This window comes from Xenopus tropicalis, chromosome 1 (genome assembly GCF_000004195.4).
Source record: "Xenopus tropicalis strain Nigerian chromosome 1, UCB_Xtro_10.0, whole genome shotgun sequence".
Classification (NCBI taxonomy): Eukaryota; Metazoa; Chordata; class Amphibia; order Anura; family Pipidae; genus Xenopus; species Xenopus tropicalis.
Genome location: NC_030677.2, coordinates 209,306,012 through 209,378,100, shown reverse-complemented (window position 1 = coordinate 209,378,100; position 72,089 = coordinate 209,306,012).

Below are 72,089 nucleotides of genomic sequence, written 5' to 3'. Positions count from 1 at the left end.
ACAGGCAGAGCGTATGTATCTAAAATGGCTGCTGTGTTTGTATTGAATACAGGCAGAGCGTATGTATCTAAAATGGCTGCTGTGTTTGTATTGAATACAGGCAGAGCGTATGTATCTAAAATGGCCGCTGTGTTTTTATTGAATACAGGCAGAGCGTTTGTATCTAAAATGGCTGCTTTGTTTGTATTGAATACAGGCAGAGCGCATGTATCTAAAATGGCTGCTTTGTTTGTATTGAATACAGGCAGAGCGCATGTATCTAAAATGGCTGCTGTGTTTGTATTGAATACAGGCAGAGCGCATGTATCTAAAATGGCTGCTGTGTTTGTATTGAATACAGGCAGAGCGCATGTATCTAAAATGGCTGCTGTGTTTGTATTGAATACAGGCAGAGCGTATGTATCTAAAATGGCTGCTGTGTTTGTATTGAATACAGGCAGAGCGTTTGTATCTAAAATGGCTGCTTTGTTTGTATTGAATACAGGCAGAGCGTATGTATCTAAAATGGCTGCTTTGTTTGTATTGAATACAGGCAGAGCGCATGTATCTAAAATGGCTGCTGTGTTTGTATTGAATACAGGCAGAGCGCATGTATCTAAAATGGCCGCTGTGGAAAAAAGGCATGATTTAATCCCCACTAGTGATGAGCAAATTTTTTCACCAGTCATAGATTCGCAGCTAATTTCCTCATTTCGCCATTGGTGAATTGGTTTGCAAAACTTCTGTGAAAATTCGCCGGATAAAAATTTGTTGCGTGTCACTAAAGGTCGCGGTCTCATAAAATTGGGCATGGTCACGTCAAAATTGGGTGCGACACAGGCAACAAAAATCACCAAATGCATTTCACAATATTTTCACGAATTTTCTTGCCGTTTCTTGAATTTTATGCTGACGCAAAACGGGACAGATTCGCTCATCACTAATCCTCACACTGTCACCTGTGCCGTGTATTTCAGCAATGCTGCATTTCCTTCCAGCTTTATAAATCCTGTAATGTGTTAATGGGGATATGCTGAATTAAAGGGGACCTGTCATGCTAAGAAATAATTCCAATTTTTTTTCTGTTGGGTTAGTCATGCATAATAAACTTCACTTACACAATATAAATGATTTAAATCTTGTTTCCTTCACTCTTGGGATTACACAACTACAGCAAGCAGGGAGGCGCCATTTTGTTAGTAAGGAAAGCTTTGCATTATGCCAAAATCTTGTTTATGTGCCAGAATGGTGGGCCTGATGCCATTGCACTGGCTACACGATATGATGGTGAGGAGGGAAAGGGAAAGTGAGGAAGGACGTGACATCTACAAAGTGCTGAATGGAAAGTGAAAGCCTAAGGCATAGAGGCGGGGCAGGCAATAAATGATTGACAGATGGGATTTTCAAATGCCTTTATAATGGGTTTGGATGTCTTAAAAAAAAAGGAATTTGGATTTCATGTTTAATTTGAACAGGACTTTTATTATACACCTATTTCTGGACCCCTTTAACAAGTAAAAAAAAAGTTATGGTTTAAAAAAGATAAAACCACGAAAATCTGAATGTTAATAAACTCTCCCCTTGTGTCCTCCTAACCTCAAAATGAGATTGGTCCTTTAATGAATGACCCTTGACTGTTTAATAAATCAAAACGTTCACATTAGGATTCTGTTAATGAATCACTCATTACCCTCTCAGTAGAGAATTCCATAACTGGATTGCTTAGTCAATAAACAAACAATCCCCATGCACCCAATTCTGTGCTCTAACTTTTTCATACCCTACTGGTAATTTGTAATGGGGTTAAATAACTACTTGTAAACCTTTATCACTAGTGATGAGCAACAATTCCAAATTTCACCATCAACAGATTTTTTTCATGAAACTGCAACAGAAATATAGTGCAAAAAAATTTCGCAGAGATAAAAAAAAGTCACCAATAAAAATGTGGCCGAGACAAAAAAGTCTCCACAAAAAACACCCATTGACTTTAATGCATTTGGTGTAAGAAAAACCTCCCATTGAATTTAATGCATTTGGAGTAAGAAAAACCGTCAATTGACGTCATTGCAATTGGAGTGAGAGAAAAAAAGTCATGCGTAAAAAATAGCCAAGACAAAAAAAGTCACCAATAAAAATGTGGCCGAGACAAAAAAGTTGCCACAAAAAAACACCCATTGTTTTTATTGCATTTGGAGTAAGAATAAACTTCCATTGATTTGAATGCCTTTGGAGTAAGAAAAAACTCCCATTAACTCGAATGCCTTTGGAGTAAGAAAAAACTCCCATTGACTTTAATGCCTTTGGAGTAAGAATAAATTCCCATTGACTTGAATGCCTTTGGAGTAAGAAAAAACTCCCATTGACTTGAATGCCTTTGGGGTAAGAAAAAAACTCCCATTAACTCGAATGCCTTTGGAGTAAGAATAAATTCCCATTGACTTGAATGCCTTTGGAGTAAGAAAAAACTCTGATTAACTCGAATGCCTTTGGAGTAAGAAAAAACTCTCATTGACTTGAATGCCTTTGGAGTAAGAAAAAACTCCCATTGACTTGAATGCCTTTGGGGTAAGAAAAAACTCCCATTGACTTGAATGCCTTTGGAGTAAGAATAAATTCCCATTGACTTGAATGCCTTTGGAGTAAGAAAAAACTCTGATTAACTCGAATGCCTTTGGAGTAAGAAAAAACTCTCATTGACTTGAATGCCTTTGGGGTAAGAAAAAACTCCGACTAACTCGAATGCCTTTGGAGTAAGAAAAAACTCCCATTGACTTGAATGCCTTTAGGGTAAGAAAAAACTCCCATTGACTTGAATGCCTTTGGAGTAAGAATAAATTCCCATTGACTTGAATGCCTTTGGGGTAAGAAAAAACTCTGATTAACTCGAATGCCTTTGGAGTAAGAATAAATTCCCATTGACTTGAATGCCTTTGGAGTAAGAAAAAACTCCGATTAACTCGAATGCCTTTGGAGTAAGAAAAAACTCCCATTGACTTGAATGCCTTTGGAGTAAGAATAAATTCCCATTGACTTGAATGCCTTTGGAGTAAGAATAAATTCCCATTGACTTGAATGCCTTTGGAGTAAGAAAAAACTCCCATTGACTTTAATGCCTTTGGAGTAAGAAAAAACTCCCATTGACTTTAATGCCTTTGGAGTAAGAATAAATTCCCATTGACTCGAATGCCTTTGGAGTAAGAAAAAAACTCCCATTAACTCGAATGCCTTTGGTGTAAGAATAAATTCCCATTGACTCGAATGCCTTTGGAGTAAGAAAAAACTCCCATTAACTTGAATGCCTTTGGAGTAAGAAAAAACTCCCATTGACTTTAATGCCCTTGGAGTAAGAATAAATTTCCATTGACTTGAATGCCTTTGGAGAAAGAAAAAACTCCCATTAACTCGAATGCCTTTGGTGTAAGAATAAATTCCCATTGACTCGAATGCCTTTGGAGTAAGAAAAAACTCCCATTAACTCGAATGCCTTTGGAGTGAGAATAAATTCCCATTGACTTGAATGCCTTTGGAGTAAGAAAAAACTCCCATTAACTCGAATGCCTTTGGAGTAAGAATAAATTCCCATTGACTTGAATGCCTTTGGAGTGAGAATAAATTCCCATTGACTTGAATGCCTTTGGAGTAAGAAAAAACTCCCATTGACTTCAATGCATTTTGAGTGAGAAAAAAAGTCACACGTAAAAAAAAGTTGCCTATTGACTTCACTGTGTTTCGGAACATTTGTTTTGCAATTGTTTCAGCAAAGTGAAATGGGACAGAATTGCTCATTACGGTAAATAACCACTTGTAAAGCGATCACATTCTCTGTACATTTCTACCCAGAAAGGTGACTTTACATAGGTAACACTTAGGGGCTGATTTACTTACCCATGAACGGGTCGAATGGAGTCCGATTGCGTTTTTTTCGTAATGATCGGTACTTTGCGATTTTTTCGTATGTTTTGTTTTAACGCTACGAAAAATGCGCAACTTTTCGCGTAAGTTTTAACGCTACGAAAAATGCGCAACTTTTTACGCAACTTTCGTAATGGATACGAAAAACTCGTGTTTTTACGCAAAAATCGTATTGGTAACGAAAAATTCGTACAGAATCCGAAAAAATCGCAAAACATACGAAAAAATCGCAAAGTAATCGCAAAATGTTCGTTTTCAAGTCGGAACTTTTCCAATTCGGGTCGGATTCGTGGGTTAGTAAATCAGCCCCATAGATGAAGAAGTTCTTCATATTCATAGATAATTCTTAGAAACCTGTAGGTTTTCACTTTCTTCTGTGATAGAAACAGTGCATTAAAGTTTGATGAAAATACGCCGGTCTGGTTGGAATTTATTCAGGCTGATAGAAAGCTGCAAGAGTATCTCAGAGACTATAAAATTTGGCCGAGACAAAAGAGTCACCACAAAAAACACCCATGGATTTTAATGCATTTGAAGCAAGAAAAACCGCCTATTGACTTGAATGCAATTGGAGTGAGAGAGAAAAAGGTCATGAGTAGTGATGAGCGAATCTGTTCCGTTTCTGTTGTCGCCCGCGGCTATTATTTTGTTGCATGGCTATTATTTTGTCACCCGTGGCTTTTATTTTGTCGCACGGCTAGTTTTTTGTCGCCCGCGGCTATTATTTCGTCACATGGCTATTCTTTTGACGCCCTTAACTATTCTTTTTTGACGCCGGCAACAATTTTTGTACATGCCGCAAATTTTTCCATGGCGAATTTTTTCATCCATTTCGTGAAACAAGCCACCAATGGCAAAACGCGGAAATTCGCCGCGAAACCATGCCTGGCGAAACATTTCGCCCATCACTAGTCATGAGTAAAAAATAGCAAAAGACAAAAAAGTCACCAATAAAAATGTGTCAGAGACAAAAAAGTTGCCACCAAAAACACCCACTGATTTTAATGAATTTGGTGTAAGAAAGTACGCCCTTTGACTTTGCATGTGGAGTAAGAAAAAACGCCTAATGATTTCAATGCAATTGGAGTGAGAGAAATAAAGCCATGTGTAAAAAATAGCCAAGACAAAAAAGTTGCCACAAAAAAAACACCCACTGACTTTAATGTATTTGGTGTAAGAAAAAAAAACAACTATTTACTTCAATGCATTTGGAGTGAAAAAAAAAATTCACACATAAAAAAAAGTTGCCTATTGACTTCGGAACATTTTTTAGCCGTTTCGCAAATTTTTCGGCAAAGCAAAATGGGAATGGGAATTGCTCATCACGGTAAATAACCACTTGTAAAATGATCACATTCTCTCCACATTTCTACCCAGAAAGGTGACTGTACATAGGTAAAGCCTAGATCAAGAAGTTGGATAATAATATTCATAGATAATTCTTAGAAACCTGTAGGTTTTCACTTTCTTCTGTGATATAAACAGTGCATTAAAGTTTGACGAAAATACGCAGGTCTGGTTGGATTTTATTCCGGCTGATAGAAAGCTGCAAGAGTATCTCAGAGACTATAAGGTAGCATGGATATTAGTTGGAGTGTCTGCCTGCAGGACTATTACAGCTACATCATATGTCTTTGAAGTTTTCAGCCTCAGTTTCGTATTAGTCAGCCTGTCAGAGTGAGCTATCTTTTCCTTCAGGAAAGAATTTATGATGCATATATGTGACATGCCAGTTGAACGGATATTAGATGAATCTCTGTACGATAAATGGAGAAGTAGACTCACCAAGCCAAGGCTTTGGCCGGATGCTACAAATTACATGGTCTGAGAGGAGAGTCACCGGCGATTTTTCAAAGTTATGGGTTGCGGCTCCCCGTAGATCATCATCTCAAACAATATCTTCCAATATTTATTTTATGGGTATTATCATTTTACCTCGTCCTACTAGCAACTGTGGAATGGTCCATTAATAATTAACCACGGGAATAAAGGAAGAACCGGGCATATACGCAGTTGCTTAGGAAATCAGAAATCCGAGAGATGATAATCGACTGGGAGTCCTGGGGTGCAAAGGGGTACATACACTTGCCCATGACGTTTCTGCTGTGGTTTATCTGTGCCTTGCTCCGGATAAAAAATGAATTGCAAGGAGAAGGCCAATAGGCACAAGTAGGTGCTTTGCTTAATGCCTGTCCTTAGTAGGTCCATTTAGGAGGCTGAGCCGCCAGGTTAAGTTTAAGGGGATGTTCACCTTTACATTAACTTTTGGTTCAGGTATAGGACTCATTATCCAGAATGTTTGGGACCAAGGGTATTCCGGATAAGGGGTTTTTCCATAATTTGGATCTCCATACCTTAAGTCTACTAAAAAATCAATAAAACGTTAATTAAACCCAACAGGATTGTTTTGTATCCAATAATGATTAGTTATATCTTAGTTGGGATCAAGTACAGGTACTGTTTTATTATTACAGAGAAAAGGGAATCATTTAACCATGAAATAAACCCAATAGGGCTGTTCTGCCCCAATAAGGGGTAATTATATCTTAGTTGGGATCAAGTACAGGTACTGTTTTATTATTACAGAGAAAAGGGAATCATTTAGCCATGAAATAAACCCAATAGGGCTGTTCTGCCCCAATAAGGGGTAATTATATCTTAGTTGGGATCAAGTACAGGTACTGTTTTATTATTACAGAGAAAAGGGAATCATTTAACCATTAAATAAACCCAATAGGGCTGTTCTGTCCCCAATAAGGGGTAATTATATCTTAGTTGGGATCAAGTACAGGTACTGTTTTATTATTACAGAGAAATAGGAAATCAGTTTTAAAATTCTGAATTATTTGATTAAAATGGAGTCTATGGGAGACAGGCTTTCCGTAATTCGGAGCTCTCTGGATAACAGGTTTCCGGATAAGGGATCCCATACCTGTATAATGTAAAGAGGGCTATTCTGAAACAATTTGCAATTTTTATTATCTGTAGTTTTTTCAGTTAATAAGCTTTTTGTTGAGCAGCTCTTCAGTCTGAAAATATAGCAGCTATCTGGTTGCTATGGTCTTGTTTTCCTTAACAACCAGACAGCGGTTTAAATGAGAGACTACAATATTAAATTAAAAGATAAGGAAGCAAAAGTTAAAATAATAACGAAATTGTAGCCTCCCTAAGCAATATTTTTTTGGGCTCCTGTGCTCAAAATGTGTGGTAAAATGTTGGCATCTAAAAGCTTGCATGTAGAAGTCAATGGGCGTTGTCCAAGGCAATTTGTGTGTGATTTTTTTTCCATTCAAATTTCTAACATTTTTCTAATTTTGTTTTGAAAATGAGTAGAATGTGAACTTGATGCATTTTAATTTTTTACATGATTTAATTCAATCAAGTTTTTTTAATAAATAAGCAAACATTTGGTAAAATTTCAGGTTTTTGAATTAAAAAAAGAAACTCTAAAATGAACTTATTCAAAAATTAATAAAAAAGCCTTTAAGTTTTGCGTAGAGAAATTTTTTGTTTCATGTTGCCCTACAGCCCCCTAACCTGGCTTTCATCATGGTTTCCCTCTTAATGAACACCTGAACTTAATAATGATTAAACCATAATCTGAAAAGTATTTTTTAAATTTAAGGCAGTCCTTAACCCCTGTGATCTCATCTGTAATTCCTTTCTAGTGATTAACTGCGTTCCCTTCAATAAACGAGGGGGAAGAAAACATTAAAACCTTCAACACAGATCACGAGTTGATTAGTTGTTTAGTTATTTCATATTCAACGGGTTTCTGATTTCCACCTAATTAGAAAGTATTAACAATTATTGCAATTTGCTTTTCAACACTTCATGTATTCCAAGATAAGGAAAGATCGGGTACTCGTGCAAACACATTGAGCAACAATAAATTAATGGGAAAATAAGCTGCTATCTTTCTGCTGAGGAAACAACATTACAAAAGCTGAATGAAGTTCTGATGAATGCTACTCAAACATAAAAAGAAAGTAAACTCATTGTAAAGGCTGAATTAGGTCAGATATTTGCTCATGGTGAGAAATATATCTCTTACCAAATAGAAATGATAGCAATAAATAGAATAAATGTAACTCCATTTTGCATAGGCAACATTAGGGTGGTGCTTATAAATGTTAGGAAATGATCCAGGGGCATCCTTTGCATATGATTTGATTGTTTGACCAGTTTGAAAACCCTATGGGAGACTTTCCTTGGGCCGGGTTGGAGCTGCAGAGTGCCATTGAGCCCTATGGGAGACCTTCCTCGGGCTGGGTTGGAGCTGCAGAGTGCCATTGAGCCCTATGGGAGACTTTCCTTGGGCCGGGTTGGAGCTGCAGAGTGCCATTGAGCCCTATGGGAGACTTTCCTTGGGCCGGGTTGGAGCTGCAGAGTGCCATTGAGCCCTATGGGAGGCTTTCCTTGGGCCGGGTTGGAGCTGCAGAGTGCCATTGAGCCCTATGAGAGACTTTCCTTGGGCCGGGTTGGAGCTGCAGAGTGCCATTGAGCCCTATGGGAGACTTTCCTTGGGCGGGGTTGGAGCTGCAGAGTGCCATTGAGCCCTATGGGAGACTTTCCTTGGGCCGGGTTGGAGCTGCAGAGTGCCATTGAGCCCTATGGGAGACTTTCCTTGGGCCGGGTTGGAGCTGCAGAGTGCCATTGAGCCCTATGGGAGGCTTTCCTTGGGCCGGGTTGGAGCTGCAGAGTGCCATTGAGCCCTATGGGAGACTTTCCTCGGGCCGGGTTGGAGCTGCAGAGTGCCATTGAGCCCTATGGGAGGCTTTCCTTGGGCCGGGTTGGAGCTGCAGAGTGCCATTGAGCCCTATGGGAGACTTTCCTTGGGCCGGGTTGGAGCTGCAGAGTGCCATTGAGCCCTATGGGAGACTTTCCTTGGGCCGGGTTGGAGCTGCAGAGTGCCATTGAGCCCTATGGGAGACTTTCCTCGGGCCGGGTTGGAGCTGCAGAGTGCCATTGAGCCCTATGGGAGGCTTTCCTTGGGCCGGGTTGGAGCTGCAGAGTGCCATTGAGCCCTATGGGAGACTTTCCTTGGGCCGGGTTGGAGCTGCAGAGTGCCATTGAGCCCTATGGGAGACTTTCCTTGGGCCGGGTTGGAGCTGCAGAGTGCCATTGAGCCCTATGGGAGGCTTCCAAAATCATGCCCTGAAGGATCAAAGTCAGAAAGGTTTTCCCGCCGTTAATGATCGTTTATAATTGTTTGGATATGAACATTTTGTTTTTTCCTGCATCTTTTAGCACTAAAAAAACCCAAAAACCTAATGGTTAGTAAATGGACCCCTAACTGTTTTCCAGAGTCAGTAGCTTTAACCATTGTGTTATTATTCCTGTGTCTTCTATTGTCTTGCTCCAGTCTAATCTGCTTTATCTGATTTTGGTCTGGCTAAATTCTATTCTAGCTTTGAAGTCATTTTGTGAAAACTTCCAGCTTCTTCCTTTCATTTCTCTCATTTTCCACTTGCTTCTGTTAGTCCATTACAATCATTCTGGGTAAAATAATTTTATTTTATGAAATGCAGGTAGTGTCCAATACTGTACATGCAGATTAAAGTCTGAGGGGTAGATTCATCAAAATTATTATTATTATTAACTATTATTTATAAAGCGCCAACATATCCCGCAGCGCTGTACAATAAGTGGGTTACATACATTGGCATACAGAGTAACATATAAAGCAATCAGTAACCGATACAAGAGGGGAAGAGGGCCCTGCCCAAAAGAGCTTACACTCTACAAGGAGTAACATATAAAGCAATCAGTAACCGATACAAGAGGTGAAGAGAGCCCTGCCCAAAAGAGCTTACACTCTACAAGGAGTAACATATAAAGCAATCAGTAACCGATACAAGAGGTGAAGGGAGCCCTGCCCAAAAGAGCTTACAATCTACAAGGAGTAACATATAAAGCAATCAGTAACCGATACAAGAGGTGAAGAGAGCCCTGCCCAAAAGAGCTTACACTCTACAAGGAGTAACATATAAAGCAATCAGTAACCGATACAAGAGGTGAAGGGAGCCCTGCCCAAAAGAGCTTACAATCTACAAGGAGTAACATATAAAGCAATCAATAACCGATACAAGAGGTGAAGGGAGCCCTGCCCAAAAGAGCTTACAATCTACAAGGAGTAATATATAAAGTAATCAATAACCAATACAAGAGGTGAAGAGAGCCCTGCTCAAAAGAGCTTACAATCTACAAGGAGTAACATATAAAGCAATCAATAACCAATACAAGAGGTGAAGAGAGCCCTGCCCAAAAGAGCTTACAATCTACAAGGAGTAACATATAAAGCAATCAATAACCAATACAAGAGGTGAAGAGAGCCCTGCCCAAAAGAGCTTACAATCTACAAGGAGTAACATATAAAGCAATCAATAACCGATACAAGAGGGGAAGAGAGCCCTGCCCAAAAGAGCTTACAATCTACAAGGAGTAACATATAAAGCAATCAATAACCGATACAAGAGGGGAAGAGAGCCCTGCCCAAAAGAGCTTACACTCTACAAGGAGTAACGTATAAAGCAATCAATAACCGATACAAGAGGGGAAGAGAGGCCTGCCCAAAAGAGCTTACACTCTACAAGGAGTAACATATAAAGCAATCAATAACCAATGCAAGAGGTGAAGAGAGCCCTGCCCAAAAGAGCTTACAATCTACAAGGAGTAACATATAAAGCAATCAGTAACCGATACAAGAGGGGAAGAGAGCCCTGCCCAAAAGAGCTTACAATCTACAAGGAGTAACATATAAAGCAATCAGTAACCGAAACAAGAGGTGAAGAGAGCCCTGCCCAAAAGAGCTTACACTCTACAAGGAGTAACATATAAAGCAATCAGTAACCGATACAAGAGGTGAAGGGAGCCCTGCCAAAAGAGCTTACAATCTACAAGGAGAAAAAATGTGATATTAGAGTTTAAAAAAAATGACCCCACTTTCTATTCCTTCCTATGGGATTTTAGAAGCATATTTATCAATGGGTGAAAGTTAGAGTTCAGAATATGCATCTTAAAAATCCCATTGGAACGAATAAAAAGTGGGTGAAGGTTTCTGTAGTAAACTCTAATCTCACATTTGATAAATCTACACCTTACGGCTGTCAAGTAAGAACTGATTGAGCACATTAGAAGAAACATGATCTTGTCTAGACTTTTCCTTTTCTCTACCCCCTAGATCAGGAGTCCCCAACCTTTTTTTACCCATGAGCCACATTCAAATGTAAAAAGACTTTGGGGAGCAACACAAGCATAAAACATGTTCCTAGGGGTGCCAAATAAGGACTTTGATTGGCTTTTAGGTGGCCCCTATGTGGACTGACAGCCTATAGGAGGCTCTGTTTGGTGGTTTTTATGCTTCCATAACTTGCCTCCAAGCCAGAAATTCAAAAATAAGCACCTGCTTTGAGGCCACTGGAAGCAACATCCAAGGGACTGGAGAGCAACATGTTGCCTCCGAGCCACTGCTTGGGGATCACTGCCCTAGATAGTGATTGTGGGCCACCACAAGCTGGAACCAACCCACCATTTTGTAAACAGGAGCTTTTTTACATGTCCTTATCGCCAGACAGTACCATGTATGTCTCTGTACCTGTGATGGAATAGGAAAGGAGTCTAATTACAGTAGAACCACTTATGAACAAGACTACTAAAGACTAAAAGGTGAATTGTCTTTCCGTGTAACAATGAAATGAATTTCATTCCAAATTGTTCTGTTTAGTTAAGGTATAATGTCTATGCCACAAAGCAGCCCCACAAGTACACTAAATTTCTGGATATATTTGTCTATATATACTATTGGGACTACTTAGTGATTTAATCTTCTTTCCTCCATGACAAACCTCATTTAATATGGAAAGAGAAAACTCAGGACCAAAAGCTTTTTTTTTTCCAACCCAGCATGAGCAAGATGACATTCATGGTTGATTCAGCCCCTCTCAGCAAGATGTGTAATTGAAAAAGCTAAAGGAAGCGACCCTAATCCCCATGCCCTGCTGGTGTCAAAATACATTAATCTCACTTGGACAAATGGCCAGTTTGTATGGGGCTCTGAGTGTAAAGCTTGTGGAGGCTCCGGATCTTCAATAGAAAATACCAAAGTTAAAAGTCAATGTTTACACTTACTGCAAATTTTGTTTGGACATACAGTGATATTCTTTTACTTACACAACAGCGCAAAATAAAGTACAGGTATAGGACCCATTATCCAGAATGCTCGGGACCAAACGTATTCTGGATAAGGGGTCTTTTCGTAATTTGGATCTCCCTACCTTAAGTCTACTAAAAAATCAATAAAACATGTATAGTATTGTTTTGCCCCCAATAAGGGGTAATTATATCTTAGTTGGGATCAAGTACAGGTACTGTTTTATTATTACAGAGAAAAGGGAATCATTTAACCATGAAATAAACCCAATAGGGCTGTTCTGCCCCAATAAGGGGTAATTATATCTTAGTTGGGATCAAGTACAGGTACTGTTTTATTATTACAGAGAAAAGGGAATCATTTAACCATTAAATAAACCCAATAGGGCTGTTCTGCCCCCAATAAGGGGTAATTATATCTTAGTTGGGATCAAGTACAGGTACTGTTTTATTATTACAGAGAAAAGGGAATCATTTAACCATGAAATAAACCCAATAGGGCTGTTCTGCCCCCAATAAGGGGTAATTATATCTTAGTTGGGATCAAGTACAGGTACTGTTTTATTATTACAGAGAAAAGGGAATCATTTAACCATTAAATAAACCCAATAGGGCTGTTCTGCCCCCAATAAGGGGTAATTATATCTTAGTTGGGATCAAGTACAGGTACTGTTTTATTATTACAGAGAAAAGGGAATCATTTAACCATTAAATAAACCCAATAGGGCTGTTCTGCCCCAATAAGGGGTAATTATATCTTAGTTGGGATCAAGTACAGGTACTGTTTTATTATTACAGAGAAAAGGGAATCATTTAACCATTAAATAAACCCAATAGGGCTGTTCTGCCCCAATAAGGGGTAATTATATCTTAGTTGGGATCAAGTACAGGTACTGTTTTATTATTACAGAGAAAAGGGAATCATTTAACCATTAAATAAACCCAATAGGGCTGTTCTGCCCCAATAAGGGGTAATTATATCTTAGTTGGGATCAAGTACAGGTACTGTTTTATTATTACAGAGAAAAGGGAATCATTTAACCATTAAATAAACCCAATAGGGCTGTTCTGCCCCCAATAAGGGGTAATTATATCTTAGTTGGGATCAAGTACAGGTACTGTTTTATTATTACAGAGAAAAGGGAATCATTTAACCATTAAACCCAATAGGGCTGTTCTGCCCCCAATAAGGGGTAATTATATCTTAGTTGGGATCAAGTACAGGTACTGTTTTATTATTACAGAGAAAAGGGAATCATTTAACCATGAAATAAACCCAATAGAACTGTTCTGCCCCCAATAAGGGGTAATTATATCTTAGTTGGGATCAAGTACAGGTACTGTTTTATTATTACAGAGAAAAGGGAATCATTTAACCATTAAATAAACCCAATAGGGCTGTTCTGCCCCCAATAAGGGGTAATTATATCTTAGTTGGGATCAAGTACAGGTACTGTTTTATTATTACAGAGAAAAGGGAATCATTTAACCATGAAATAAACCCAATAGGGCTGTTCTGCCCCCAATAAGGGGTAATTATATCTTAGTTGGGATCAAGTACAGGTACTTTTTTAAATATGAGTTCATTTTAGCTTTATAGTACAGACGTCTATAAAATAATAATAGAAAAGTCCTTTGTTTTTATTCTCTTATCAGGGATGCAGGGAAACCTTTTTTTGGGTTTGGCTGATCCCACCCTGACGGATTCTGCTGAATCCGAAACCAAATCTGAATCCTAATTAACATATGCTAATTTTGATTGGGCGGCGAAAATTTTTCCCCTGTCCATTTAACCCTTTCCGAATGCTAATTAGCATATGCTTATTTATGCTAATTCGGATTCGGTTCACCCAGGACCGTGGATTCGGCCAAAACTTGAATCCTTCAAAAAAACTGGATGTTGTTCTGTGAGACCTTATTCTCTAACATCATATTCTGTCAATTCTGCCACACACAGAGCTTCCCTCTGACCTGGAGCCTCTTTAGAAATAGTCAGGCAGAATTATGTGGCTAGCAGGGCATAATGGGCTTTAGGTAGGACAGGTTAGGCATGTTATCTTCCAATCCATCAAATGTGCTGTGCCAAAAGCTTATCCAATCTTAGAGACAGATCATAACATAAACAGAATAGGGACTCAACCCATTGGGGAGAAGAATATTTTCTGCTGTGATTACAGATACAATTCCAAAAAACAGCAACAGCCTTTTTGCCATTGGTGAAACTGCCTAAAAAATTTGCCGCAAGTAATATTCAGCGAGTGAGGAAAAAGTCATGGTGGCATCAGTTGTGACTAGTGATGAGCGAATCTGTTCCGTTTCGCTTCGCCGTAAAATTTACGAATCTTTCAAAAGATCTGCGAAACGGCGAAAAATTCGCGAAACGTGCGACAAAAAAAATTTGTCGCCCGCGGCTATTATTTTGTCGCGCGGCTATTGTTTCATCGCCCGCGGCTATTATTTTGTCGTGCGCCTATTGTTTCGTCGCCCACGGCTATTATTTTGTCGCACGGCTATTGTTTCGTCGCCCGCGGCTATTATTTTGTTGCGCGTCTATTGTTTCGTCGCCCGCGGCTATTATTTTGTCGCCCGCGGCTATTATTTTGTCGCATGGCTATTGTTTCGTCGCCCGTGGCTATTACTTTGTCCCGCTGCTATTATTTTGTCGCCCGTGGCTATTATTTTTTGACGCCGGCGACAATTTTTGGACGTGCGGCGAATTTTTCCGCGGCAAAATTTTTCATCCGTTTCGCGAAACAATCCGCCAATGGTGAAACGCGGAAATTCGCCGTGAATCCATGCCTGGCGAAACTTTTCGCCCATCACTAGTTGTGACCTCATAAGAAAAAATTTGTGGTCATGCCAAAAAGTTGCACACGTAGGGTTGCCTTTGGTTTTGACCTGGACAGCTGCCCACATTTCAGAAGGGCTGTCCGGGTCAAAACTGCCTGCCTGGGTTTCCTGATTTGGAAAAACAGGCAGGACTCTCCAAAACTGATGAGGTGATCATCGGAGGGTTGGGGCATGGAAAGGTGGCAACCCTACGCACGTGTCAAAAACGTTGTGCGATTTCGCAGATTTTTCCTGGTTTCTTCAAATTTTACAGTAAAACTCAAACTGGACAGTAACATAGTAACATAGTAACATAGTAAGTTGGGTTGAATAAAGACATACGTCCATCACGTTCAACCATAATGCCTATATATAACCTGCCTAACTACAAGTTGATCCAGAGGAAGGCAAAAAACCCCATCTGAAGCCTCTCTAATTTGCCGCAGAGGGGAAAAAATTCCTTCCTGACTCCAAGATGGCAATTGGACCAGTCCCTGGATCAACTTGTACTAAGAGCTATCTCCCATAACCCTGTATTCCCTCACTTGTACTAAGAGCTATCTCCCCTACCCCTGTATTCCCTCACTTGTACTGAGAGCTATCTCCCATACCCCTGTATTCCCTCACTTGTACTGAGAGCTATCCCCCCTACCCCTGTATTCCCTCACTTGTACTGAGAGCTATCCCCCCTACCCCTGTATTCCCTCACTTGTACTGAGAGCTATCCCCCCTACCCCTGTATTCCCTCACTTGTACTGAGAGCTATCTCCCATACCCCTGTATTCCCTCACTTGTACTGAGAGCTATCCCCGCTACCCCTGTATTCCCTCACTTGTACTGAGAGCTATCCCCCCTACCCCTGTATTCCCTCACTTGTACTGAGAGCTATCCCCCCTACCCCTGTATTCCCTCACTTGTACTGAGAGCTATCTCCCCTACCCCTGTATTCCCTCACTTGTACTGAGAGCTATCTCCCCTACCCCTGTATTCCCTCACTTGTACTGAGAGCTATCTCCCCTACCCCTGTATTCCCTCACTTGTACTGAGAGCTATCTCCCCTACCCCTGTATTCCCTCACTTGTACTGAGAGCTATCTCCCATACCCCTGTATTCCCTCACTTGCTAAGAATCCATCCAGCCCCTTCTTAAAGCTATATAATGTATCAGCTAGTACGACTGATTCGGGGAGGGAATTCCACAACTTCACAGCTCTCACTGTAAAAAATCCTTTCCGAATATTTAAATGGAACCTCCCTTCTTCTAAACGGAGTGGGTGCCCTCGTGTCCGTTGGAAGGCCCTACTGGTAAATAAAACATTAGAAAGGTTATTATATGATCCCCTTATATATTTATACATAGTTATCATGTCACCTCTTAAGCGCCTCTTCTCCAGTGTAAACAGACCCAACTTGGCCAGTCTTTCCCCATAACTGAGACTTTCCATACCCTTCACCAGCTTAGTTGCCCTTCTCTGGACCCTCTCTAACTCAATAATGTCCCGTTTGAGCACTGGAGACCAAAACTGAACAGCATATTCTAGATGGGGCCTTACCAGCGCTCTGTAAAGGGGAAGAATAACCCCCTCCTCCCGTGAATCTATACCCCTTTTAATACAGCTCAAAACCTTGTTTGCCCTTGCAGCTGCTGCCTGGCATTGCTTGCTACAGCCAAGTTTATTATCTACAAGGACTCCAAGCTCCTTCTCCATTATGGATTTGCCTAGTGCAGTCCCATTAAGGGTATACGGGGCTTGCATATTTTTACATCCCAGGTGCATGACCTTACATTTATCCACATTAAATCTCATCTGCCACTTAGCTGCCCAGATTGCCAGTTGGTCAAGATCCTGCTGCAGGGATGTCACATCCTGGATAGAATTGACTGGTCTGCAGAGTTTTGTGTCATCTGCAAACACTGATACATTACTCATAATACCCTCCCCTAAGTCATTTATGAACAAGTTAAACAAAAGTGGACCCAGTACAGAACCCTGAGGGACCCCACTGAGAACCTTATTCCAAGTAGAGAATGTACCATTAACAACCACCCTCTGTACCCGATCCTGTAGCCAGTTTTCTATCCATGTGCAAACGACTTCACTAAGACCAATAGACCTTAGCTTAGAAAGCAGTCGTTTGTGGGGAACGGTATCAAATGCTTTGGCAAAATCCAAATAGATTATATCTACTGCATCCCCACTGTCCAGCTTCTTACTTACCTCATCATAAAAAGCAATTAAATTGGTCTGACATGACCTGTCCTTCATAAAGCCATGCTGATTACTGCTCATAATGCCATTCTCCACTACATAATTTTGAATGTGATCCCTTAACAAGCTTTCAAATAACTTGCCCACCACGGATGTCAAACTTACAGGCCTATAATTGCCAGGCTGAGATCTTACTCCCTGTATAAATATAGGAATGACATTCGCCTTCTTCCAATCCCTAGGTACCATACCTGATGAAAGAGAGTCTGAGAATATCAGAAACAAGGGCCACTGCAATTCTGCCCCTAGCTCTCTCAGTACCCGAGGGTGTATTCCATCTGGCCCAGGTGCCTTGTTTACATTTATCGTGTGTAACCCTTTAAGCACCATATCCTGTGCCAGCCACTGTGAAGTTGGAGCTGAGGCAACAGTGCAGCTATTGGGTGGGACTTGGCCCACTGGCTCCTCTACTGTATACACAGAAGAAAAGAACTGGTTAAGCACATCTGCCTTTTCTGTATCCGCTGTAACCATATTGTTACTATAACTCAATGGGGCCACACCCTCAACCTGCATCTTTTTACTATTAATATACTTAAAAAACTTTTTGGGGTTAGTCTTGGCCTCGGCCGTGATGTGCTCCTCATTTTCTATCTTTGCCTTCCGGATTGCTGTTTTACAACACTTGTTATAGTGTTTATAATCATTAAACGCAGCTACTGTCCCCTCTGACTTATATTTCTTAAAAGCTTTCCTTTTTCTCCCTATTAACTTCTTTACCTCAGAGTTAAGCCACATAGGGGGATTCTTAACACTTCTACTTTTTCTTATTAATGGAATAAATTGAGAACAGTAATGATTTAATATCATTTTAAATGACAACCATTTCTGCTCTGTGTTTTTATCAGAAAACATAATGCCCCAATCTATGCCCTGAAGCGCTGCCCTTAAGGAGCTAAAATTTGCCTTCCTAAAATTCATCGTCTTTGTTGCCCCCGTGTAAATTTGTTTCCTGCACCAAACATCAAATGAAATAACATTATGGTCACTATTACCCAGGGGTTCAACCACTTGCACATTTGCTATACGTTCTGGGTCATTAGAGATCACTAGATCTAGTATAGCATGGTTCCTGGTTGGCTCCTCAACAACCTGTGACATAAAGTTGTCATGCAGCAAGTTTATAAACTTGTTCCCATTTACTGTCCTGGCAGTACTATTACCCCAGTCAATATCAGGGTAATTAAAATCCCCCATTATTATCACTTGCCCCAAACTAGCAGCCTTTTCTATTTGCAACAGGAGCTGGGCCTCCTCCTCCTCACTTACATTAGGGGGGCTATAGCATACCCCTACAATTAGCTTGGTAGATTCTTTACTATCTGTGAGAAGCTCAACCCATAAGGATTCAGCTCCCTCTGTTCCCCCATCACTTCCTCCTTAATATTTGCTTTTAGTTCCTGCTTAACGAAAAGACACACTCCTCCTCCTTTTCTATTGCCCCTGTCCCTCCGAAACAATGTATAACCCCCAATATTAACTGCCCAGTCATGAGACTCATTCAACCAAGTTTCAGCAACACCAATCACATCATATTTCCGCTCCAACGCCAGTACCTCCAGCTCTCCCATTTTACCAGTCAGACTCCTTGCATTGGTAAACATACATTTAATACTGGTACCAGCATGAGAATGACGTGTAAACTTCTTAAGGGCCTCCCTGCCATTATCAGTATCCCGAAGCAAGTCTCCTCCCCCATTTTCCCTTACTATGCCCACTACCTCATCTATCCTGTCTACCACAGAATTTCCCGCTGCACCCTCCCCCCCCCACTCCTAGTTTAAAATCTCCTCCAGCCCTCTAGCCATCTTTTCCCCCAAAGCAGCTGCCCCATCATCATTGAGGTGCAGCCCATCCCTGGCAAAGAGCCTGTAGCCGATTGAGAAATCAGCCCAGTTCTGGAGAAACCCAAAGCCCTCCTCCCTGCACCAATCTCTCAGCCACGCATTAATCTCCCTAAGCTCCCGCTGCCTTCTTAATGTTGCTCGTGGCACAGGGAATATCTCTGAGAAAATTACCTTGGAAGTCCTCGCCCTCAACTTCGCACCTAGCTTTTTAAAATCGTTTTTGAGGACTTCCCCCCCTCCTCTAACTTTGTCATTGGTACCTATGTGTACCAAGACCGCCGGGTCTTCCCCAGCCCCTCCCAACAATTTGTCCACTCGTTCCACCACATGCCGAACCCTAGCACCAGGCAAGCAACACACAGTTCGGCATGTAGGGTCTTTGCGACAAATTACCCTATCCACCTTTCTAATAATTGAATCCTCTACAACTATAACCTGCCTTCCCTTCCTAGCACTATTCCCCCCACCTGTATTAGAGGTGCCGGCTCCCAGGGTGCTCTGAGAGTCAGCCCGCTCCATACATGCCAGCTCAGAGCTGCCTTCCCCAGCATCTTCACCTAAAGCGGCAAATCTGTTGGTTTGTACAAGCTGTGAACCAGCCCCCCTACCCTTGTGCCCCCTACTTCCCCTCTTAACTGTCACAAATTTGTCTCCCTCATTAACCTCCACTGTCCCTTCTCCACCCCCCACCACACCGGCCCCTGCCAGTGGTTGCTCAGTGAGCCTCCTGTTCTCCCCCATGTTTGCAGCCCCCTCAGTGCTGCCAGTTCCCCCCTTAGATTCTGCACCTCAGATTCCAAGAGGAAAACCCACCTGCATCTCTCACAAGTGAATGCTGCATGGAACTGCTGCTCCAGGACCACATACGTGCGACAAGATGCACACTGAGTCACACCAGCAATCAGATTCACTCATCACTACATTCTACAAAAGTCATAAATATTCAACAAAATCTTTTGAAGGCTTTCATTTCCAGATATTTATATTAATATAAAATCCCCTACCAGGGTTCAAAAGCCAGGGTATTAATTTGTTTATTTTTTATATAGTACCGGCATATTTTTCAGCAATTTTGAGAGATAATTAATGAGCCCCTGCCACAGCAGAACTAAAGTCTCCATTGCATTCACCAATTAACCTGCCTGTTTTTTGGAGAACATACACACTGGTTGCAGATAGTCCCTAGGCTACCCTACATAGTAAAGGTGGCCATACACGGGCCGATTGTAGCTGCCGGTATCAGTCCCTTAGACCGATTCGGCAGCTTATCGGCCCGTTTAGGGGCAGGAACGAGGGGCCTGCCCGACTGACATCTGGCCTGAAATTGGCCAGATATCAATTGGGCAGGTTAAAAGATTAAAGGTGACCACACACGTGGTCGCACGAAAGATCGGTCGCACGAAAGATCGTCAGATCCGCCACTAACCTTCAGGGCTGAAACAGGCAGATAAGGAGGTAGAAACAATAAGATTTCTACCTCCTTCTGCCGATTCAGCGCTGAAGGCAGATTTTGGTCAGGCGCCTTCTATGGCGCCCGATCAAAATCTTTTAACTGGCCCGATCCGCGATATCGGTCGACTCGCAGACTTGCCATACACGCACCGAATATCGCACGAAACGAGGTTTCGTACGATATTATCGGTGCGTGTATGGCCAGCTTTAGTCGGATCAGGGATCACATTGGCTCGTTGATGCGGCCCCCGAACCGACTGCCCCATAGCAGCCATTATAATTCGATTTGGCCCCAGGGCAAAACGATCGAATTAGCCTACATTTTCCCCAATATCGCCCACCCGTAGGTGGGGATATCGGGAGGAGATCCTCTCGCTTGGCCACCTAGTCAAGCATCGGATCTTCACGTGTATGGGCACCTTAAAAACTAGCATTATAGTGAGTTGTTTTAAAAGGATCTGAAAAGTCTCTTTAGAAATCCAAAATCAACGTGCAATAGGAACCTCCTCTAAAAGTTCTAACTTCAAAACAATATATTTTAATAACCTTTTGTACAAGAACTTTTCATTCATTTTAGATCATTCATTTGCTTTTCATTCACCGTTACCTCGAGCCCTAACGTATAAATGAAATAATGTTTTATTTGACAACAGTATTTGACACATATGTCACCCATATAATGGATATTCATTTGAGGCTAACTATTGATGAATCAACCAATTGCAATGTAACAAGACAATTGTCTGTCCCTGTGAATTAGCTTTCCCTTAGGCTGACAAAGATGGCTGTCTGACAGGCGGTATCATTCAGCCTTGACAATGGAGATGTTCTGTCACTGATTAAGGATCTAGATGGCCTCTTTACGGGCAAAAAAACATTAAACGCAACAAACTCGTTTGTGCTTTAATGGATTCTTACACTGCAATAAGAAGCGCCATTCTGCATTTCAAGAAACCTGGAGAGACAATGAGAAAAAAAGAAGCCTCTTCAAATACTCGTTTAATGAAATTAATGTCAAATAAATTGAATTTTGTTGTTTCATCACCAATATTTTATAGCAACTCATGAAAAATCACTTCTAATTATTATTAGTAGTGATGAGCGAATTTTTTCGCCAGGCATGGATTCGTAGCGAATTACTGCATTTTGCCATTGGCAAATTGTTTCGCCGCGGAAAAATTCGTAGCATGGAATTTTTTTTCATGCGGCCGCGGTCGCGTCAAAAAAGTGCGGGCAACAAAAAGAAAAATAGACACAGGCGACAAAAAAGATGCGGGCGGCAAAAAAAAATTGTGCACATTTTTCGCCGTTTTGCGAATTTTATGGCGAAGTGAAATGGGACAGATTCGCTCATCACTAATTGTTATTAGTTTCCATCCAAATATTTACCAACCCCCAACATTATTTATTATTTACTTATTTATTTATTCATTCATTCACCTGCCAATTAAAGGGGAACTCCACCCAAATACAACTTTAAGCATAATTTCAAGCAACTTTGCAATATACATCAATTAAAAATATGCAGCCTTAAAAATATGATTTTTAATGTATTAATATGGTTTGGAACAGTTCCCTAAGCCCCGCCCCCCTGCTGATTTGGCTAACTACGTTGAGACTTAAATAAAAAGTAACAGTAGTCGACTGTCCTCAGCCTGCCTCCTCCCAATCCCACAATCCCCTGCACACGTGATGTCAATAAAGGAAGGAACATCCCAGTGCAATGCATTGTGGGTTACGTAGTTCCTGCATGCAGCCTGTAAGCCAAGGGTGGCCAAAACGATCCCCGGCCACCAGTCGATCCCCTGTGGATTTCTGGTGGTCCGCGTTGAAGCCGGGAAATGCGGAAGTGCGGCGGTTCCGCGCTTTTATTGCGGGGAGGGGCAAAAGGCAACCGCGGGGGGAAAAATCTGGGCACCCCTGCTGTAAGCTGGGGAGAAGTTGTTACAGTTTGTAACATCAGTGCTTTAGTCCCTCCTCCCCTGCCAGGATTTCAAATGATGCAGAAAGAGAAGAACTGTTTTGCAGCTGGATTTCAGCCTATAAAAATGGGATTTATTCCTACTTTTTGAAAAAAAATATTACAGAGTCGTTCCCTGTATCTGTATTATTGTTATTTCTGACTAATTAAACCGACTTGAAGCCACATATTCCAAAGGCACCACCCCCGCAGCCTAATCTGCCGTTTCATCTCTTTATCCTATCAAGTCCTTTCTTCCATTAGGCACATTCGTCCCCAGCCCTCTCTCCTTTAATGCAATTAATAGGACAATGTTAAAATATATCTTATAAAAACCCGAGCACAGCGGCATTGCGATGCATTACCAGGCATGTCTAGACATTCGAATTTCATTTCCACAATAGCTAATTTTATGTTCTCGTGACTTTGCTAGGTGACCTAATAAGGTTAGGAAATTGAACATAATTAGTTTAAAAAACATTAGGATTTAATACGGCACCTTGTACATCTCTTGTATAAAGCTCTGTATATGCTCACTGTGCCGTGAAAATGACAGCCGTAAATATATATAGGAGAAGGTTATGGAACAGCAATGTCAGACGTAAGACTCCTGCGCTGCAATGTTTTGCTGGGTAGGGCTGAAAGGATGGAGATGACATTTTGCTGATGGTAAAACCAATTCCTATTCCGATATTGTGTGGCCAATAATATTTTATGGCCGAAACAAAACCGTTTGTCTGTGTAATCTGCTAGTGAAAGGTTTGGTTTGTGGTTTTTAAGCTTTTCTAGTTGTTTTATAACCATCATTGCCTCTTTGTAGGTCCCTGGTAAGGCCTCACCTTGAGTATGGGGGGCAGTAACAGTGAGTATGGGTGGCAGTGACAATGAGTATGGGGGGCAGTAACAGTGAGTATGGGGGGCAGTAACAGTGAGTATGGGTGGCAGTGACAATGAGTATGGGGGGCAGTAACAGTGAGTATGGGGGGCAGTAACAGTGAGTATGGGGGGCAGTAACAGTGAGTATGGGTGGCAGTGACAATGAGTATGGGGGGCAGTTTTGGGCTCCAGTCCTTAAGAAGGATATTAATGAGCTGGAGAGAGTGCAGAGACTGCAACTAAACTGGTAAAGGGGATGGAAGGGTTAAACTATGAGGTTAGACTGTCAGGGTTGGGGTTGTTTTCTCTGGAAAAGGGGCATTTGTGAGGGGACATGATTACTCTGTACAAGTACATTAGAGGGGATTATAGGCAGATGGGGGTGTTGTGTTTTCCCATAAAAAAAATCAACACACCAGAGGCCCCCCCTTTAGATTAGAGGAATGGAGCTTCCATTTAAAGCAGCGTAGGGAGTTCCTCACGGTGAGGGCAGTGAGGGGGTTGGGGAATGCCCTGCCGGGGGATGTTGGGTAGGGGGTTCCTCACGGTGAGGGCAGTGAGAGGGTTGGGGAATGCCCTGCCAGGGGATGTTGGGTAGGGGGTTCCTCACTGTGATGGCAGTGAGGGGGTTGGGGAATGCCCTGCCGGGGGATGTTGGGTAGGGGGTTCCTCATGGTGAGGGCAGTGAGGGGGTTGGGGAATGCCCTGCCGGGGGATGTTGGGTAGGGGGTTCCTCACGGTGAGGGCAGTGAGGGGGTTGGGGAATGCCCTGCCGGGGGATGTTGGGTAGGGGGTTCCTCACGGTGAGGGCAGTGGGGGGGTTGGGGAATGCCCTGCCGGGGGATGTTGGGTAGGGGGTTCCTCACGGTGAGGGCAGTGAGGGGGTTGGGGAATGCCCTGCCGGGGGATGTTGGGTAGGGGGTTCCTCACTGTGATGGCAGTGAGGGGGTTGGGGAATGCCCTGCCGGGGGATGTTGGGTAGGGGTTCCTCACGGTGAGGGCAGTGAGGGGGTTGGGGAATGCCCTGCCGGGGGATGTTGGGTAGGGGGTTCCTCACGGTGAGGGCAGTGAGGGGGTTGGGGAATGCCCTGCCGGGGGCTGTTGGGTAGGGGGTTCCTCACGGTGAGGGCAGTGAGGAGGTTGGGGAATGCCCTGCTGGGGGATGTTGGGTAGGGGGTTCCTCACGGTCAGGGCAGTGAGGGGGTTGGGGAATGCCCTGCCGGGGGATGTTGGGTAGGGGGTTCCTCACGGTGAGGGCAGTGAGGGGGTTGGGGAATGCCCTGCCGGGGGATGTTGGGTAGGGGGTTCCTCACTGTCAGGGCAGTGAGGAGGTTGGGGAATGCCCTGCTGGGGGATGTTGGGTAGGGGGTTCCTGACGGTGAGGGCAGTGAGGTTGGGGAATGCCCTGCCGGGGGATGTTGGGTAGGGGGTTCCTCACGGTGAGGGCAGTGAGGGGGTTGGGGAATACCCTGCCGGGGGATGTTGGGTAGGGGGTTCCTCACGGTGAGGGCAGTGAGAGGGTTGGGGAATGCCCTGCCAGGGGATGTTGGGTAGGGGGTTCCTCACTGTGATGGCAGTGAGGGGGTTGGGGAATGCCCTGCCGGGGGATGTTGGGTAGGGGGTTCCTCACGGTGAGGGCAGTGAGGGGGTTGGGGAATGCCCTGCCGGGGGATGTTGGGTAGGGGGTTCCTCACGGTGAGGGCAGTGGGGGGGTTGGGGAATGCCCTGCCGGGGGATGTTGGGTAGGGGGTTCCTCACGGTGAGGGCAGTGAGGGGGTTGGGGAATGCCCTGCCGGGGGATGTTGGGTAGGGGGTTCCTCACTGTGATGGCAGTGAGGGGGTTGGGGAATGCCCTGCCGGGGGATGTTGGGTAGGGGGTTCCTCACGGTGAGGGCAGTGAGGGGGTTGGGGAATGCCCTGCCGGGGGATGTTGGGTAGGGGGTTCCTCACGGTGAGGGCAGTGAGGGGGTTGGGGAGTGCCCTGCCGGGGGCTGTTGGGTAGGGGGTTCCTCACGGTGAGGGCAGTGAGGAGGTTGGGGAATGCCCTGCTGGGGGATGTTGGGTAGGGGGTTCCTCACGGTCAGGGCAGTGAGGAGGTTGGGGAATGCCCTGCTGGGGGATGTTGGGTAGGGGGTTCCTCACGGTCAGGGCAGTGAGGGGGTTGGGGAATGCCCTGCCGGGGGATGTTGGGTAGGGGGTTCCTCACGGTGAGGGCAGTGAGGGGGTTGGGGAATGCCCTGCCGGGGGATGTTGGGTAGGGGGTTCCTCACTGTCAGGGCAGTGAGGAGGTTGGGGAATGCCCTGCTGGGGGATGTTGGGTAGGGGGTTCCTGACGGTGAGGGCAGTGAGGTTGGGGAATGCCCTGCCGGGGGATGTTGGGTAGGGAGTTCCTCACGGTGAGGGCAGTGAGGGGGTTGGGGAATGTCCTGCCGGGGATGTTGGGTAGGGGGTTCCTCACGGTGAGGGCAGTGAGGAGGTTGGGGAATGCCCTGCCGGGGGATGTTGGGTAGGGGGTTCCTCACGGTGAGGGCAGTGAGGAGGTTGGGGAATGCCCTGCCGGGGGATGTTGGGTAGGGGGTTCCTCACGGTGAGGGCAGTGAGGGGGTTGGGGAATGCCCTGCCGGGGGATGTTGGGTAGGGGGTTCCTCACGGTGAGGGCAGTGAGGAGGTTGGGGAATGCCCTGCCGGGGGATGTTGGGTAGGGGGTTCCTCACGGTGAGGGCAGTGAGGGGGTTGGGGAATGCCCTGCCGGGGGATGTTGGGTAGGGGGTTCCTCACGGTGAGGGCAGTGAGGGGGTTGGGGAATGCCATGCCGGGGGATGTTGGGTAGGGGGTTCCTCACTGTGATGGCAGTGAGGGGGTTGGGGAATGCCCTGCCGGGGGATGTTGGGTAGGGGGTTCCTCACGGTCAGGGCAGTGAGGAGGTTGGGGAATGCCCTGCTGGGGGATGTTGGGTAGGGGGTTCCTGACGGTGAGGGCAGTGAGGTTGGGGAATGCCCTGCCGGGGGATGTTGGGTAGGGGGTTCCTGACGGTGAGGGCAGTGAGGTTGGGGAATGCCCTGCCGGGGATGTTGGGTAGGGAGTTCCTCACGGTGAGGGCAGTGAGGGGGTTGGGGAATGTCCTGCCGGGGGATGTTGGGTAGGGGGTTCCTCACGGTGAGGGCAGTGAGGGGGTTGGGGAATGCCCTGCCGGGGGATGTTGGGTAGGGGGTTCCTTACGGTGAGGGCAGTGAGGAGGTTGGGGAATGCCCTGCCGGGGGATGTTGGGTAGGGGGTTCCTCACGGTGAGGGCAGTGAGGAGGTTGGGGAATGCCCTGCTGGGGGATGTTGGGTAGGGGGTTCCTCACGGTGAGGGCAGTGAGGGGGTTGGGGAATGCCCTGCCGGGGGTTGTTGGGTAGGGGGTTCCTCACGGTGAGGGCAGTGAGGGGGTTGGGGAATGCCCTGCTGGGGGATGTTGGGTAGGGGGTTCCTCACGGTGAGGGCAGTGAGGGGGTTGGGGAATGCCCTGCTTGGGATGTTGGGTAGGGGGTTCCTCATGGTGAGGGCAGTGAGGGGGTTGGGGAATGCCCTGCTGGGGGATGTTGGGTAGGGTGTTCCTCACGCTGAGGGCAGTGAGGGGGTTGGGGAATGCCATGCCGGGGGATGTTGGGTAGGGTGTTCCTCACAGTGAGGGCAGTGAGGGGGTTGGGGAATGCCCTGCCGGGGGATGTTGGGTAGGGGGTTCCTCACGGTGAGGGCAGTGAGGGGGTTGGGGAATGCCCTGCTTGGGATGTTGGGTAGGGAGTTCCTCACGGTGAGGGCAGTGAGGGGTTTCTTTACAGTTTTTCACTGATCCATATTCCCTTTTCTTCTTGAGTAGTGATGAGCGAATCTGTCCTGTTTTGCCATAAAATGTTTGATTTTTTTTCATCACCCACGTTTTTTTTGTCACCTGCATCTATTTTTTGTCGCCCGTGCTTTTTTGACGTGACCTCGTCCAATTTTGACTTGCCGAATTTTGACACGCCTTTTTTTTTTACACGACCGTGCCCAATTTGACGCTACCGCTCCCCCTTTTTTTTCGACGCGACCAATTCGACACGGAACAAAAACATTTACGTCCAAAGAATTTTCACGGAGGTTTCACGAAGCAATTCGCCAATGCGGAAATGCAGAAATGCGGAAATCCATTGCAAATTCTTGCCTGGCGAAAAAATTTGCTCATCGCTATTCTTGAGGTCTTGGGGCTCTTGCAGTCTTTCCTTTTACAGGTATAGGACCCATTATCCAGAATGCTCGGGACCAAGGGTATTCCGGATGAGGGGTCTTTCTGTAATTTGGATCTCCATAACTTAAGTCTACCAAAAAATCAATAAAACATTAATTAAACCCAATAAGATTTTTTTGCATCCAATAAAGATTATTTATATCTTAGTTTGGATGAATTGCAAGGCACTGTTTTATTATTACAGAGAAAAAGGAAATCAGTTTTAAAATTCTAAATTATTTGATTAAAATGGAGTCTATGGGAGACGGGCTTTCTGTAATTCAGAGATTTCTGCATAAGGGATTTCCGGATAAGGGATCCCATACCTGTCTACTCTGTTATTAAGCCCATACACTATTTCAGCTGCCTCTTTGCATGGTTTCTATTCAGTTAATTTCTCGCTTTACGAATGACCTTCAAAATAAAATGTTGAAAGGTGACCAACAACGTAACTTATAACCTTCCTCTTCCTGTTGCAAACACTGCTCTATATACATCCAATTAGTTCCTCTGTACTGGAACTCATTACTTGATTACTTTTGAGACATCTGAAATAATTTCTAGATCCCTTTCTGCAATTGTCATTGACAATCCAACACCTTGTGCAGAGAGCAATGTTATCCGTTACGGGCAACTCTATGATTAATAAGAAGCTTGATTTAATTTCCTCCATGATCTCAATGTCATACACAGAAACTTTCCTTTCTTTTGAGTATTCAAGAATTCTTTGATTCAAAAGTCTAGCAGTTTCTTGGATCGCTGTGCTGCCAATACCTATTGTTAGGCTTCCCTGTTATTATACAAACATGTTGCTCCCCAACCCCTTGGGTGTTGCTCTCAGTGCCCCCAAACCAGGGAGTTATTTTTGAATTCCTGACTTGGGGGCAAGTTTAGGTTGAATAAAAACAAGATTTCCTACCAAATAAAGCCCCTGTAAGCTGATAGGGTGCATAGAGGCACCTAATAGCCAATCACAGCCCTTATTTGGCTCCTCCATGAACTTTTATGGTGCTTGTGTTGCTCTCCAAGTCTTTTTACATTTGACTGTGGCTCACAAGTAAGAAAGGTTGGGTTTTAGAAGCTCTAGAACTATATGGCAAACTTTTGGGGTCATTAACAATGTCCCCAGCCAGTAATACAAGAGCTCTAAGAGGGACAAGAGCGGATAAAACCTCTAGAACCAAGAAAATCAAAATGCTAATATTTGTTTTTCCACAATTTGAGAAAATATACTTAACAATATTCTTAAGAACCACAAATCTGTTTGTATTTATTAAAAAGAAAAATCCATGAAAAGATATTAGAAAAAACTTGGCAAGTAAAAGCTGGCAAGGTTCAAGAGAAGTAAGAATTGTCTATACAGGTATGGGACCCTTTATCTGGAAACCCATTATCAAGAAAGCTCCGAATTATGGAAAGCCTGTCTCCCACAGACTCCATTTTAATTAAATAATTCAGAATTTTTAAACTGATTTCCTTTTTCTCTGTAATAATAAAACAGTACCTGTACTTGATCCCAACTAAGATATAATTACCCCTTATTGGGGGCAGAACAGCCCTATTGGGTTTATTTCATGGTTAAATGATTCCCTTTTCTCTGTAATAATAAAACAGTACCTGTACTTGATCCCAACTAAGATATAATTACCCCTTATTGGGGGCAGAACAGCCCTATTGGGTTTATTTCATGGTTAAATGATTCCCTTTTCTCTGTAATAATAAAACAGTACCTGTACTTGATCCCAACTAAGATATAATTACCCCTTATTGGGGCAGAACAGCCCTATTGGGTTTATTTAATGGTTAAATGATTCCCTTTTCTCTGTAATAATAAAACAGTACCTGTACTTGATCCCAACTAAGATATAATTACCCCTTATTGGGGCAGAACAGCCCTATTGGGTTTATTTAATGGTTAAATGATTCCCTTTTCTCTGTAATAATAAAACAGTACCTGTACTTGATCCCAACTAAGATATAATTACCCCTTATTGGGGCAGAACAGCCCTATTGGGTTTATTTAATGGTTAAATGATTCTCTTTTCTCTGTAATAATAAAACAGTACCTGTACTTGATCCCAACTAAGATATAATTACCCCTTATTGGGGGCAGAACAGCCCTATTGGGTTTATTTAATGGTTAAATGATTCCCTTTTCTCTGTAATAATAAAACAGTACCTGTACTTGATCCCAACTAAGATATAATTACCCCTTATTGGGGCAGAACAGCCCTATTGGGTTTATTTAATGGTTAAATGATTCCCTTTTCTCTGTAATAATAAAACAGTACCTGTACTTGATCCCAACTAAGATATAATTACCCCTTATTGGGGCAGAACAGCCCTATTGGGTTTATTTAATGGTTAAATGATTCCCTTTTCTCTGTAATAATAAAACAGTACCTGTACTTGATCCCAACTAAGATATAATTACCCCTTATTGGGGGCAGAACAGCCCAATTGGGTTTATTTCATGGTTAAATGATTCCCTTTTCTCTGTAATAATAAAACAGTACCTGTACTTGATTCCAACTAAGATATAAATAATCCATATTGGAGGCAAAACCATCCAGTTGGGTTTAAATATGTTTTATTGATTGTTTAGTAGACTTAAGGTTGGAGATCCAAATAACGGAAAGACCCCTTATCCAGAATGCCTTTGGTCCCAAGCATTCTGGATAATGGGTCCTATACCTGTACAAACTTTATTTATTTATTTCCCCAGTTTATTAAAACAGTTGCGTTTTTATTCTCATGAAAATGAATGGAACAATGTGATTCTCCCAAACCAAAATGTGCATGAACTTGAATTTCGATAAATTTGACTTCAAGACATACAGTAAGAGCTTCCATTGGCAGTCTGACCACTTTAAGAATAAAGGTGGCCATACACGGGCCGACTATAGCTGCCGATATCGGTCCCTTGGACCGATTCGGCAGCTAATCGGCCCGTGTATGGGGAGAGCAGAGCGGCCTGGCCGACCGATATCTGGTCTGAAATTGGCCAGGTATCGATCGGCCAGGTTAGAAAATCTGGTCGGATCGGGGACCGCATCGGCTCGTTGATGCGGTCCCCGATCCGACTGCCCCATTGCCGCCCACATAATCCGATCGTCTGGCCCCAGGGCCAAACGATCGGATTATTATTTTTTTTACCTAAATGGTCCCCGATATCGCCCACCCGTAGGTGGGGATATCGGGGGAAGATCCGCTCGCTTGGCGACATCGCCAAGCGAGCGGATCTGCTCGTGTATGGCCACCTTAATCTTTGGGAGCTTTCCTGCCAAGCAAAGCCTCGTTCTTAAGGTCCCCATACACGGGCTGATTGTAGCTGCCGATATGGGTCCCTTGGACCGATTCGGCACCTTATCGGCCCGTGTAGGGGCAGGAACGAGGGGCATGCCCGACCGATATCTGGCCTGAAATTGGCCAGATATCGATTGGGCAGGTTAAAAGATTTAGTCGGATCGGGGACTGCATCGGCTCGTTGATGTGGTCCCCGAACCGACTGCCCCATTGCTGCCAATATAATTCGATCGTTTGGTCCCAGGGCCAAACGATCGAATTAGCCTACATTTTCCCGATATCGCCCACCCGTAGGTGCTCACCGAGTGAGCGGATCTTCACGTGTATGGCCACTTTTACTTTTCAACACATTCAACACAGTTGTGTGCAAAATTAAATTGACTTCTATTTCATTTTACCATTCATTACATTTCTAAGCCAGCGTTTTTCAACCACTGTTCCGTGGCACACTAGTGTCCCGTGAGATGTTGCCTGGTGTGCCGTAGGCAGGGCACCAATGTACTAGGGGGGCACTGCTCTTGGCACCAATGTACTAGGAGGGCACTGCTGCTGGGCACCAATGTACTAGGGGGGCACTGCTCTTGGCACCAATGTACTAGGGGGGCACTGCTGCTGGGCACCAATGTACTAGGGGGGCTGGCTTCTTGGCACCAATGTACTGGGGGGGCACTGCTGCTGGGCACCAATGTACTAGGGGGGCACTGCTCTTGGCACCAATGTACTAGGGGGCACTGCTGCTGGGCACCAATGTACTAGGGGGGCACTGCTCTTTGGCACCAATGTACTAGGAGGGCACTGCTGCTGGGCACCAATGTACTAGGGGGGCACTGCTGCTGGCACCAGTGTACTAGGGGGGCACTGCTCTTGGCACCAATGTACTAGGGGGGCACTGCTCTTGGCACCAATGTACTAGGGGGGCACTGCTGCTGGGCACCAATGTACTAGGGGGGCACTGCTGCTGGGCACCAGTGTACTAGGGGGGCACTGCTGCTGGGGCACGCAATGTACTAGGGGGGCACTGCTGCTGGGCACCAGTGTACTGGGGGCACTGCTCTTGGCACCAATGTACTAGGGGGGCACTGCTGCTGGGCACCAATGTACTAGGGGGGCACTGCTGCTGGGCACCAATGTATAGGGGGGCACTGCTCTTGGCACCAATGTACTAGGGGGGCACTGCTGCTGGGCACCAATGTACTAGGGGGGGCACTGCTGCTGGGCACCAATGTACTAGGGGGGCACTGCTGGCTGGCACGCAGTGTACTAGGGGGCGCACTGCTGCTGGGCACCAATGTACTAGGGGGGCACTGCTGCTGGGCACCAGTGTACTGGGGGGCACTGCTCTTGGCACCAATGTACTAGGGGGGCACTGCTGCTGGGCACCAATGTACTAGGGGGGCACTGCTGCTGGCACCAATGTACTAGGGGGGCACTGCTCTTGGCACCAATGTACTAGGGGGGCACTGCTGCTGGGCACCAATGTACTAGGGGGGCACTGCTGCTGGGCACCAATGTACTAGGGGGGCACTGCTGCTGGGCACCAGTGTACTAGGGGGGCACTGCTGCTGGGCACCAATGTACTAGGGGGGCACTGCTGCTGGGCACCAGTGTACTGGGGGGCACTGCTCTTGGCACCAATGTACTAGGGGGGCACTGCTGCTGGGCACCAATGTACTAGGGGGGCACTGCTGCTGGGCACCAATGTACTAGGGGGCACTGCTCTTGGCACCAATGTACTAGGGGGGCACTGCTGCTGGGCACAGAGTTAAATTTTTTAACATTTTCTAATGGTGGTGTGCCTCGTGATTTTTTTAATGAAACAAGTGTGCCTTTGCCCAAAAAAGGTTGAAAAACACTGTTCTAAGCCACATTTTAAATAGAATTACACAACTAGAGACCCAGAAAACATCTATAAGGTTTGTAGAATAATAAGGTAGGCATGCCGAATAGGTTATTAGCCTGATTCTGCTTTATGTTGGTTCAGGCTGAATTCTATTTAGGATATTGCACATTATTAATATAATTCACCGCATGTAGTAATTCATTTCTCTGATTTCCCTTTACAGCGGCGCGGCCCGCACACCACATCTTCAGATTGTAACCCTAATTAAGTGTTCATTACGAATGCATACTTTGTCCTATAGGATAGGAAATATGTTCGTGTTAAACAAGCATAATAATTTATAGAATTTCTCCCTGTGCTTGCTGGAGAAACATATTGAACTTTTGCAGCGTACACAGTTTGCGAATATAAATCGTAAGGTGACTTTGGGAGCTCTTGAGGAAGGGATGTCAGAAAAGACACACACTCCCTCCCACCCCAGCGTTTCCATGAACCTTTATATATAAAATACTTTATTAAAAAACGTTTAAAAGATAAGGCTGCGTGTAAATAAACGGGGGCAGATATATTCATATTTAAACATTTGCAGTAGAACAGACGTACAATTGTAAGAAAATGCCCAAATTTTGTTTTTTATAATTGTAGATTGTAAGCTCTTTTGGGCAGGGCTCTCTTCCCCTCTTGTATCGGTTACTGATTGCTTTATATGTTACTCCTTGTAGAGTGTAAGCTCTTTTGGGCAGGGCTCTCTTCCCCTCTTGTATCGGTTACTGATTGCTTTATATGTTACTCCTTGTAGATTGTAAGCTCTTTTGGGCAGGGCTCTCTTCCCCTCCTGTATCGGTTACTGATTGCTTTATATGTTACTCTGTATGTCCATTGTATGAAACCCACTTATTGTACAGCGCTGCGGGATATGTTGGTGCTTTATACATTTTTTTTAATAATAACAATTATTAATAAATAATAATTGGTTATCCAAAAGTCACAAAATTTTCGTATCCGAACGATCGTAAATGGCAGGAAAACCTTTCTGACTTTGATCCTTAGGGCTTAATCTCCCATAGGGCTCAATGGCACTCTGCAGCTCCAACCCGGCCCAAGGAAAGTCTCCCATAGGGCTGAATGGCACTCTGCAGCTCCAACCCGGCCCAAGGAAAGTCTCCCATAGGGCTCAATGGCACTCTGCAGCTCCAACCCGGCCCAAGGAAAGTCTCCCATAGGGCTCAATGGCACTCTGCAGCTCCAACCCGGCCCAAGGAAAGTCTCCCATAGGGCTCAATGGCACTCTGCAGCTCCAACCCGGCCCAAGGAAAGCCTCCCATAGGGCTGAAATGGCACTCTGCAGCTCCAACCCGGCCCAAGGAAAGTCTCCCATAGGGCTCAATGGCACTCTGCAGCTCCAACCCGGCCCAAGGAAAGTCTCCCATAGGGCTCAATGGCACTCTGCAGCTCCAACCCGGCCCAAGGAAAGTCTCCCATAGGGCTCAATGGCACTCTGCAGCTCCAACCCGGCCCAAGGAAAGTCTCCCATAGGGCTCAATGGCACTCTGCAGCTCCAACCCGGCCCAAGGAAAGTCTCCCATAGGGCTCAATGGCACTCTGCAGCTCCAACCCGGCCCAAGGAAAGTCTCCCATAGGGCTCAATGGCACTCTGCAGCTCCAACCCGGCCCAAGGAAAGTCTCTCATAGGGCTCAATGGCACTCTGCAGCTCCAACCCGGCCCAAGGAAAGTCTCCCATAGGGCTCAATGGCACTCTGCAGCTCCAACCCGGCCCAAGGAAAGTCTCCCATAGGGCTCAATGGCACTCTGCAGCTCCAACCCGGCCCAAGGAAAGTCTCCCATAGGGCTCAATGGCACTCTGCAGCTCCAACCCGGCCCAAGGAAGTCTCCCATAGGGCTCAATGGCACTCTGCAGCTCCAACCCGGCCCAAGGAAAGCCTCCCATAGGGCTCAATGGCACTCTGCAGCTCCAACCCGGCCCAAGGAAAGTCTCCCATAGGGCTCAATGGCACTCTGCAGCTCCAACCCGGCCCAAGGAAAGTCTCCCATAGGGCTCAATGGCACCCTGCAGCTCCAACCCGGCCCAAGGAAAGTCTCCCATAGGGCTCAATGGCACTCTGCAGCTCCAACCCGGCCCAAGGAAAGTCTCCCATAGGGCTCAATGGCACTCTGCAGCTCCAACCCGGCCCAAGGAAAGTCTCCCATAGGGCTCAATGGCACCCTGCAGCTCCAACCCGGCCCAAGGAAAGTCTCCCATAGGGCTCAATGGCACTCTGCAGCTCCAACCCGGCCCAAGGAAAGTCTCCCATAGGGCTCAATGGCACTCTGCAGCTCCAACCCGGCCCAAGGAAAGTCTCCCATAGGGCTCAATGGCACTCTGCAGCTCCAACCCGGCCCAAGGAAAGTCTCCCATAGGGCTCAATGGCACTCTGCAGCTCCAACCCGGCCCAAGGAAAGTCTCCCATAGGGCTCAATGGCACTCTGCAGCTCCAACCCGGCCCAAGGAAAGTCTCCCATAGGGCTCAATGGCACTCTGCAGCTCCAACCCGGCCCAAGGAAAGTCTCCCATAGGGCTCAATGGCACTCTGCAGCTCTAACCCGGCCCAAGGAAAGTCTCCCATAGGGCTCAATGGCACTCTGCAGCTCCAACCCGGCCCAAGGAAAGCCTCCCATAGGGCTCAATGGCACTCTGCAGCTCCAACCTGACCCAAGGAAAGTCATGATACCGAAGCTTGAATGAATCCCAAACTTTCCTACTCGGCATGGCAAATATGATTTTGTCACACAAATTGTCCTGCTTTTTGTCGCAAAGTATGAAAAAGTTGCAGAAAATACACACAGTACAAAAACTTACGATTTTTTTACATAGTTAAATAGTTTCGGAAGCGATCGTACTTTGATAAGTCACACACCCTCAAGGCATTTGTAATCTGCTGTTGATCTTGGAGGCTGTAAATATTCCCCCCAAAAACAAAATGTTGATATGTTTAGTAAAATATTTCATTTCTGTTTACGTATTAGATGAGCACTGTTGAAGCTGTTGTGTTGTTGACCAATGGTAAATGTAAATAAACTGTGTGCTATTCTTATTCTGGATAACATCAACGTTCTTCTAGACTTTTATTATATTACATTTTTTTTAATATATATACTTTTTTTTCTTAGTGAGAAAGTCAGGGACAAATTAGGGAAATATGATTTCTTTTACACAGACGTAAAGATTAAATGAAAATAAAACATACTCCATTGAATCATGGTGAGCAATGACATTTTTATTACGGACCTAAAATGATGGATAACTTACATTTTTAAAGTTCAAAGACATTATTCACAATTAAAAGGATAAAATTGGTTAGTGAGACTACACTGTTCCCATTGAGACATTTATTGGAAGTTTAAATAATCCAATCATTATATTCCTCCACTTCAAAAATATATGGGGCACAGTATAGTGCTATTACACTCTGTACTTTGAGTAAGACCACAAAGCGACAAATAATCTTGGTACAAAGTATCTGTAAGTGAAACTCAACACAGAACATTCAATGGTTGAATTATGTTTATGGCTCAAAGATATTTTCATGTTAATGGCACTGTCCTTGCTCTTATCTATTAATACTTTGAGATGACAAAATGCAGTGGTTAGATGTCTTTTGTGACAAAAGTAGTATACACTAGTGATGGGCGAAATGTTTCGTCCGGGCATGGATTTGCAGTGAATTCCCGTGTTTCGCAATTGGCAGATTGTATTGCGAAATGGATGAAAAAATCTGCTGCGGCAAAATTTGCCGCGTGTCCAAAAATTGTCATCCACGTACAAAAAATAGTCACACATCAAAAGAATAGCCGTGGGCAGGCAACAAAAGAATAGTCACGTGTCAAAAGAATAGTCGCGGGCATCAAAAGAATAGTCGTGCATCAAGAAAAATAGTTGAGGGCGACAAAAGAATAGTCGTGCATCAAAAGAATAGTTGCGGGCAACAAAAGAATAGTCATGTGTCAAAAGAATAGTCGCGGGCATCAAAAGAATAGTCGTGCATCAAGAAAAATAGTTGAGGGCGACAAAAGAATAGTCGTGCATCAAAAGAATAGTTGCGGGCAACAAAAGAATAGTCCCGTGTCAAAAGAATAGTGGCGGGCAACAAAAGAATAGTCCCGTGTCAAAAGAATAGTGGCGGGCAACAAAAGAATAGTCACGTGTCAAAAGAATAGTCGCGGGCATCAAAAGAATAGTCATGCATCAAGAAAAATAGTCGAGGGTCAAAAGAATAGTTGAGGGCGACAAAAGAATAGTCGAGGGCATCAAAAGAATAGTCGTGCATCAAGAAAAATAGTCAAGGGCGACAAAAGAATAGTCGTGCATCAAAAGAATTGTCGCGGGCAACAAAAGAATAGTCCCGTGTCAAAAGAATAGTGGCGGGCAACAAAAGAATAGTCACGTGTCAAAAGAATAGTCGCGGGCATCAAAAGAATAGTCATGCATCAAGAAAAATAGTCGAGGGCGACAAAAGAATAGTCGAGCATCAAAAGAATAGTTGAGGGAGACAAAAGAATAGTCGAGGGCATCAAAAGAATAGTCGCGTGTCAAAAGAATAGTCGTGGGCAACAAAAGAATAGTCGCGTGTCAAAAGAATAGTCGTGGGCATCAAAAGAATAGGCGTGCATCAAGAAAAATAGTCGAGGGCGACAAAAGAATAGTCGAGCGTCAAAAGAATAGTTGAGGGCGACAAAAGAATAGTCGAGGGTGACAAAAGAATAGTCGAGGGCGACAAAAGAATAGTCGAGGGCATCAAAAGAATAGTCTTGTGTCAAAAGTATAGTCGCGGGCATCAAAAGAGTAGTCGTGCATCAAGAAAAATAGTCAAGGGTGACAAAAGAATAGTCGAGCGTCAAAAGAATAGTTGAGGGCATCAAAAGAATAGTTGTGCGTCAAAAAAAAAATTGCACGCCACAAAAGGATAGTCACGGGCAACATTTTTCATCCCAAATCTTTTAAAATACTTGCAAATTTTTCGGCGAAGTGAAATGGGACAGATCACTCATCACTAGTATACACACATGTGCAGACAGCTTCTTGGTGGCCGGCAACAATAATGAAACAGGAGATGAGACTAAGAGGTTTCTGAACAAAAATGGGCTTCCATAACTTTGGGTTTGTTCTCCATTATTTGATGAATAGAAACAGTGCTGCAAATGAGTAAGAATATATTCTAATAGTAAACTCATACGTACTAAACAGTCAAAGAGCCAAAACAGAGTAGACTATGCAGTGGAGAAATGTTAAATTACTGGTAAGTATTATTGTGGGTGTTGTTAAGGTTACATGATGGCTTATTATCTATTGTCAATTATCAATTTTCGAATTTGTGAATTGGAGTTTGTTTCCCTAAATCAAATAAAATAATAAGGAAAACTTATTTGAATTAAAAGCTTTTAAAGTTTAAGAGCTCTAAAAACCTGAAAAACTTGAAACATTTGAGTCTGAGAATATGGCTTGACTTTGCCTATTTACAACTCTCATTGACTTCTATAGAAACTCTCGAGCTTTTACCTGGCAAATTTTTACATTCAAATTATCAGTTTTTTTGCACTTAATAAATTCCAGACATTTGAGTTTTAGAACCACAATTTGAATTTGATTTTTTTTAAGTACAAACTTGAATAGATTGATTGAGCAGCTTTGGATCCTAAGATATGTAGCCTGCAGGAATGGAGTAGTAGCAGGGACTGTGGGAAAATAAAGAGTAACCCACTTTTAAACAGGAGACTAAAGCAATATACAATCAGGCAGATTCTCAAACAGGGGACTAAAGTTATTTAGAGACAGGCCAAATCCATAGTACAAATCGGCTCAGCACTAGAAACAAGTTGGGAAACAAAGCCAGAATCTTAAATTAGAATAGAAGAATCAATGGGTAGTTTAGGCTACAGCAAACCACCTGGGGAGGGACTAGACCAAACATAGGAATTGAATCTCAGACTAGACCTTGCTGAGATTGGAACTAATTACCAACACTCAATATGGTAGATACAATTGATACATTGCCTCTAGGCACAAGAAAACATTGTTTTCCTAATATCTTCCTTAAGAGCGTGAATCATCTTACATTATGTTAGCTATATACAGAGTGAGGCTCCCCTCAGCTCTCCTACTACCTTCTACCCCAAAGAAACCCTCTTCACAACAAATATAATCCTGTTACCCAGTAATCATAGGTGCACCTACCAGGGATTCCAGTTCTGATTTTGTAAAATGTCCCCATAAATTTGCAATTTTATGCCGTTTTATCATGGTGCCACTTTGTGCTTCCGAGATAAATCAGAAATTTTCATGCTCTGTTATCCACCCCTATTCCCCATCATATAAATATTAGTGATGGGCAAAATATTTTGCCAGGCATGGATTCACAGCGAATTTCCGCGTTTCACCATAGGCGGATTCTTTCGCGAAACGGATGAAAAAATTTGCAGCGTTAAAATTCGCAGTGCGGCCAAAAATTGTCGCGGGTGTCAAAAGAATTGTCACGGAGTCAAAATAAATAGTCGCGGTGTCTAGATAAATAGTCACGCGTCAAAAGAATAGTCGCGGCGTCTCAATAAATAGTGGCGCATCAAAAGAATAGTCGCGGCGTCAAAATAAATAGTCGTGGTGTCTAAATATATAGTCGCGCATCAAAAGAATAGTTGCGGCGTCTAAATAAATAGTTGCGGCACCTAAATAAATAGTCGCGGCATCTAAATAAATAGTCACGCATCAAAAGAATAGTCGTGACGCCAAAATAAATAGTTGCAGCACCTAAATAAATAGTCGCGGCACCTAAATAAATAGTCGCGGCGTCTAAATAAATAGTCGCGCATCAAAAGAATAGTCGTGACGCCAAAATAAATAGTTGCAGCACCTAAATAAATAGTGGCGGCATCTAAATATATAGTCGCGCATCAAAAGAATAGTTGCGGCGTCTAAATAAATAGTTGCGGCACCTAAATAAATAGTCGCGGCATCTAAATAAATAGTCGCGCATCAAAAGAATAGTCGTGACGCCAAAATAAATAGTTGCAGCACCTAAATAAATAGTGGCGGCATCTAAATATATAGTCGCGCATCAAAAGAATAGTCGCGGCGTCTAAATAAATAGTTGCGGCACCTAAATAAATAGTCGCGGCATCTAAATAAATAGTCACGCATCAAAAGAATAGTCGTGACGTCAAAATAAATAGTTGCGGCGTCAAAATAAATAGTCGCAGCGCCTAAATAAATAGTCGCGCATCAAAAGAATAGTCGCGCGTCAAAAGAATAGTTGTGGGCAAAATTTTTTTTACGCGCAACATTTTCGCTGGTTCACTAATTTTTCGCTGTTTCACAAATCTTTTGAAAGATTCACAAATTTTTCGCCGAAACGGGACAGATTCGCTCATCACTAATACATATTACAACATTCTCCAAATTACCAACCACCAGTTATGAAACATTAAATTGAAAATATAAACAAGTAAAAAATGATCTGAACTGAATAAGTGGAGTAGAATTACGTACATGTGATGGCGTTCACTCCTGCGAGTCATTAACTACTATCGGTGAATTTGATAATACAACAATTTACCCACCATGGGATATAACATTTGAAAAATGTATATATAATCTGCCTTGGGCTATAATTAGAAAGACAAAGGAAGTGAAAGTGAAGGAAGATGGGGGTGGAATTCGATTACATGCTGAACTGTTGTAGCTGTTTATCCAGGCTTTGAATTCATAGAGAAGAAAATATTTTATTTTCAGGAAGATGCTACACAGTTACTAAATACTAACAATTTAATTGCATGTAAAATATAGCCATAGCCTGCTAAAGCATTCATGTTTCCTAACCATATAATTACCAGTAGAGTTACAGAACCTCCATTTGTGGAACTGTGCATCCTAATATTGCTTCATAGAACATTTATGTGCAAACGAGATTCCCATCAAAGTTAGTTGTAAATGCATATTAGTAGGAAGAGGTGACTTATAAACCAATTACTACATAGTACAATGTTGTGATGTGAAGTATTTCGGTTATGCCTCAATCTTCATGGAGGTACATCCAAACCATTTATTCTAGTCTTACAGATTTTAAAATTGATTTGCTTTTCTCTGTAATAATAAAACAGTACCTGTACTTGATCCCAACTAAGATATAATTACCCCTTATTGGGGGCAGAACAGCCCTATTGGGTTTATTTCATGGTTAAATGATTCCCTTTTCTCTGTAATAATAAAACAGTACCTGTACTTGATCCCAACTAAGATATAATTACCCCTTATTGGGGCAGAACAGCCCTATTGGGTTTATTTAATGGTTAAATGATTCCCTTTTCTCTGTAATAATAAAACAGTACCTGTACTTGATCCCAACTAAGATATAATTACCCCTTATTGGGGCAGAACAGCCCTATTGGGTTTATTTAATGGTTAAATGATTCCCTTTTCTCTGTAATAATAAAACAGTACCTGTACTTGATCCCAACTAAGATATAATTACCCCTTATTGGGGCAGAACAGCCCTATTGGGTTTATTTAATGGTTAAATGATTCCCTTTTCTCTGTAATAATAAAACAGTACCTGTACTTGATCCCAACTAAGATATAATTACCCCTTATTGGGGGCAGAACAGCCCTATTGGGTTTATTTCATGGTTAAATGATTCCCTTTTCTCTGTAATAATAAAACAGTACCTGTACTTGATCCCAACTAAGATATAATTACCCCTTATTGGGGCAGAACAGCCCTATTGGGTTTATTTAATGGTTAAATGATTCCCTTTTCTCTGTAATAATAAAACAGTACCTGTACTTGATCCCAACTAAGATATAATTACCCCTTATTGGGGCAGAACAGCCCTATTGGGTTTATTTAATGGTTAAATGATTCCCTTTTCTCTGTAATAATAAAACAGTACCTGTACTTGATCCCAACTAAGATATAATTACCCCTTATTGGATGCAAAACAATCCTATTGGGTTTAATTAATGTTTTATTGATTTTTTTTAGTAGACTTAAAGTATGGAGATCCAAATTACGGAAAGACCCCTTATCCGGAATACCCTTGGGCAGTGGGTCCTATACCTGTATTTACTTGCTTACATCATAAAAGAATGTAACATGATAACTCAAATTATTTTTTCATTAAATCATCTATACCTGTTGTAAATTTATTTAAAAATCTGAGCTGTCAATCATATATTGCCTGCCCCGCCTCTATGCCTGAGGCATAGAGGCGGGGCAGGCAATATATGATTGACAGCTCAGATTTTTAGTTACATTTACTTTTAACTTTCCATTCAGCACTTCCTAGATATCACCTAAATGGTAAATGCAGGATGATACAAAACTTGCCTTAATAACACAATACAAAATGGCGCCTCCCTGCTTGCTGTGACTGTAAATTCCAAGACTGAAGGGAAAAAAAATGAAATAGTTTATATAAGTAAAGTAAGTGAAAGTAAAGTTTATTTTGCTCAACTAACATAATCGAAAAGGATTTGGAATTATTTTTTAGGGTCCCCTTTAACTAAGTTGCTCTTGCTTGTACACTTTCATATCACTACTTTGCCTTTTGGAGAAAACCAAAAATATTCCACTGCCTATTTTAGATTGGTTTTACCATTTTTTTGAGGAGGGAAATGGGCCATGGGAGATGGGCCTCTCCTAATCCAAAGCTTTCTAGATAACGTATCTCCAGGTATAGGGGTACCCATTCCTATACAAAGAAGATTCCTGACAGGTATTGGCTTGTTAGAGTAGAGTTTATTATGTACAAGCACTCCTATGTCCTTCTCCATCAAGCATTACCCCAGAGAGTAGCCATTGGACGACCTCTCTTATCCACACAATCAGTTGTATTCATTTATTTTTAATGCTTGTATTCCCATAAGGCACTGGTTCCCGGTCTGTGCCCATCCCCCCCCCCCCCCCCCATATACGTTTTCTTTATTGAAAAGGCTTAAATCCAGTCTAAAATAATGTTATATATATATATATTTATAACTGTTTTACAAAAATACAAGTCTTTATATTGCTGTTAATATAATCAACCATTCCTACATTTAATAATCTGGGATTTTTTTAATATGGCTAATACTCCCAAATTCCCATTGAGATAAGTCATAGGATTGCAATATATGGAATTCAATTTATATCTCATTTCTATGACTTAAATGTTTATTTGTTTCTTACTTTATTCACATTTGTTTATTAAAATAAATGAGTTTACATAATTTTTTTTTTATATAAATGATTTTTTTGAAAGGCATTTATGAGTGCATATTATAAAACTAGTGTATTAAAGGGCTGATGTTCACTGCTTCGAGTTCCCCGAGGTGGTCTTGTCCTATTGTTTTGGAACATATAGTCCAGCACATTGTTTTTTAAACTTTTGTCCCTGTTCTACAGCTCCCAGAATGCATTAACCCTTTATTATATGTTGGGAAATGTTGCATAGTTAAGTTGGGTTGGAAAAAGACCAAAGCCCATCAAGCTCAACCATTCTAACCAAACCCCAGTGCACATAGACGTTATAGATTTAAAAAAAAAAATGGCTTCCTAGGGCAGTGATCCCCAACCAGTGGCTCAGGGGCAACATGTTGCTCCCCAACCCCTTGGATGTTGCTCTCAGTGCCCCCAAACCAGGGAGTTATTGTTGAATTCCTGACTTGGGGGCAAGTTTTGGTTGAATAAAAAGATTTACTACTAAATAAAGACTTCTGTAAGCTGATAGGTTGCATAGAGGCCCCTAATAGCCAATCACAGCCCTTATTTGGCTCCTCCATGAACTTTTATGGTGCTTGTGTTGCTCCCCAAATCTTTTTACATTGTGGCTCACGACTAAGAAAGGTTGGGGACCCCTGTCCTAGAGTATTTACCCCCCCTATTAGGGACCCAAAGCTGTACTATATGTGGGCCTGTCAAGAAAGACTATTATTGTAAGTTTTTAGGGTGCTTGTACTCTCTTGGGTATAGCTGGAGCTTTAGCTAATGGGTCAGTGCAGAGGACTCTTCTTGTCTGTATGAATGTGGTGGTCACAGCCTCATTGCAGCCCCAGCTAATGTACTTGATCCCAACTAAGATATAATTACCCCTTATTGGGGGCAGAACAGCCCTATTGGGTTTATTTCATGGTTAAATGATTCCCTTTTCTCTGTAATAATAAAACAGTACCTGTACTTGATCCCAACTAAGATATAATTACCCCTTATTGGGGCAGAACAGCCCTATTGGGTTTATTTCATGGTTAAATGATTCCCTTTTCTCTGTAATAATAAAACAGTACCTGTACTTGATCCCAACTAAGATATAATTACCCTTATTGGGGGCAGAACAGCCCTATTGGTTTATTTCATGGTTAAATGATTCCCTTTTCTCTGTAATAATAAAACAGTACCTGTACTTGATCCCAACTAAGATATAATTACCCCTTATTGGGGGCAGAACAGCCCTATTGGGTTTATTTAATGGTTAAATGATTCCCTTTTCTCTGTAATAATAAAACAGTACCTGTACTTGATCCCAACTAAGATATAATTACCCCTTATTGGGGCAGAACAGCCCTATTGGGTTTATTTAATGGTTAAATGATTCCCTTTTCTCTGTAATAATAAAACATTACCTGTACTTGATCCCAACTAAGATATAATTACCCCTTATTGGGGGCAGAACAGCCCTATTGGGTTTATTTCATGGTTAAATGATTCCCTTTTCTCTGTAATAATAAAACAGTACCTGTACTTGATCCCAACTAAGATATAATTACCCCTTATTGGGGGCAGAACAGTCCTATTGGGTTTAATTAATGTTTTATTGATTTTTTAGTAGACTTAAGGTATAGAGATCCAAATTACGGACAGACCCCTTATCCCGAGCATTCTGGATAATGGGTCCTATACCTGTACATACATACATACATAGGGAACCATATTTAGCCCCCCAGGCCCATTATAAAAAATGGTACAAGTTAATAAAAAAAATCTCTCTTTATCTTCAGGAATCTTGGTTCAACATTGACCTCAGCAACAAAGGTTTGGATTCATTTTTTTTTTCTTTAGTCCCACGGGGAAATAAAGATTCACTCACTTGTGTGAAACAAACACAGCCACACAGAAACAATAGTATCTGCCCGGTGTTCCGCATTAACATACACAGAAGGGCAGGTTTGGCACACCTTTGCTCAGAAGGAAATCTGCAAAGCCTTAATAAATAAACGTTAATAATAATAATAATACAGGTATAGGACCCATTATCCAGAATGCTCGGGACCAAGGGTATTCCGGATAAGGGATCTTTCCGTAATTTGGATCTCCATACCTTAAGTCTACTAAAAAATCAATAAAACATTAATTAAACCCCATAGGATTGTTTTGCATCCAATAAGGATTATTTATATCTTAGTTGGGATCAAGTACAGGTACTGTTTTATTATTACAGAGAAAAGGGAATCATTTAACCATAAAATAAACCCAATAGGGCTGTTCTGCCCCAATAAGGGGTAATTATATCTTAGTTGGGATCAAGTACAGGTACTGTTTTATTATTACAGAGAAAAGGGAATCATTTAACCATAAAATAAACCCAATAGGGCTGTTCTGCCCCCAATAAGGGGTAATTATATCTTAGTTGGGATCAAGTACAGGTACTGTTTTATTATTACAGAGAAAAGGGAATCATTTAACCATGAAATAAACCCAATAGGGCTGTTCTGCCCCAATAAGGGGTAATTATATCTTAGTTGGGATCAAGTACAGGTACTGTTTTATTATTACAGAGAAAAGGGAATCATTTAACCATTAAATAAACCCAATAGGGCTGTTCTGCCCCCAATAAGGGGTAATTATATCTTAGTTGGGATCAAGTACATTAGCTGGGGTTGCAATGAGGCTGTGACCACCACATTCATACAGACAAGAAGAAAAGCTTGATGGCTTGATAAAGGGCTGGAGTGAAGCCCGAAACGTTGCCTTTGGCACTTAGTAAAGATTCACATTTTTCAAAACAACCGGAGTGCTGCTGTTTTCTTCATTCTTGAAGGTACTGTTTTATTATGACAGAGAAAAGGGAATCATTTAACCCAGGGGTCCCCAACCGCCGGGCCACGGACCAGTTCCGGGCCGTGGACAGCAGGGCAGTGGGCCGTAGCGCACCCCCCCTCCCCAGCGCGTCGCATGTATTACGCGGCGTGCCCCGCCCCCCTTGGTCCGTGGGAAAAAAAATTTGCCTCCTACCGGGCCGTGCTGCTGAAAAGGTTGGGAAGCCCTGATTAACCATTAAATAAACCCAATAGGGCTGCTCTGCCCCCAATAAGGGGTAATTATATCTTAGTTGGGATCAAGTACAGGTACTGTTTTATTATTACAGAGAAAAGGGAATCATTTAACCATTAAATAAAACCCAATAGGGCTGTTCTGCCCCAATAAGGGGTAATTATATCTTAGTTGGGATCAAGTACAGGTACTGTTTTATTATTACAGAGAAAAGGGAATCATTTAACCATTAAATAAAACCCAATAGGGCTGTTCTGCCCCAATAAGGGGTAATTATATCTTAGTTGGGATCAAGTACAGGTACTGTTTTATTATTACAGAGAAAAGGGAATCATTTAACCATTAAATAAAACCCAATAGGGCTGTTCTGCCCCAATAAGGGGTAATTATATCTTAGTTGGGATCAAGTACAGGTACTGTTTTATTATTACGAAGAAAAGGGAATCATTTAACCATTAAATAAACCCAATAGGACTGTTCTGCCCCAATAAGGGGTAATTATATCTTAGTTGGGATCAAGTACAGGTACTGTTTTATTATTACGAAGAAAAGGGAATCATTTAACCATTAAATAAACCCAATAGGGCTGTTCTGCCCCAATAAGGGGTAATTATATCTTAGTTGGGATCAAGTACAGGTACTGTTTTATTATTACAGGGAAAAGGGAATCATTTAACCATTAAATAAACCCAATAGGGCTGTTCTGCCCCAATAAGGGGTAATTATATCTTAGTTGGGATCAAGTACAGGTACTGTTTTATTATTACAGAGAAAAGGGAATCATTTAACCATTAAATAAACCCAATAGGGCTGTTCTGCCCCCAATAAGGGGTAATTATATCTTAGTTGGGATCAAGTACAGGTACTGTTTTATTATTACAGAGAAAAGGGAATCATTTAACCATTAAATAAACCCAATAGGGCTGTTCTGCCCCAATAAGGGGTAATTATATCTTAGTTGGGATCAAGTACAGGTACTGTTTTATTATTACAGAGAAAAGGGAATCATTTAACCATTAAATAAACCCAATAGGGCTGTTCTGCCCCAATAAGGGGTAATTATATCTTAGTTGGGATCAAGTACAGGTACTGTTTTATTATTACAGAGAAAAGGGAATCATTTAACCATTAAATAAACCCAATAGGGCTGTTCTGCCCCCAATAAGGGGTAATTATATCTTAGTTGGGATCAAGTACAGGTACTGTTTTATTATTACAGAGAAAAAGGAAATCAGTTTTAAAATTCTATATTATTTTATTAAAATGGAGTCTATGGGAGACGGGCTTTCCGTAATTCGGAGCTTTCTGGATAATGGGTTTCCGGATAAGAGATCCCATAGCTGTAATAATAATATTGTTTAATAATATCTAGAAATCCTTTTCAAAAAATTAGAATAATCGTTGGTGGTTTTGGATTAACAAATGTCCTTGGTAACATCATGCCAACGTTCTAGAATGTTCATATAATAATTCCACCGTACGCAGTGGCTCGCTAATCTGACGAGACGGCACGGATAAAGTGCTGCGCCTTTCCACTCTGCTTATTTACAGTCTAACACACACTTAAAAAGCAGGTAAGAGTTAAGTACGTCGGAAACAATGAGGCGTTCATGGGAACAAGTGGGTGCTGCGCGCGGAATGCATAAAACCCTCTTTTGTGCACATCAGCATTAAAATACAATAATATTGTCTGCTGATCCAAGGAAGGCATATGCTTTGATGGAATAAGCAGATGCTATTTCATAATCCTACAGGTTCACCTAAAAAGCTAGACATGCAAACTAGTTGATCGTAAAAATAAAAAAAAAAAAATGCAAAGAGGAGCATAATGATTCCGTGGAAGAAACAGGGAGCGAAACGCGTGCGCTTGGTAGTGGTTAATATAGAAGACTTATGGATAAATTCATGTGGAGTAGGGAATTAGTCAGCAGAGACCTCACAAAGTGCTTCCTACACATGCTGTTCTGTCAGGCTGCACAGCTTCTTCTGCTTCAGAGGTAATTACATAGATTTTCTGTCTTGTACTTGCAAATACACAGCACAGCACTCCAGCGATGCTTCTAGCCCACTGCTCCGCGGATCCGGCTGGATTAGGAAAAGGGATGTTTACATATTGTAGTTCAGGGTTTTTTCACTTGCCATAAACCACCATGCTCAAGCTTTTGTGTGCAAAGGACTCTCTATACATTGCCAGAATCTAGACAAAACTGAGCCCATTCATTACAGTTCACGTGGCACAATACGGCTAATTAGAGAGGAAGATTTGCACATAGAGATGTAGCGAACTGTTCGCCGGCGAACTAATTCGCGCGAACATCGGGTGTTCGCAAGTCTGCAAATTCGCGAACTTTTCGTGATGTTCGCAATTTGGGTTCGCCGGCACCGAAAAAATCGCAAAACTTACGATAACGTTACGAATGCTCCGAAAAAGTCGCAAAACTTACGATAACGTTACGACTGCTCCGAAAAAGTCGCAAAACTTACGATAACGTTACGAATGCTCCGAAAAAGTCGCAAAACTTACGATAACGTTACGAATGCTCCGGAAAAGTCGCAAAACTTACGATAATGTTACGAATGCTCCGAAAAAGTCGCAAAACTTACGATAACGTTACGAATGCTCCGAAAAAGTCGCAAAACTTACGCTAACGTTACGAATGCTCCGAAAAAGTCGCAAAACTTACGATAACTTTACGAATGCTCCGAAAAAGTCGCAAAACTTACGATAACTTTACGAATGCTCCGAAAAAGTCGCAAAACTTACGATAACATTACGAATGCTCCGAAAAAGTCGCAAAACTTACGATAACGTTACGAATGCTCCGAAAAAGTCGCAAAACTTACGATAACTTTACGAAAGCGCCGGAAATTACAAAAAATTCGCAAAATTACCGATCATTTCGAAAAACAGCGTGTGTCAATTTTTCAGAGAAGTTTTTGCCCTTGATCCCCCTCCTGCATGTCACTGTCCAGGTCGTGGCACCCTTTAAACAACTTTAAAATCAGTTTTTTGGCCAGAAATGGCTTTTCTAGGGTTTAAAGTTCGCCTTCCCATTGAAGTCTATGGGGTTCGCAAAGTTCGCGAATATTCGCAATTTTCGGCGGAAGTTCGCGAACAGGTTCGCGAACTTTTTTTTTGAGGTTCGCTACATCCCTATTTGCACATCACTTGACCAATGGCTAGTGGTGTATCCGTTTATGATGTCAAAAGTCTGTTGGTTGGGTCACCAGATGCAGCAAATGGCTGGCAAACGATGCAGCTATTTTTATTTTAACGTTAGGCTGATGCCACGTGTTACATAGTTACATAGTTACATAGGGTTGAAAAAAGACCAGTGTCCATCAAGTTCAACCCATCCAAGTAAACCCAGCACACCTAACCCACACCCACCAATCTATACACTCACATACACAAACTATAAATACAACCACTAGTACTAACTGTAGATATTAGTATCACAATAGCCTTGGATATTCTGATTGTTCAAGAACTCATCCAGGCCCCTCTTATAGGCATTAACAGAGTCTGCCATTACCCCATCACTAGGAAGGGCATTCCCCAACCTCCTCACTGCCCTCACCGTGAGGAACCCCCTACCCAACATCCCCCGGTAGGGCATTCCACAAGGTATATAAGTCCACACAGGTCTAAAGTTCAGTCCCACCAAGGGCACTGTCCCACACAGGTTGTAGTTCCACACAGGAATAGGCCGATCCACACAGCGGCAAAGGGTAACCCCAAATAGCTGCTTTAACTCACATTTAGCCGATAGGGGTGTCCCACCCAGGGTACCCTCCTCTTTGGATACAGTCTCAGTCAGCATCAATAGCCAGCCCGGGTTCCCTCCCTATAGTAGCCTGGAAGAGCGAGCCTGGGACAGGTGGAGCGGAGCGAGGCCATGACAAGGGGGTGAATAGGGACCCATAGGAAGCTGGTGTATAGGATGCTGGGAGTTGTAGTATCAGAGCAATAAGTGGGAGGAGAAAGAGACAATATAAATAAATGAAACCGGAAGAAGGCATCCATTACCTCGTGGCATTAGAAGGCAGAAGACAGCGTTCCCGCCCGCCCTGGAGTACGGGATTTGGGGATAGGTAATAAGTGGGAAATAGTTGATTAGTCACAGCTTAAGGCGTGGTGGGGCTGCCCTAGGGGGAGCCAAAAAGGGGCTAAATAGATTAAGGTACAGGTGCTTTTCTGGAGGGGCAGGCCTGGGGGCTAGGCTTTGGGGGAAAACAGTCATAGTAGGCACAGGAGGTGGGAAAGTTTGGTTGTGGAGGCCTAGTCACAGGCTTGAGAGGCTTCTGCAATTGTCTAAGGTTAATTTAAGGTTAAGTTATTATAATGGTAAGAACTGTAATGCAGCCTTCAGCGGCTAAATGTTACATAACCTATGTTTATGTGTAAAGTGTATTGAATGAAACATTGATTGCAATTTTGTTGTGTTATCAATAAAATAAGCTGCGGCCTTTCCACCCAGAAAATGCAGGTTTGTCTTTTGTTTTGTGGGGGGTTAGACTGGGGTGTGGGTTAGGAGAAAAGGGGACCGTGATTGCAACCTCCCCATGTCAAGGCCTGGAGGTGAGGAAATGTTCCCACAGTTGGACGGAACCAAAGCTCTAGTCCAGTGCAGGAATCTGAATCTGTTGTTCCCCGGGGCAGTGTATTTTAGGATTCCCCCTCCAGTCATCTTTGAAGGTCTGGCTGCAATTCACAGACAAAATCTGGTGTGAGGCCAGAGCACAGCATTGGTGGGCACAGGCCAGCCCAGTCCTTACTGCCCGCCATAGGGCAAGTGTGTACAAGGCCCCTTAGAGCATACATCTGCATCTGATTGATGTGAATGTTAGGGGATGGGTAGGGGGCATGAGGGGCCTTGTCTACTTGTCTGCCCTTCATGAATACAGTGCTTTATACATAGGGTGCTGCAGGTTTCTGTGCTCTAAAATGGGTGGGAGGTCCAAAGTATAAAAAGGGCTGATTGTACCTGGGTTTTACACTTTGCACCCTGTCTTCCAAGTCAAAATAGACCTTTATCCATGTCTGTACATAAGTATAATTAGTCCTAGTGGAGTCCATGGCATATATACAGTAGCTTTATAGCATCTCTATGGACTATGTATGAACAAATATATGGAGCGTATCAACACTTATTTTTTAATTTCTGCCCAGCCGCACTTCAAATAATATCATTATATTTGTATACTTTATTTAGCCTTGGAGTGATCCCACAACCCCCTTTCTGGGTATCTATGTATTTTAGCAGAGTTATTCTGCAGGAAGAATGGCCAAACTTCCATGTGGGTGCAGCACCCCCACACCCGCCCCTTTAATGGTGGTCTTATGCCTTCAATAAAATGGGTGTTGGTTAATGGGCAGTCTTCTCCTTTACAAGCCGCAAGCGGGGGAGGATTTAGCCTGTAGAACCAAGCTGTGGTCTTGGCAATCTCTCTCTATAAAAGCTGATGGCATGGGGGTGACTAAGCCCTTTGATTCACACCAGCCTCCAGGTCAAGAATGGCAATAGTGCACGGGAGTGCCAGCCTTTGAAAAATATGACCAGAGGTAAATAGATAGGACCACCATACCTTGGTGACTTACCAATCTTATGATCATAATTTTGTAACTAAAAACCCCTTTTTTTGTAAACACATGCACTAGCATAGATACTAAATTACTTATGAAACAGGGGGCCAGGGAATGTGCATTGATCAATCCCCCTCTCTTGTAGGCTGGTAGTTAATTTGGCCAGATCAGTCGCACTTCCATTGTATTTGTATACTTTATTTAGCCTTGGAGTGTTCCCACAACCCCCTTCTGTGTATCCAAATAATATCATATCCCATTGCCAAATGATATCACATTCTGTCCAAGCAGCTAGGCAATGCAAAAACTGTGGACACAATTAACTCACATTGTACTATGGTCTAATAAACAGAAAAACACAGGAATACATCGTAATGAACATTAATAGTAAAGCTGATAATAGATGGGGTGTATTTTTTAAGGTGTGCCCCATTTACGTATTTTCTTTGCAAGCCTTCTTTGATATAGAAAAACCCTGGTGCCGTAACATTGCTGTACCATGCAAACAGGATTGAAACTGTTAATATAATTTATGAAGGACCACTAATATATACAGAGTTAAATGGTCATCACCAGCATATTAGCACCCTGCTTGTGAGTCTCAACTGTAAATCGCTTACTAGAAACTCAGTGGTAAGGTGCAAGAACACTACAGGGCTAGTGAGCTATTTTTCCAGAAGTAGAACTGACTCCACAGTGTCGGGCTGAGATGCCAGGGGCCCACCAGAAAACCTTGGACCATGGGCCCACTCTCTAAACTATTATTCCTCCTTTGCTCATTTAATCTCTTTATTATCCTAGGCTCTTTGTTCCTCTTTGTTCTTATACAGCAATAGGGAATGACCATGAAACAGGCCACCGGGAGTTTTCCAGGTATCTCAATGGACCAGTCCAACTCCAGCAAATAGAAGCACGAGGGCTCACTGACACCGGGGCCCACCGGGAGTTTCCCTGGTATCCTGGTGAGCCAGTCCGACACTGTGACTCCATTCTCTCATTGGCTTCTCTACACATGTATAATGGGCATAATGTAAGGGCATATGGGGTCGAATGACAGTGCTATATCTCATTGATTGGCTAGACTGTATAGAGAATAAAGTTTAGTCTTATGTTCTCACCAAGGATGCTTCAGTAGAGATTAAAATATAGGTGTCAAGATCGTACCTGCCCTGCTCCAGCAGCGCACCGGTTCTCCTCGCGTCGATCCAAGATGGCGGTGCGTTCCAGCATGCGTTCCAGCATGCGTTCCAGCGTGCGTTCCAGCGTGCGCATGCGCAAATAGCTTGGTTGATGCTGAATGATGACGTTTCGACGCAGATGCTGTGACATAGGCGGAAGAGCACTATTTAGACCGGCTTCTGACTTTGGTAAGTGCTCGGACATTGTTTTCCTAGCTATACTTGTTTTTTCGGACCTTGCTATTGTTATATTGAACCTTTGCCTGCCTGACCATTCTTTCGGATCCTCCCTGCTGTACCGCGCTTATATTGAACTTTTGCCTGTCTGACCATTCTCTCGGATCCTCCCTGCTGTACCGCGCTTGTACCCTTCCTGCTTATTGTTGCTGACCCTTGGCCTGGCTGTTATTCTCCGTGATCATCCTTATCCGTACCCGTTTGTGCCTCTGATACCCGTTGCTGACTTCGCTGTGCCTATTCTACGTGAGCCTACGCCTCGCAGTCCACTCCGCTCAGACTTCGTTGGACCTTTTCTGGGCTCTCGTACCTCGCCCCACTTCTCTCTCGTCTCAGCCTGAGAGTACCAGTGGGGAGCTGTAAGAGCAGTCCTCCTCAGCATTCCTGGTTCCTGCATCCGGTAAGCCTGACAATAGGGACCAATTTTTTAAGTATGTTTACATTTTTTCCAAGCGGTATTTATTAGAAACATGTATGTAAGTATGTATATCTTTATTTATAAAGTGCTACTTATGTACGCAGCGCTGTACAGTAGAATACATTAATACAAACAGGGGGTTATTAAGATAATAATAGATAAATACACAGTATAACAATAAATACAGATAGATACAAGATACAGTTGCAATAAGTGAGTCAAAGACACAAGAGGATGGAGGTCCCTGCCCCGTAGAGCTTACAATCTAGATACATGCATGTCAAAAATGCTAAGGTAAAACCAGGGCCAATGGAGCTGATGGGCAGTAAAATGAGATATTATAGTATATTTTTATGTAGAACCCTTGCAGTGAAGCATAACTCCTCCGTTGTTTCAGAAAACACTTTAGAGTTTAGTAGTCTGTCATTAATTGCCACCACAGTTACATTAGCAGATATGGGTAGAAGGGTATTTTATGTTGTTTGACAAATATAATGTCCATGCAATGTCTAACTCAGTGATCCCCAACCAGTGGCTCGCGAGCAACATGTTGATCCCCAACCCCTTGGATGTTGCTCCCAGTGGCCTCAAAGTAGGTGCTTTGTTTTGAATTCCTGGCTTGGGGCAAGCTTTGGTTGCATAAAAACCCAGTAAAATGCCATACAGAGCCTTCTGTAGGCTGCCCATCCACATAGCGGCTATTAAATAGCTCTTATTGGCACCCCCAGGAACCATTTTTATGCTTGTGTTGCTCCCCAACACTTTTTCCATTTGAATGTGGCTCACATGTATAAAAGGTTGGGGATCCCTGGTCTAACTCAAGGAAGGTATATAAACAGATGACCTTTGCACACAACAGGAAGCCGTTTGTGACCTCATAGGTAGAGAATTGAATACCCCCCAGATAAGCCCACCACATAATCCCTTCCCCATACTTGCAAATTGTTAAATAAAAAATTGAAAAAAAAAAAAAGAATTTCATTGCTAAGTTATTCTACTTTTCTACACTCAATAAATTTACAGGTATCTGAGAAAACCAATGTATTCCTATTGGGACGAGGATGTATATATTTTCGAGTGTTTGAACTCGATTTAATAAACATTGACAAATCATTTATATATGTCTGATATATCTCTAACTCACTGAAACTGTGTCCACATCACCGAGAGAAAAAGGGCAGCAGCTGGTCAGGCTTTACAGCCAGATTCTAACATTCAGGCAACTTTTCATCACTCATTACCCGAACACATTTCTGTTGAAAGAAAGACCATTCACCATCTGTACCACCAAGTGCAAAGTATCAAAAGCCAAGACGGAATGACCAAGTGTTCCTCTCCAGACAAATGTTGGAGTGTCACAAAAGTTTAGCGATGTCAGTGAGAATGATGAGACACAACGTAAATATAACAACGAAATAGATTCACAGTTACTGTGTCTTAAAGAGAAAGCAGGAAAGTATAATATTCCATATTCCGTATAATAACCATTAAATAAACCCAATAGGGCTGTTTTGCCCCCAATAAGGGGTAATTATATCTTAGTTGGGATCAAGTAAAGGTACTGTTTTATTATTACAGAGAAAAGGGAATCATTTAACCATTAAATAAACCCAATAGGGCTGTTCTGCCCCCAATAAGGGGTAATTATATCTTAGTTGGGATCAAGTACAGGTACTGTTTTATTATTACAGAGAAAAGGGAATCATTTAACCATGAAATAAACCCAATAGGGCTGTTCTGCCCCAATAAGGGGTAATTATATCTTAGTTGGGATCAAGTACAGGTACTGTTTTATTATTACAGAGAAAAGGGAATCATTTAACCATTAAATAAACCCAATAGGGCTGTTCTGCCCCAATAAGGGGTAATTATATCTTAGTTGGGATCAAGTACAGGTACTGTTTTATTATTACAGAGAAAAGGGAATCATTTAACCATGAAATAAACCCAATAGGGCTGTTCTGCCCCCAATAAGGGGTAATTATATCTTAGTTGGGATCAAGTACAGGTACTGTTTTATTATTACAGAGAAAAGGGAATCATTTAACCATTAAATAAACCCAATAGGGCTGTTCTGCCCCAATAAGGGGTAATTATATCTTAGTTGGGATCAAGTACAGGTACTGTTTTATTATTACAGAGAAAAGGGAATCATTTAACCATGAAATAAACCCAATAGGGCTGTTCTGCCCCCAATAAGGGGTAATTATATCTTAGTTGGGATCAAGTACAGGTACTGTTTTATTATTACAGAGAAAAGGGAATCATTTAACCATTAAATAAACCCAATAGGGCTGTTCTGCCCCCAATAAGGGGTAATTATATCTTAGTTGGGATCAAGTACAGGTACTGTTTTATTATTACAGAGAAAAGGGAATCATTTAACCATGAAATAAACCCAATAGGGCTGTTCTGCCCCCAATAAGGGGTAATTATATCTTAGTTGGGATCAAGTACAGGTACTGTTTTATTATTACAGAGAAAAGGGAATCATTTAACCATTAAATAAACCCAATAGGGCTGTTCTGCCCCCAATAAGGGGTAATTATATCTTAGTTGGGATCAAGTACAGGTACTGTTTTATTATTACAGAGAAAAGGGAATCATTTAACCATGAAATAAACCCAATAGGGCTGTTCTGCCCCAATAAGGGGTAATTATATCTTAGTTGGGATCAAGTACAGGTACTGTTTTATTATTACAGAGAAAAGGGAATCATTTAACCATTAAATAAACCCAATAGGGCTGTTCTGCCCCCAATAAGGGGTAATTATATCTTAGTTGGGATCAAGTACAGGTACTGTTTTATTATTACAGAGAAAAAGGAAACCATTTTTAAAAAATGTGAATTATTTGATTAAAATGAAGTCTATGGTAGATGAACTTTCTGTAATTCAGAACTTTCTGAATAATAGGTTTCCGAATAAGGGGTCCGATACCTGTATAATAAGGACTAAACAGATTTCTTTAGGAAAATCCTAGAGAGGAAAGGCACTGGTTCCTGGTGTTGGCGAATACTTCATTTTCAGTTTAGACAAATATTTCTATACCTTGGTGACAACTGTGATTGGTATCTTTGTGGCTTCCCCTGTGATATGAGTCACACTATGCTACAAAGCAATACACACTGTAACAGCTTCTTGTAGCATATGATTAAGTTTCACCATGACAGTTTCAGGACTCTGTCAGTCTTTAAGAGTCACAGTAGTGTCTGAGAATGAGTGACATTTTTTTCTTCATTTGATATGGATTGTACAAAAATATATTTATACTTTCAATTCTTTTTATAACTTTTGCAGACTTTACAATAAAAAAAGTTTTTTTTATTAATGTACAGGTATGGGATCCCTTATCCGGAAACCCGTTATCCAGAAAGCTCCGAATTACGGAAAGCTCGTCTCCCATAGACTCCATTTTAATAAAATAATTCAGAGTTGTAAAACGGATTCCCTTTTCTCTGTAATAATAAAACAGTACCTGTACTTGATCCCAACTTAGATATAATTACCCCTTATTGGGGGCAGAACAGCCCTATTGGGTTTATTTCATGGTTAAATGATTCCCTTTTCTCTGTAATAATAAAACAGTACCTGTACTTGATCCCAACTAAGATATAATTACCCCTTATTGGGGCAGAACAGCCCTATTGGGTTTATTTAATGGTTAAATGATTCCCTTTTCTCTGTAATAATAAAACAGTACCTGTACTTGATCCCAACTAAGATATAATTACCCCTTATTGGGGCAGAACAGCCCTATTGGGTTTATTTAATGGTTAAATTATTCCCTTTTCTCTGTAATAATAAAACAGTACCTGTACTTGATCCCAACTAAGATATAATTACCCCTTATTGGGGGCAGAACAGCCCTATTGGGTTTATTTAATAGTTAAATGATTCCCTTTTCTCTGTAATAATAAAACAGTACCTGTACTTGATCCCAACTAAGATATAATTACCCCTTATTGGGGCAGAACAGCCCTATTGGGTTTATTTAATGGTTAAATGATTCCCTTTTCTCTGTAATAATAAAACAGTACCTGTACTTGATCCCAACTAAGATATAATTACCCCTTATTGGGGGCAGAACAGCCCTATTGGGTTTATTTAATGGTTAAATGATTCCCTTTTCTCTGTAATAATAAAACAGTACCTGTACTTGATCCCAACTAAGATATAATTACCCCTTATTGGAGACAAAACAAATCTATTGGGTTTATTTAATATATAAATGATTTTTGGTGGACTTAAGTTATGGAGATCCAAACAATGGAAAGATCCCTTTTCTGGAAAAACCCCTTGTTCCGAGCATTCTGGATAACAGGTCCCATACCTGTACTATATGATACCATACTTCCTAGAACATATGGCAGGATAAATATATCCCCAATTCCATAAAACACCCCCAGAGCAATGGTTAGTATAAATGAAGTGTATAAGAGCCCCAGAACACATAGCAGAATCAATACAATGCCAGTTTCTTGTATTCTCCATCCTGTTTGTTGTGGGAAATTCCTTTATGTTACCATTACCAAGTTATCATTTTTTAAATTGTCCAAATTTCAAGAACCTTGAAGCAAATTTTGTAAAATGTTACCATTTAGCAATGGCAATTTTTAATTTATATCGACAAAGTTGTGGTTTATTTGGGGAAAAGGTTTTCACTAGTGATCGGCTAAAAAATTTGTGGGGAATATCCACGTTTCGCCATTGGCGAATTTTTTTGTGACAAAATTTGCCGCTGAAAAATTCACCATGCGTCCAAAAATTGTCACCCGCGTCAAAAGAATGTGCAATTGTCTTGAGTCCAAAAAAATTGTCTCTTGCATCAAAATGAACTGTCTCTCATCAAAAGAATTGTCTCGTGCCAAAAAGAATTGTCTCTCATCAAAAGAATTGTCTCTTGCGTCAAAAAAAATTGTCTCTCATCAAAAGAATTGTCTTGCACCAAAAAAATTGTCTCTCATCAAAAGAATTGTCTTGTGCCAAAAAGAATTGTCTCTCATTAAAAGAATTGTTTCTTGCGTCAAAAAGAATTGTCTCTTGCGTCAAAAAGAATTGTCTCTTGCATCAAAAAAAATTGTCTATCAAAAGAATTGTCTTGCACCAAAAAGAATTGTCTTTCTTATCAAAATTGTCTCTCGTGCCAAAAAGATTTGTTTCTCTCATCAAAAGAATTGTCTCTCTCATCAAAGTTGTCTCTTGCACCAAAAAGAATTGTCTCTCATCAAAAGATTTGTCTCTTGCGTCAAAAAAATTGTCTCTCATCAAAAGAATTGTCTCGTGCCAAAAAGAATTGTCTCTCATCAAAAGAATTGTCTCTCTCATCAAAAGAATTGTCTCTTGCGTCAAAAAGAATTGTCTCTCATCAAAAGAATTATCTCTTGCGTAAAAAAAAATTGTCTCTCATCAAAAGAATTGTCTCTTGCGTCAAAAAAAATTGTCTCTCATCAAAAGAATTGTCTCTTGCGTAAAAAAAATTGTCTCTCATCAAAAGAATTGTCTCTTGCATCAAAAAGAATTGTCTCTCATCAAAAGAATTGTCTCTTGCATCAAAAAAAATTGTCTCTCATCAAAAAGAATTGTCTCACGCCAAAAAGAATTGTCTCTCATCAAAAGAATTGTCTCTTGCATCAAAAAAAAATGGTCTCTCATCAAAAGAATTGTCTAGCGCCAAAAAGAATTGTCTCTCATCAAAAGAATTGTCTCTCTCATCAAAAGAATTGTCTCTTGCGTCAAAAAGAATTGTCTCTCATCAAAAGAATTGTCTCTTGCGTCAAAAAAATTGTCTCTCATCAAAAGCATTGTCTCTCTCATCAAAAGAATTTTCTCTTGCGTCAAAAAGAATTGTCTCTCATCAAAAGAATTGTCTCTTGCGTCAAAAAGAATTGTCTCTCATCAAAAGAATTGTCTCTTGCGTAAAAATTTTTTGTCTCTCATCAAAAGAATTGTCTCACGCCAAAAAGAATTGTCTCTCATCAAAAGAATTGTCTCTTGCATCAAAAAAAAATTGTCTCTCATCAAAAGAATTGTCTTGCACCAAAAAGAATTGTCTCTCATCAAAAGAATTGTCTCTTGCGTCCAAAAAAATTGTCTCTCATCAAAAGAATTGTCTCGCGCCAAAAAGAATTGTCTCTTGCGTCAAAAAGAATTGTCTCTCATGAAAAGAATTGTCTCTCATCAAAAGAATTGTCTCTTGCGTCAAAAAAATTGTCTCTCATCAAAAGAATTGTCTCTCTCATCAAAAGAATTGTCTCTTGCGTCAAAAAGAATTGTCTCTCATCAAAAGAATTGTCTCTCATCAAAAGAATTGTCTCTCATCAAAAGAATTGTCTTGCACCAAAAAGAATTGTTTCTCTCATCAAAAGAATTGTCTCTCTCATCAAAATTGTCTCTTGTGCCAAAAAGAATCGTCTCTCTCATCAAAAGAATTGTCTCGCGCCAAAAAGAAAAGAATTGTCTCTTGCGTCAAAAAAAATTGTCTCTCATCAAAAGAACTGTCTCTCATCAAAAGAATTGTCTCTTGTGTCAAAAAAAATTGTCTCTCATCAAAAGAATTGTCTTGCACCAAAAAGAATCTTCTCTCTCATCAAAAGAATTGTCTCTCATGTCAAAAAGAATTGTCTCACGCTAATGTATTGTTGCGCGTATAGTTGCATGTGACAATTTTTTTTTCAATGCGCGTCATTTTCCCTGTTTTGTGAATTTTACGCCGTTTCGCGAATCTTTTGAAAGATTACCACTTTTTGTAAGCTAATAAAGCACTTTTCACTTTTTCACAGCAACAGTTGTGTCTATAGTATTTTGGTTCCCAGATTAGTTGCTGCGCGAGTGCTCCAAAATGTACAAGATAACAGCTAGTCCAAAGTTCCTTTTGTCCATTTACCTTCCTTGTCCCTGCATGTTTCCTTATCCTGTTTCTGCATAAGCATACTGTATATGAAGCCATTTCTACACATTACATTTATGCTGCTGTTTTTTTTTTTTTTTAATTTTCTATAATAAAATCCTTAGAATAAATAAGGGAAAGAAAGCCCTACCAGCAGGAATACAATCAAAACAGCATTGAACTTTACATTATCAATAGATCCCACATGCAGTACATTGTGACAGGATGAACGCTATAAAACCATAACTGATAAAATGATGTGTTATATGTTGTATTTAACTGATGCAGTATATTTAGTTAATGGAATTTGCTTATTCTGCTTGAAACACTACATTGAGTAAACTACCGTATTTTTCGCCTTATAAGACGCTCCGGAATATAAGACGCACCCAATTTTAAAGGAGAAAAATCTAGAAAAAAAAGATTCTGAACCAAATACTGTAGTAAAATATTTTATATCAACTGTATAAAGTTAATTGTCTCTGGGCTCGCACATAACGAGGCTTCCCCCAGGGCCCCCCCCAAGCATCCTTCAGCTTCCTCCAGGGCCCCCCCAAGTATCCTTCAGCTTCCCCCAGGCTCCCCCCAAGTATCCTTCAGCTTCCCCCAGGGCCCCCCCAAGTATCCTTCAGCTTCCCCCAGGGCCCCCCCCCAAGTATCCTTCAGCTTCTCCCAGGGCCCCCCCAAGTATCCTTCAGCTTCCCCCAGGGCCCCCCCAAGTATCCTTCAGCTTCCCCCAGGGCCCCCCAAGTATCCTTCAGCTTCCACCAGGGCCCCCCCAAGTATCCTTCAGCTTCCTCCAGGGCCCCCCCAAGTATCCTTTAGCTTCCCCCAGGGCCCCCCAAGTATCCTTCAGCTTCCCCCAGGCCCCCCCAAGTATCCTTCAGCTTCTAGGGCCCCCCCAAGTATCCTTCAGCTTCTCCCAGGGCCCCCCAAGTATCCTTCAGCTTCTCCAGGCCCCCCCAAGTATCCTTCAGCTTCCACCAGGGCCCCCCCAAGTATCCTTCAGCTTCCTCCAGGGCCCCCCCAAGTATCCTTTAGCTTCCCCCAGGGCCCCCCAAGTATCCTTCAGCTTCCCCCAGGCCCCCCAAGTATCCTTCAGCTTCTAGGGCCCCCCCCAAGTATCCTTCAGCTTCTCACAGGGCCCCCCCAAGTATCCTTCAGCTTCCCCAGGCCCCCCCAAGTATCCTTCAGCTTCCCCCAGGGCCCCCCCAAGTATCCTTCAGCTTCCCCCAGGGCCCCCCCAAGTATCCTTCAGCTTCCCCCAGGGCCCCCCCAAGTATCCTTCAGCTTCCCCCAGGCCCCCCCAAGTATCCTTCAGCTTCCCCCAGGGCCCCCCCAAGTATCCTTCAGCTTCCCCCAGGGCCCCCCCAAGCATCCTTCAGCTTCCCCCAGGGCCCCCCCAAGTATCCTTCAGCTTCCCCCAGGGCCCCCCCAAGTATCCTTCAGCTTCCCCCAGGGCCCCCCCAAGTATCCTTCAGCTTCCCCCAGGGCCCCCCCGAGTATACTTCAGCTTCCCCCAGGGCCCCCCCAAGTATCCTTCAGCGTCCCCCAAGGCCCTCAAGCACCTTCCATTTCCCCCCTAACCTGCCCCACGGGCCTCCGGCTCCCGTGATGTCTTCCTCTCTGTGCCGCGGCTCCCAGCTGCTTCTGTGCTTTTATAAGGTTGCGCCCTGTGCGTGTGACGTCAGTACACACGGGCGCAACCTTATAAAAGCGAGGATGCGGCAGAGATCCGTGGCACAGAGAGGAAGAGCCAGTTCGCCGTATAAGATGCACCAACTTTCCCCCCCCAGTTTTGGGGAAGAAAAATGTGCGTCTTATACGGCGAAAAATACGGTAATATAATTGCACCCAAGTCACCATATACGTTTTGGGGCAGATTTATCAAAATGTGAGTTTAGAGCTTAATACATAAAAATTCACCCATGTTCTATTCATTCCTATGGGGTTTTTAGACGTGTATTTATCACATGGTGAGTTCTAACTTTCACCCATTGATAAATTTGCTTCTAAAAACCCCATAGGAATGAATAGAACATGGGTGAGTTTTTAAGTATTAAGCTCTAAACTAACATTTTGATAAATCTGCCCCTTAGTCACATAATTCTTATCCCATTACCAATTCAACAATAAGGAAACACTAAGGGGGTGATTTATCAATGGTCGAGTTTAATTTTTTTCTCGATTCGAAAACTCAAATGTCTGGTATTAAGTGCAAAAAAAACAGAAAACTTGAATGTAAAAATTTGCCATGTTTGTGAGTTTCTATAGAAGTCAATAGGAGTTGTCATAGGCAAAGTCAAGCCGTATTCTAAAACTTGAATTTTTCATGTCTTTCGATCTTGAAAAAAAATGAAAGTTTTCCATATTAAAAAATAAACGAACATTTTATATGCGAATTTATTCGATTTAGAAAAATAAACTTGATAAATAAGCCCATGAGTATTAGATTTCAATAGTTGTGACTTTTCCTGCAATATATGTTAGTTAGTGAGGAGCGAATGGGTCCTGTTTCGCTTTGCCGCAACTTTTGACTCTACCACGCCCAATTTGACATTAATTTGAAAAGTGGTATGGTAACAATTCATAGTAACCACGATCATTTCTGAAGTTCTAAAATGTCACGAAAATGCTTTTATCGTTCATACGAATTGGGTTCCGATAGTCAAATATATGATGTTTTTGTGGTTTTTGTGGTTTTTTCTTAACGAACTTTTCACATACATTCTGAAATTTAAAAAAATTTGAAAAAATATGAAATTATCTCAAAATTGTTTAGTAAATGGGCCCCTATATGTTAGTGATGAGAGAATCAGTCCTGTAACGTGGCCAGTAACGTGGCCAAGTCCATTTGATGCTACCACGCCCAATTTGACATTAATTTGAAAGGTTAATGATAGTGAATATTTGAGAGTATATTGTGACTTTTCCTACAATATATGTTGCTTAGTAATGAGGGAATCGGTCCTGTTTCGCTTTGCCACCAATTTTTACCGTGGCTGAGCCCATTTTGATGATGCCACGCCCATTTTGATGCTACCACGCCCAATTTGACATTAATTTGAAAGGTTAATGATAGTGAATATTTGAGAGTATATTGTGACTTTTCCTACAATATATGTTGATTAGTAATGAGGGAATCGGTCCTGTTTCGCTTTGCCACCACTTTTTAACGTGACCGAGCCCATTTTGATGATGCCACGCCCAATTTGATACTACCACGCCCAATTTGACGCAACCATGCCTATTTCTACACGACACCGACTTTTTTTGACGCTCGCCCAATTTTCACTAAATTTGGCTCGCCATTGACGAAATACGGAAATCCGCTGCGCAACCATGCCTGCCAAAAACATTTGTCCATCACTAATGTTAATTATTACATTTGATTTTCCTTATTATTACAGGTAGTTGCAAAGGGTAATTTGCCTTTATTACTATTCCCCAGTCTGTCATAGTTGCAAATCCCTGGTGAAATAATAATATAGAATAATAAACGTGTGAAAGAATCCACTGAATGCTTGCTTCTCTGTTTTCTACATAGTTTCCATTTAAAATTTGGTAAGCTTTATCGTGAATGAAATATAGTGATGAACGAATCTGTCCCGTTTTGCAGAAAAATTTGTGAATCTTTCAAAAGATTCGAGAAACGGTGAAAATCTTTTGAAGCGCGACTATTCTTTTGACACCCGCGACTATTTTTTTGACACACGACTATTCTTTTGACGCTTGCTTGCTATTATTTTGATGCCCGCAACTACAAACCGGATTCCAAAAAAGTTGGGACACTAAACAAATTGTGAATAAAAACTGAATGCAATGATGCGGAGGTGCCGACTTCTAATATTTTATTCAGAATAGAACATAAATCACGGAACAAAAGTTTAAACTGAGAAAATGTACAATTTTAAGGGAAAAATATGTTGATTCAGAATTTCATGGTGTCAACAAATCCCCAAAAAGTTGGGACAAGTAGCAATAAGAGGCTGGAAAAAGTAAATTTGAGCATAACGAAGAGCTGGAAGACCAAATAACACTAATTAGGTCAATTGGCAACATGATTGGGTATAAAAAGAGCTTCTCAGAGTGGCAGTGTCTCTCAGAAGCCAAGATGGGTAGAGGATCACCAATTCCCACAATGTTGCGCAGAAAGATAGTGGAGCAATATCAGAAAGGTGTTACCCGGCGAAAAATTGCAAAGATTTTGCATCTATCATCATCAACTGTGCATAACATCATCCGAAGATTCAGAGAATCTGGAACAATCTCTGTGCGTAAGGGTCAAGGCCGTAAAACCATACTGGATGCCCGTGATCTCCGAGCCCTTAAACGACACTGCATCACAAACAGGAATGCTACTGTAAAGGAAATCACAGAATGGGCTCAGGAATACTTCCAGAAACCATTGTCAGTGAACACAATCCACCGTACCATCCGCCGTTGCCAGCTGAAACTCTACAGTGCAAAGAAGAAGCCATTTCTAAGCAAGATCCAAAGCTCAGGCATTTTCACTGGGCCAGGGATCATTTAAAATGGAGTGTGGCAAAATGGAAGACTGTTCTGTGGTCAGACGAGTCACGATTCAAAGTTCTTTTTGGAAATCTGGGACGCCATGTCATCCAGACCAAAGAGGACAAGGACAAGCCAAGTTGTTATCAACGCTCAGTTCAGAAGCCTGCATCTCTGATGGTATGGGGTTGCATGAGTGCATGTGGCATGGGCAGCTTGCATGTCTGGAAAGGCAGCATCAATGCAGAAAAATATATTCAGGTTCTAGAACAACATATGCCCCCATCCAGACGTCATCTCTTTCAGGGAAGACCCTGCATTTTTCAACAAGATAATGCCAGACCACATTCTGCATCAATCACAACATCATGGCTGCGTAGGAGAAGGCCCCCTTACTATTTTCTCTCTATACCTCCTCACTTGGCAAATTAATCAGTTCTTTTGGCTTCAGTACCACCTCTATGCTGACGATACTCAGATCTATCTTTCCTCTCCTGATCTCAACCCAGAGCTTCTAACTCGTGTCTCTTCCTGCCTGTCTGCTATCTCCACTTGGATGTCCCAACGTTACCTCAAATTAACCCTCTCTAAAACTGAACTGGTTCTCTTTCCCCCATCCAACGCCCACATTGTTCCCGAGGTATCTATAACTGTTAACAATTCTACCATCACCCCATCTTCCCAGGCCTTGGGGTTATCCTTGATTCTGCCCTGTCCTTCACCCCTCATATCCAATCACTTATCAAATCATGTCACTTTCACCTAAGAAATATCTCCAAAATCCGATCATTTATCACCCAAGATGCTGCCAAAATTCTTATTCACTCTCTTATAATATCTCGCCTGGACTACTGTAACTCCCTATTAATTGGCCTTCCCCTCCAAAGACTGTCCCCTCTCCAGTCCATAATGAATACTGCTGCCAGGCTCATACACCTCTCCAACCGCTCCTCCTCTGCCATGCCACTCTGCCAATCCCCCCGCCGTGCCACTCTGCCAATCCCCCTGCCATGCCACTCTGCCAATCCCCCTGCCGTGCCACTCTGCCAATCCCACTGCCGCGCCACTCTGTCAATCCCTGCACTGGCTTCCCCTACCATCCAGGATAAAATTCAAACTATTGACCCTCACATTTAAAGCAGTCCATAACTCTGCCCCACCCTACATCTCTGAACTCATCTCTAGGTACCATCCAACCCGCTTGTTATGCTCCTCTACTGACCTGCTCCTCAACTCCTCTCTCATTCCCTCCTCACACGCTCGCATTCAAGACTTTGCAAGGGCTGCCCCCCTTCTCTGGAATTCGCTCCAACAAACTGTCAGACTTTCTCCCAATCTCTCTGCCTTCAAGAGATCTCTAAAAACACATTTATTTAGAGAGGCTTACCCTAATCTAGTTTAGCAACACCTTGTGCCCCACCTCTCACAACTCTGGTCATGCCCATTCCCACACCTTGTGTCTCAACCCTTTCTTGTAGATTGTAAGCTCTTTTGGGCAGGGCCCTCTTCACCTCTTGTATCGGTTACTGATTGCTTTATATGTTACTCCTTGTAGATTGTAAGCTCTTTTGGGCAGGGCTCCCTTCCCCTCTTGTATCGGTTACTGATTGCTTTATATGTTACTCCTTGTAGATTGTAAGCTCTTTTGGGCAGGGCTCTCTTTACCTCTTGTATTGGTTACTGATTGCTTTATATGTTACTCCTTGTAGAGTGTAAGCTCTTTTGGGCAGGGCCCTCTTCCCCTCTTGTATCGGTTATTGGTTGCTTTATATGTTACTCCTTGTAGAGTGTAAGCTCTTTTGGGCAGAGCTCCCTTCACCTCTTGTATCGGTTACTGATTGCTTTATATGTTACTCCTTGTAGAGTGTAAGCTCTTTTGGGCAGGGCTCTCTTCCCCTCCTGTATCGGTTATTGATTGCTTTATATGTTACTCCTTGTAGATTGTAAGCTCTTTTGGGCAGAGCTCCCTTCACCTCTTGTATCGGTTACTGATTGCTTTATATGTTACTCCTTGTAGAGTGTAAGCTCTTTTGGGCAGGGCTCTCTTCCCCTCTTGTATCGGTTACTGATTGCTTTATATGTTACTCCTTGTAGATTGTAAGCTCTTTTGGGCAGGGCTCCCTTCCCCTCCTGTATTGGTTACTGATTGCTTTATATGTTACTCTGTATGTCCAATGTATGTAACCCACATATTGTACAGCGCTGCGGGATATGTTGGCGCTTTATAAATAAATGTTAATGTAATGTACTGAAATGGCCAGTCTGCAGTCCAGATCTTTCACCTATAGAGAACATTTGGCGCATCATAAAGAGGAAGGTGCGACAAAGAAGGCCCAAGACGATTGAAAAGTTAGAGGCCTGTATTAGACAAGAATGGGAGAGCATTCCTATTCCTAAACTTGAGAAACTGGTCTCCTCGGTCCCCAGACGTCTGTTGAGTGTTGTAAGAAGAAGGGTAGATGCCACATAGTGGTGAAAATGGCCTTGTCCCAACTTTTTTGGGATTTGTTGACACCATGAAATTCTGAATCAACATATTTTTCCCTTAAAATGGTACATTTTCTCAGTTTAAACTTTTGTTCCGTGATTTATGTTCTATTCTGAATAAAATATTAGAAGTCAGCACCTCCACATTTTTGCATTCAGTTTTTATTCACAATTTGTTTAGTGTCCCAACTTTTTTGGAATCGGGTTTGTATTTCTTTGACGTCCGACTATTCTTTTGACGTCCGACTATTTATTTTGATGCATGACGCGCTGCAAAGTTTTCTGCCGAGAATTTTTTTATCCGTTTTGCGAAACAATCCGCCAACGACATGGAAATTCGTCGCGAATGCATGCCTGGCAAAACATTTTGCCCATCACTAATGAAATACCATGTTCTGAATGCTCAAGGAATTGTCTTAGTGAACGGTTATTTACGGTAAGAGATCAGTGATTTATTATGTTTTATGAGATGTCAGTGACACCAGCAATGATGCACCACATAAAACAAATACATAAAACTAAGAGGTTAAGGTTATGTGCAATATTTACTCTCAAATATTCACTATCGTTAACCTTTCAAATTAATGTCAACGGAATATTTCTCCAAAAATACAGCCTTTCCTTATTGAAGTAAAAGCTCTGACATTTATCAGGAAAGTGAAGGGAGCAACTAAGTTGTAGCTTCATAATTTACTTTAGTTTAAGTCGTTCCCAACCCATGTTGTTGGTTTTATAACGGGATTTCCCAAGTTGCGAGGAGGCCATAGCTACAAAGAGTCTTGTTGATCTGCTGTATAAAGCTTCCACCCGTTATAGAAGTAAAGCAGAAATGTCATTCACAGAGTTGCTTTTTCACAAGTTGAAATGGTGCATGAATTTAAGGTGTAAACAATATGGCAGGGTTGCTGAAAGGCAAGTTAGAGCGCGACATGGTTCAACCTTGTTTAAAATCTCGTAAACCGGACTTTGTGTTTGGTGCCAGTTCCTTATAACGTAATCTTTTGTGATACAACTTTTAACTAGTGATGAGAGAATTTTTTCGCCCAGGCATGGATTCACAGCAAATTTCAAATTGTTTCGCGAAACTTCCATGAAAATTCGCTGCAGAAAAATCCAGTCAACAAATTGGGGCGACAAATTGGTCACGGTCGTATCAGAAAAAGGGCGCGGTCGTGTCAAAATTGGGCACGGTTGTGTCAAAATTGGGCGCAGTCGCATCAGAAAAATCGCGGGCGACAAAAAAATAGCCACAGCATCAAAAATAGATGCAGGCGACAAGAAAAAATAGACGTGGGTCGACAAAAAAGATGCGGGCGACAAAAAGATTGCGCAACAAAGGTGTTTCGGGAATTTTTCCACGTTTCACGAATTTCACAAACATCACTACTTTTTAGTAGACATACATACTTTTGGGTGCTAATTTTATCCCATAGTTTGAAGTTTTTTGCAGGAAAAAATGTCAACCATGATTATTTTTGAATTTCAGTTTTCTGAACTTGAATTTTCAAAATGAAAAAAAAAAAAAAAAAGATCTTGGGAAGAGACAATGGGAAGTGTATTTTCACAATTTAACCTATTTTAAATTTATGGGGGTTATTTTTTCACAAATTTTTTTTTTTTGGAAAAAAAGATGATTTTGCCACTATATTTTGCAACAAAACTTCTACAAAATACAAAGGAAAATATGCCGTATAAAAGCTGTTGAGGTCATGTAGAAGAGGCATTTTTACTTTTTACAACTGACAATTTTTTATTTTTTTTGCTTTGTGGTTTTAGAAGTTTTTGGTTATTTTATGCTTTTACATGTGCGATGATACAAAAATTGTATTATTTTGTGTTTTTTCCACTTTTTTTCCTCCATGCTTTTTTAAAAGGCTGTTTTTATAAATTACTCGGCATTTATAGTTTTGAAGTAAATTTGTTTGTTCCTAGTTTCAAAAACCACATAAGCGAGTGTTCATAAATGGGCCTCCCAGGTTTAGAAAATAATTTCAAGATTTTTCAAACTCATTGAAAATGAATAGTAGAAAGTGATTTGAGCGCAATCTTTTTTTTTGTGTGCAGTTTAAGAAGATCAAGTTTTCTTGACTTTCTTGGACTTTCTGTTTGGTGCCAGGTCCTTATAATGTAAGTGATACAACTTTTCAGTAGACATACTGTACATTTGGGGGCTAATTTATTGTTTTCCCGATAGTTTTGATTTTTTTGTAGGTAAAAATGTCAATCATGATTTATTTTTGAATTTCAGTTTTCTGAACTTGAATTTTCAAAATGTATTAAAAAAAAAAAATTCAGCAGCTAAAAGCTGAAGAGCTTCTGTTAAAGACAATGGGGAGTGTATTTTCACAATTTAACCTATTTTAAATTTATGGGGGTTATTTTTTCACAATTCTTTTTTTTTTGCAAAAAATATGATTTTGCCACTAATTTTTTTTCAACAAAACTTCTACAATTACAAAGGAAAATACGCCATCTATAAGCTGTTGAGGTCATGTAGAAGAGGCATATTTACTTTTTACAACTGGCAGATTTTTCTTTGCTTTGTGGGTTTTAAAGTTTTTGTTTTTTTAAGCTTTTACATGTGTGACGATACAAAATAATTGTATCATTTTGTGTTTTTTCCACTTTTTTTTCCTCCATGTTTTTTCTAAAAGGCTGTTTTTATAAATCACTCGGCATTCATAGTTTTAAAGTAAATTAGTTTGTTCCTGGTTTCAAAAACCACAGAAATGCGTGTTTATAATTGGGCCTCCCAGGTTTTGAAAATAATTTCAAGATTTTTCAAACTCATTGAAAAGGAATAGCACTCCAACAGTAAAGTGTGCCTGAGTCTGAGCTTTCAGAAGGAGCCAGCGCTACACATTAGAACTGCTTTCAGCTAACCTATTGTTTCTCCTACTCCCATGTAACTGGAGGAGTCCCAAGCCGGACTTGGATTTCTTACTATTGAGTGCTATTCTGATACCTACTGGGAGCTGCTATCTTGCTCCCTTCCCATTGGACTGCTGGGGGTGAGGGGTGGGGGATATAACTCCAACTTGCAGTGCAGCAGTAAAGTGTGCCTGAGTCTGAGCTTTCAGAAGGAGCCAGCGCTACACATTAGAACTGCTTTCAGCTAACCTATTGTTTCTCCTACTCCCATGTAACTGGAGGAGTCCCAAGCCGGACTTGGATTTCTTACTATTGAGTGCTATTCTGATACCTACTGGGAGCTGCTATCTTGCTCCCTTCCCATTGTTCTGCTGATCAGCTGCTGGGGGTGAGGGGGGGGGGGCGATATCACTCCAACTTGCAGCGCAGCAGTAAAGTGTGCCTGAGTCTGAGCTTTCAGCCAGCGCTACACATTAGAACTGCTTTCAGCTAACCTATTGTTTCTCCTACTCCCATGTAACTGGAGGAGTCCCAAGCCGGACTTGGATTTCTTACTATTGAGTGCTATTCTGATACCTACTGGGAGCTGCTATCTTGCTCCCTTCCCATTGTTCTGCTGATCGGCTGCTGGGGGTGGGGGGAGGGGGGGATATCACTCCAACTTGCAGCGCAGCAGTAAAGTGTGCCTGAGTCTGAGCTTTCAGCCAGCGCTACACATTAGAACTGCTTTCAGCTAACCTATTGTTTCTCCTACTCCCATGTAACTGGAGGAGTCCCAAGCCGGACTTGGATTTCTTACTATTGAGTGCTATTCTGATACCTACTGGGAGCTGCTATCTTGCTCCCTTCCCATTGTTCTGCTGATCGGCTGCTGGGGGTGGGGGGAGGGGGGGATATCACTCCAACTTGCAGCGCAGCAGTAAAGTGTGCCTGAGTCTGAGCTTTCAGAAGGAGCCAGCGCTACACATTAGAACTGCTTTCAGCTAACCTATTGTTTCTCCTACTCCCATGTAACTGGAGGAGTCCCAAGCCGGACTTGGATTTCTTACTATTTTTTGAAAAAAAAATATGTTTAAGTTAGTGAGCGACAAAAATTAGCAATTATTTCATTTTAATACACTGCACGTCTATAGGGGCTTGACTAAATTGCTACCTATGATTTTCCGTGTTAGTATGGATCAGTATTAATGCATAAAATGATTTGTAAATCTAAAATCCTTGTTATTTTTTTTTTTTTACTAGCAGTAACCATGAGCAATAATAATTAGCCTTGTCTATTGGCAAAAAAAAAAAACCCCAGCTTATAATATCAAGCTATTAAAAATGGTTCCAATGAAAATGATTAGAAATTATCTTATTCCTGTTATATCTATGGTATCTAATAAATGTAATGAAATGTGCCAGAATAACAATTGCAAGCAACTCATTTAATAGGCATTTCAATTGCTTCTGTATATGGCACACATAGGGGCCGAACATTTCTGAAGATCGCAAATATCACAATTATGCTTACGGAAAAATAATATTAGTCACGATAATATCGTATTGGCGACCCGAAAGTCACAAAATTTTCGTATCCAAACGATCGTAAACGGCGGGAAAACCTTTCTGACTTTGATCCTTCTGTGCATGATTTTGGAAGCCTCCCATAGGGCTCAATGGCACTCTGCAGCTCCAACCTGGCCCAAGGAAAGTCTCCCATAGGGCTCAATGGCACTCTGCAGCTCCAACCTGGCCCAAGGAAAGTCTCCCATAGGGCTCAATGGCACTCTGCAGCTCCAACCCGGCCCAAGGAAAGTCTCCCATAGGGCTCAATGGCACTCTGCAGCTCCAACCCGGCCCAAGGAAAGTCTCCCATAGGGCTCAATGGCACTCTGCAGCTCCAACCCGGCCCAAGGAAAGTCTCCCATAGGGCTCAATGGCACTCTGCAGCTCCAACCCGGCCCA